The following is a 72,089-nucleotide window of genomic DNA, read 5'->3' on the forward strand; positions in this document are numbered from 1 at the left end:
GATGCGCAAGATCCTTCTTCTTTCACAGCAAGGTAGGCCAGGGGTTGATGTAAACACCAAGAGCTACGAGGGCTACACCCCACTACACATCGCTGCTATTCACAGGCCCGAATCAGTCCTGAGTGTTCTGGTGCGTGGTTATGGTGCCAACTGCAACATACGTGACAACAGTGGCAAAAAGCCCTATCACTACCTACACAAGGACGCCTCACCCAAGGTGAGAGAGATGCTCGGAGACCCTCACGCTGGGAATTACAAGCCCTCAAGCCATGAGCAGCACTTTTCTGATCTGCCCAAAAGGTTCATCACTTTGAGTAAACTATTTCAGTCCAAGCACTGAAACACACTCAGATTCAGACCAAGATTCCACTCAGCCTTGCAGCAGCTTGACCAGCCTTGACCAAGATGAGGACAGCAAAGACTATACATTCATTTCGAGAACATTCCCCTACAATTAATGAACTTCCCCATTGAAATAGCATATTCTCAAACAGACATTTTCTCTAACTTGTCTTTCACTCTGATTTTGATTCTGTGATCAGAACCTTAAGATGTGAATTAACTAATTTGCACATGTGTATGTGTATTCAAGAGCATGAGTGTGTGTATATAGTGTAAGGAATAGACATTTAAGAGGATTTTTCCATCCCATTACTCCAAATTTCTACAGTAGAAATGACTGCAAATCACATCATGGGTAGAAGAGTACGTGAACTTCCAGAATCTACTGAAGTGATCTAATAACAATTTGATTTGTGTATTTTATAAAGCTTCAAGTAGTGATAAATATTGAACCAAGTAGACATTTAAGAGTATTTCACCATCCTACTACCTTTTAAGAAGTGCACAATTTTCTTTCATGCGCTGTGGATCTGCAAGAATTATGCTGAAAATAAGATCTAACCCAGTTAGCAATTTTCCTATACCCATGATGTTGGCCACATAAAGAACTGAGCTCTGACCCACAAGAAAAAGTGAATGATGCCCAAATCTGGCCAATAATCTGAACAAATCTGTATCATAACACAGTCAAACTTCCAAAAGGAGTGAGCCAAGTGCAAATGAACCTTTCTGTGCCTCACACAGCAATGTAGTCTACGTGACACACAGGTATATGCCCTATTTTGCATTTGTACAAGAATTTGAAAAGAAATACACCGACATTGTAAAAAGCACACCGACAATGTTAAAAGAGGAGAATTAAGACTGGGTCAACATCACCAGAATATGTTTAAAAACCTTTTTGTTGCAGTTAAACTGATCCAGAATATTTCAAAACCTGTGAAGGAGTAAATCTCAGTCAGTATCTCTAAATAAACATCTGCCAGTCGTCATTAAAGTAGATTAGATTAGATTTTTCTACATAGATGAATAAATACAATAGCACAGTGACTTGAAGGGTAGTACTTGGTAACTGTCCATCTTGAATTTGGATTGTATTTATTCATTTGTGACTTGTCTCGGGACTTGAGTGTAAAGTCTTGAGATGTACTTGTTACATTCACATTGTAACAGTGGCGGCATTATCTCTAAGCAGACATGACAAAACATGCATACCATCAAGGCCAAGACTGAAGAGCATGGAAAGATTTTGTCAATTTCATAAACTACATCAAATGCTTTGCTGGTGTCAAATATTGTAATGACATTAAATGTGGTGACTTGACAATGCCTTGAAGGGTAGTACTTGGTAACTGTCCATCTTGACTTTGGATTGTACGTATTCACTTGTGACTTGTCTCGGGACTTGAATGTCAAGTCCTGAGATGTACTTGTTACATATACATTTACATTTACGGCATTTCCCAGATGCTCTTATCCAGAGCGACTTACAAAAGGGCTTTGTCATGTACTCATAGAATGGTGGAGCGGAGTCGAGATACCAGGGAGGCCACACTATCAGCAGGCTATTGTTTCACTTTAATTTAATAAGCTATTTCAAGTACATCTGAAATATTCATATGCTAGAGGAGAACTCCCGAACAGCCACACAGAGGGAATATAAACGTCTGTGTACTTACACAATCACTGCACTCTCCCACTCATGGTTCTTTTTGAAGATGAGGCAGGCACCGCAAGATGAGGGAAAACACCTTCACTCTGGCGGTACTTTTCCCCGACTGGGTGTTCCTTCCCAGCTCAGCCTTGCCAAGGAGCGTCCTCAGTGAAGTGTTGATTTTCCCTCCTCGGCGGTGGAGCTGCTCATCCTGCCGACAATGCCAAATTGTGCTGGAAAAATGAGAGCACATCAAACACAGACAGCCTTATGCATTGAGTAGTAAAAGGTTTATTGAGTTCTGTCCCCTGTATAACAGAGAAAAAGAACTGACTCGCAGTACAAGTCCCCCTCCCCTTATACACAGAGAAGAAAAGAAAGAAAAGAGAAAAAACAGCTCCTACAAGGTATCTGAACTTTATGTTTTGGTGAGCCTGAGCGCAGGTGCCGTCTTCTATCTCTACGGTTAGAACAGTCTTCTTCTATCTCTATGGGTAGAACAGCATGTGAGCCGCTGATGTCCTTGGCTCTCTCGCCTATCTATGGACTGTTATGCTGTGACTATAGAAACACAAAGCAAAGTAAAGCGAGGCAAAGTAAATTTCCACAAAAGTGTGACAGTGTAACCACTATCTGTTGTCTGTTGTCTTCCTTTATGGTGCCTGTATACACCTATATACAGTCCATTTTGTGAGACAGTTTTATGTGACAAAATACTGCCCCATCATCATCCTCATCATCATCATCGCCTCAGTGAGTGAGAGTGTGTGTGTGTGTGTGTGTTGGTGAGAGAGTGTGTTGCCACCTCAATGCAATAGCTGCTTCGTGGGTTGAGCACCGTGGGGATGTCTGTCCGCATGTTGGTCATAGGGTCACTTCTACTCTTCTACCCACCTACAAATGCAGTAAAGAGAGATTCTTCTGAATGTGTTACTTTGGAGTAGAAGTTACATTAATTACAGTCACCTTACATCTGGGAACTACCAATCCTCTGGTAAATTCTGCAGTCTCGACAAGAGCAGACAAAAAGGAGATATTTACTTCTTAGAGGACACTGGTGCGGCTCACAGTCACTGGCATGGTGCATGGATGGAGACAGTGGCCGACTAGACAGATAACCTGAAACAGAGGACATGGAAACAAAACAACTGACCTGGGGTTGTAACCGTATGTATGTGAATCTGATTGAGGTCCGTGTTATTGTGTGTTATATACTAGGTGTAAGTGTGTGCGTATTGTCCATACAACATAGATCTGCTCTCCATAGGTGATCACTCCCACTCCAGTACATCTGCTCCTCATGGGAGCGATGAGACTCCTGCGTCACGGTATCGGGTATAGTTAATTCTGATATCTAGAAGTACAAAATACATAAGGTCTCTTTTAAACAATGTGTAATAAACAATATGTATTAGAGTTTGATAAACAACAGCAGTGTAATACACAATACCCTGCAATAAGTATCAATTTTGTCAGTAAATATGGGAGCAGGGTCAGTTGTCATTTAAATATTCCACAAATAGATTGGTCTTCAGTCTGTGTTTGAAGACTGCAAGGGACTCTGCTGTCTGGACAGCAAGTGGGAATTCATTCTTCCATGAGACCTGAAGCACGATGTTGCATGTTTACTCACTCTTCATTTTCCTCTTTTACAAGCATCGGTGTGATGGCTTATGATTCGTTCTTCTTTTCAAATACTTGGAAAAATGGCAAATAATTCAGAGCATTTTGCTTACCTCAGTGTGCTAAACATTTGATTGATCTACACTACAAGCTATGTCATATGCACCATTCTTATCCAATTTGGCTTTGACTTAATTTGCAATATATTTTTTTATTGTATTGTAATTTATCTATTGAGCTGCAGTGTCTTGTCAACATTCAGCTTAGGTCAATGCCAAAGATAATGCCAAAGATAATGCCAGAGATGCACTCATCCCACTGATTTTGATGTGTTGTGGATCAGTGTGTATTCTGGATCAGTGTGCCTGTGACAAAATTGTTTTTAAATAGCTAGTTTTCGTTTTTTTAATGAACAAAGTGTTCATGCCAACCTGATGAGCCAACTTCAGCTGTCCTGTGTTTCCATGTAGGTGACTTTGCAAGTCTCGACTGTGTTGGCAGAAACACTGTTGGCATGTATGTTTTGTCACGACTTCTAAGACATCACGTCGCCACTGTGTAACAATTTCTCTCATAGGTGCTTTATCAAATGATCGATTTACAACTTGGTCAACTCTTGATTCATCTATGTAGAAAAAAGTAGCGTAAGGTTATCTTTCCTGAAAAGGTAGCCAAGGCAGCAGTTTGTCAGCAAAGGGCTTAGTGTTGGGAGTCTCCCCACCTGGAGGATTGATCATTTGATTGATCCACTCTACGAGTTAAGCCATATGTACCTTTTCTATCAAATTTGGCTTTGACTCAATTTGCCGGACGTTTTCTTATTGTATTGTAATTTATTGTACTGAGCTGCAGAGTCTTGACAACATTCAGCTTAGGTCAATGCCTGAGATAATGCATTGCACTTTCCTCCATGGTTTTGATCTATTTTCTGGCTCAGTGTGCCTCTGACAAAATGCTGTCCAACTGAGCACCTAGTGTACAGAGTCTCCCCATCAGGGAATCAAACCCCAGTCTTACGCATGACAGGCAGAGATATTATCCACTACAATAACAAGGACATGTGGGTGTGTGTTCCCCACCCAGGACCATATACAGGTGTAGAGATCAGTTTAGCAAACGCTCGATCCAGAATTTATTTTTCATAACAGGTCAGGCAGTATATGCTCCAGTTGTGAAAGATGGTCAGGAGGTGATGCTGCTGCCGCTGTTGCTTCTGTTGACTAAACAATGTTAATAACAACTTTAGGAATTGATTGGGAAAAAAATTGATTATTTTCAGTAAGCAGTTAGAATTCTTTATCAGATCAGTCACATGATGGGGGAGGCACTCTTAATTCCTCCTCCCAGTCGAAGAGAGTCAACCCCTGATCCCCATCATCCAAGCCATCTTGGAAAAAAAATTGATTAAATTATTCTGGTATAAATGTGATTAATAATCATGCTTTTAAAATTATACTTACACGGTGATGGTGGCCTACAGGTTAGTGGTTGAACAGCTTGAATAGGCCTAGAGTTATTTAGACGTATGTAATAAGCCACATTGACCTGTACATAAGTTTCTATAGATGTTGCCGGTTGTATGAGGTCCCCTGAAAAGATTGTGAGCTCAGCCAGGGGGCTCGATGAATAGTGGATGACGATAGAGGGATTCACCCCTTCTGCCTCTGTGTGACAAATGAATGCACTGATGGTATCCTTTACACTAAAACGCATTGATGTTACTTCATTTAATGTTTAATTTAAGTAAATAGAATCACCTACTTCTAAGTTAAAGTTTTTCTATATAGCTAGCCATGAGAATAAGAATAGCCGTCTATCAAAAGAGTTTCAGTCGATCAAAATGTTTCACAGACTCTAAAACACATTGGGCAAATTACATAATGATCAGTAGTCATCAGAATAAAGACAATATAATTTCCTAGATAGTTCACGAAAAGAATAGTTACAATAGCTTGTACATAATACGTATTGATTGTTTGATAAAATACAATTCATTTACACAACCGGTAGAGATATCCAATCGGCTAATTCATAAAATACCTTCATGAAAGAACATTGCTATTTTCCCCCTAGTTTAGCTAATATGTGGCGGTGATAAAAGACGACTGACCAATGTACTCATTTTCTAATCCGATTAATAATTTTCAGATCCTGACAGTACAGGTCTTGTAGGTTTTATCTAGACCTGAATTTAGGCCCCAACGAGTTAAATCAAACAACGAACGATAAAGTATTTCAACCATTAGCTAAATAAATAGCTAAATACACGTTAGCCTTTTTAGTAACTTATACTAATATAAGTTATAACATGAATGGATAAAAAGAACGTACCTGTTGATAACTGCTGAGCCATGTCCATGTTCGTTCAGAGGTCTTGGCAAAAGTTTTCAGATGTATCGCTTACAATTACGACTGTGACCTAAAGGAGTGAAGTACCGTAAAACATGACTTTAAGAAAGAAATGTAGGTGGGGAAAAGAGATGGTTTTCGAATAAAAGCTGTAAATTACAATTCACCCCTCCACAACACCACTCTCAGATGTGGAATGCACTGTAAAGTGTTAAGGGCCCAACATGTGATAACGGACAAGAACCTTGTGTGATAAAACTTATAGAATAAGTACTCTGGCTTAGAGATCAGAGAAAAAATAAATAAAAGGAAACTTTATGTTTTGTGAAAAGTTTACTTATTGCCCTGTTTTAGTACATATGGCAGATAAGATGTGAGGAGGTGTGAGAGAGAGAGTGTGTGTGTCAATGACCCCTGACTGCAGAGTGTCTGTCAGAGAGGATACTGAACAAACCGCGAAAGTGGAGAAAAACTGAGACTGAAAACTTTAATTTTCTTTAATCATGACAATATTTCTCAATTAGAGAAACCTCTTATACACAGGTCTGGTTGGTTGGGCAGAAAGAAAAAGGTGGCAAAATTTGAAATTTTGGGGCATATATCATTTTTTGTCAGAATTGGTTTTCATGTAAATTAGGGGGAGGGACTCGGGAGGAGGTGTGACTTTTTAGAGAATCAGCCAATGGGAGGGGAGTGGGATGGGTGAGTGAGTGGGTGAGTAAGAGAGAGAGGCAGACAGCGACACAACTGAGACCCATACACATGTTTGAGTATCAGTACATGACCGGCAGTGGAGCAGAGCGGACATTAAATACTATGTGGTACATATTCGTTTAAGACTGATAACTTTTATTTACTTTAATCACTTGATCTTTAATCACTACTTCTCAAATTTAAAAAAAAGTCAATAAAACTATTTTGAGGATCCCTCATTGTGTTTTATTTTATTTTCATATAATGTCACATCATATCATATATCATAATAATAATTATATATATTTATATATACATATAATTATATATATATATATATATATATATATATATATATATATATATATATATATATAAATATATAATTATATAACCATTAGTATATACTATCTCTCTCTCTTATACACAGTCATGTACATACGCGCGCACACACACACACACACACACACACACACATACACATACATACATATCCGTACACAGATACACACACACACACACACACATTGTTTTTGTATCGGAGTAGTTGCTGAAGTCAAACTTCACACACATATATGCACTCCTTTTGCACTCTTGCACATCATTCCTACTTACTGCTAGAGTACTGTACTAAATCAGCACTGTACTCTGAACTGTTCTGGCTGCTACCAGTGACTGCTATGTTCAGTATCGCGTGTCACTGACTCCTATGCACAACCCACTTCACATATTCCCAATACTACGTACTGGTAAAAATAAATGCACTGTCTGTTCTTTGTATATTGGTCCTGTCCTGTAATTATTTATTGTATGACATTATTGTACTGGATTGCATTGTTTGCACTCATGTAGAGTGCTGTCTGTTGCACTTGTTTTATGTTGCACCATGGTCCGAGAGGAACATCGTTTCATTTTTGCAGTGTACTTGTATAAAGCTGAAATGACAAAAAAAGCCTTTTGAAGTTTGAACTTGAACTAATAGGTGGGAACATTTTTATCACACTAATTTCACCTGAGCACTTAGTCTGCATATTTCTAAATAAAAAGAAACAGTTCTTACAAACAATATAAAGCACACAACTAATTTTTCATATATAAACTGGCTTCTCCTACCACTAATTCAGAAGTACTTTACTTGCACAGGTGATGAAGGACCTCAAAAACTGTTCATTACTTAAAGACAAAACATTAGAGAATATTCAAGGAAACAATGTTTAAATATGTCTCAATTTTTTAAACATCTATGTGCAAATCAGGAGTGAAAGACAAGTTAGAGAAAATGTCTGACAATATGCTATTTCACTAGTTAGTACTGAAATACACTTTTATGGATTGGGCCCCATTCTTACATACTGCCATTGGACACATATATGCGCAATAGGTTTGCTAGCTCATTTTGGATCCCACTACGTGCTAGGTTAAGTGATTGTCCTTTACTGACATGCTTACCACGGTCAATATACAGGTTTTGGGACTCACTAGCGCTCTTGTGCTTTCTTGCCTCTCACCCCACCCTAGACCCTAGTTCCACATACAGATTGAACACCCTGAAAGCAGTTTGAGTACAGAGAAAGCTAAAACACCAAATCAAGCATGTTGGATGGTGTCATATATACTTGGAGTGGGATGGTCCGTTCATTGGTCCACTACAGCTGTGCTGTCCATGTCTGTCTGTCTGTCTAATGGATCCCACTCTGAGTATATATGAATGGGCACCAAATGGACACTGGTCAGAAAAGGTCAGGGAAGGCCGGATTGGCCCCAAAGTGCATCCATTCGCAAAGTGGCACCCCCAAGGACAAAAATGGAAGTGCCTGACACCTAGAAGTTAAGGAACAGAAAGTAACTTTCCCTAACTTGTAGGGTCACATGATTTCACTGGCGGGGTAAGGGAGGCTTCAGAGACAACATATTAAAGTGCCAGATCCCTAGCGCTTATGAAACAGGGAGTAGTTTTCCATAAGCTGTGGCAACTCGAGCTTCTGATATATTGTTCGCCATCCAGATGAGCCACCGGTTGACACGACAAAGTCTGGGCCCCTCCCTAATACACTGTTTGTAAACATTCCACTCCAAGTATATTTCCATTCATATCTCATATACTTGTTTTGGACACCCTTTAGAAAGGTCAGATTGACATAAAAATTCATTATGTTTGCCAGGGCCAACCCATGAGACAGTGTGTGAAAGGAGGACACCCTAGTGTGTTGTTTTCTATTACAACAACCCAGAAGATTTCTCTCTGCATTGTGTGCAGATTTGAAAGGACACAGACACACAGGAGCAGGAAGAAAACATTTTTCAAGAATAAATTTGTTGATTTTTTTTCTTGGCTGGGGAAGGGTGTAGCAACACGGCTGTCTGATATGTTATTTGGGGCACCCAGCTGTGTCAGCATTTGATGCGGTAAAGTCTGTGCCCCATCCTAAACACTGTTTGTAAACACCCCACTTCAAGTATATTTCCATTCATATGTCATATACTTGTTTTGGATACCAGTTGATTTTTGTTGTTTGTGATCACCTAGGGGGCCACTGCCCCAATATGTCATCCAAGAGACCTCCTACATCCCACCCATGAAATTTCATGACCCTACATGGTCCTGATCCTGAAAATGTTGACTTTTTCCAATCTTCTTCAAACTCACAGTTTGATTAGGAGAGACCCAGATGTATACAGGGGCCCTCCTTTTGCCTTGATATCTTGTTCCAAAACTGAGATCTGACACTCCCACTTCAAGTATATTTTAACGTTGTCAAATATATTGCAAGTGGGATGGAAAATATACCAATGCAAGTATGTCATCCCAATGCAAGTATGTCATTTAGTCTGGTCAAATATACTGAAAATGGGATGAAAATCCCAATTCAAATATATGTCATTTAGTGTGTCAAATATACAGCAAATGGGATGAAAATCCCACTTCAAGTATGTTTCAGTGGTGTGTCAAAATACCAATTCAAATATGTCATTTAGTGTATCAAATATATTACAAATGGGATGAAAATCCCAATTCAGGTATATGTCATTGATTGTGTCAAATATACTGCAAATGGGATGAAAACCCAAATTCAAATATGTCATCTAGTATGTCAAATATACTGCAAATGGCATGAATTGCCAATGCAAGTATTTCATTTAGTGTGTCAAATATATTGCAAATGGGATGAAAATCCCACTTCGAGTATATTTCAGTGGTGTGTCAAATATATTGCAAATGGAATGAAAATCTCACTTCAAGTATGTTTCAGTGGTGTATCAAACTTATTGCAAATGGTATGAAAATCCCAATTCAAATATATGTAATTTAGTTTGTCAAATATACTGCAAATATATCTCGGGCACTGACGTTTCCTTTTATTTTCCACACTATAAGAACTTCAGCAACCACATTTAATTTCACTGAGGGGTCAGCGAACAAGCCCACAGCAGGTATGTCTCACTCTGCCATGCACCTCCCAGTAAATGTTACAACTTCTTCCATAATAAAATATATAATTGAAAGAAAGCTGTGGTCATAAAAATGAACAGCACCCTCTAGCGATGAACCTCAATTATTTCAAGATAACTAAAGCATAGGTAGGTTAAAGCATTGTTAGCTTGCAGCTAGAACAAAAAATTCTTAGTGAGGTAGAACAACAAAAGCCTGAGACCTTTAGTGACACTGTTTGAAGCACATGGCCACAACACTGACATCACTCCATGTGACATCACACCATGACACACACTGGCTTTCATCAATATATTGATTTCTATTGGCCATTGCAGTGCCATTGTCTTTGAGTGAAAGCAATTCTCACGGAAGTGTGAAGGGGAGGGGAACTTTTATATTACTTCACAAGCGTTTTCAGTGGCAAACGTCGTGATTGGCAGCTGTTTCAACAAATAGTGGACACTTAGACTACTGTGAACCAGCTTCCGCATTGTAAGCAGACAAAGTGTTGCGCATGCGTTTGACACTGTTTGGCAAAACGCATGCAGCCGTAAGAATGATTTGATCGCCAAGTTTATGTGGAGTTGTCTGGGTGCTTCTAGCATGGACTAGCTACAATGTTTGCATCGCAAATCACTGGGTGTTTCCATTCACTGCTGGAAAAAATCGTAATCCTTCTACAAAATGTAAGTATAAATGAGAAAGATTATTATTTCTTTACAGTATTACAGCATTTACAGTATTACAGTATTTATCCCATAATAACAATGATGCTATGAAGCTATAATTGTTGTGGAACTTACTAAAGTAACTTACTGTGATGTTTTAGCCAAAATAAACATGCAAACTCAGTGTATAGTGACTGATGACTTTGTGTGCATTTGGAGAGGTTTTTGGACACTGTGGAGATGTCTAGGACACCTAGTGGAAAATAGTGGAAAAGTGTTTAATTTATTTATTTACCCAAGTGAATCAGGAAATGTAGAGCATGACTGAAAATTAATCTCCAGCATCAAAAGATACATTATACACCCCAAGAATCAAAGGCGTTTTTTTTTGTTTTTTTTGTTTTTTTACATTTTTGTTTTGTATTAGACGAGCTCAAATGCAACCTAAATGATGGAAAAATAAGCTTGTATAATTTCAGATAACTAATGTTAAAGTGAACAAGTGCAAATCGTTCACAAATGAGCTTAGACCTGGATGTGCATAGACAGATTATTAATTAATTACAAAAAGTTGTATTTGTCTTTATTTTACTGTTTTATTTTTGTTTAAAGCTATTTTGATGACTGAATCATTTTTGAAGGAACTTTGCCTTTGTGATGGTTTTTGCTGAGTATATACACTTTTTTGCCAGGTGATCAAAATTAACTATAAAATATTTATATATAAATTTCAGTGGAATGGAAGAATATCATTATTTAAGATTAATAATTAATGGTGGAATGTTTTAGAAAATATTAAGAATTAGAAATCCTCTAGGTGACACACAAGTCACACTTCGCCCATTTACTGTGCATATAGCCAGTGGTTATTTTTAACATCCAGTGAAAAGGATGTACACTAGAATACAAATCTTAATGGTGAGGTCAAATCCCAGCTCAGCATTGTGTTGATCGTGTGGGGCGTGTGGGGCGTGTGGAGCGCGTGGGGCGTGTGGGGTGGGGTGGGGTGGGGTGGGGCCTGTCATAAATGCATTTGACCTGTTTCAGTCTAATAGCTCTGAAGGGCACAGATCTGCATAATCCATCTCAGTTGGGGAGTCTGAAAATTACATGGTTCATGAACTTTTTTTTTAATATCATAAAGTTTTATCCCTCTAACTACTTTTTTTCTGTTTTTCTGTTTTCTATTGTACACTCAGTATTAGCAGGTTTTATAATTTTAATATCCAGTGCTTTATCCTTATGTTTTTACTGTTTTATAACTTGACTGTGTACTTTTTTTTGTTCTATGATTATAATTAATATTATTACTATCATCTTCATCATCATCATCAGGTTTAGTTTAATGACTTTATTGAAGCTTCATGTTATAATCCATGCCACATGATCATAATAATGATCTGAGCATAGTCATCCTCTTCTTCATCACACTGTCTCAGTGTCTCTTGCTCTGTGTCTGTTGAGAATAAACTGATGTAAGTATCATGCATGGAACCAGAGGAAAGTCCAACCTCTCGTGTGCCACACCGGTTTCTATGGCTGCTGCTCCCAGATGGGACCCCTGTCCATTTTAACCTAAGTCCTGGCAGCAGCATTGGGGTGGTCTCCCCTCTCTGACCCCTTGTTGCAAGTTTGCTGCAGCGCAGACATGGTTTGACATCATGACGCTCAAGATTTTTGCAATGCTCAACTGTCAGAAAAACATCCTCGCATTGCTAAAAAGAAGTGATCATCTTGGAGGCATATCATTCCGATGGATCGGACAATTTGGAACTGATTCCTGATTCCCATCACTTCATGGTTGAAGAAGCTGATTGTGTGTTGGGGAAAACAGATGTTCTTCATAAGTGGCTGTGAATGGACTTGCTTTCACTGTTAACATGTGTTCTTTGTAACATCAAGCCTTCTCAGATTCATTATTGATTTTATTAGTTTTGGGTTCACGGTCTATTAAAAAAGTGGTACTTTTTGTATATTGTTCCAATCCAATGCGCCCTCATCTTCTTTTCACAGAGAGCCACAATCGCTGCAGAAATCCTTTTCCCTTACGTTTTGATTTACGTTTTCCTTTGGTTTGCTGCTTCTGCTCTTTCTGGAAGCCTTTCAGCCTCAACATCTCCATCATTCTGCACAGTCTACGCTCCCTCTCCCGGCGCTTTCGTCTTTTCTTCCGTTCCTTTTCCTGTTTAATATGGTGCTTAATTTTCCTTTGCAGCTGTTTTTCCTTTGCTTTTCTCTCTTTCTCTCTTGCATTTTCCTCAGATTTCTTAGTCCTTATCAGGACATTCCATAGATTTTTCCACCACTTCCTTTTATAGGTTCCTTCACATGTCTGCTGAACTTTTTCATCCTCTTCTTCCTCCATAATCACTGTCACTCCTTCATCCTCCTCCATAATTACTGTCAGCCCTGTTCTGCAATAAGGGACGTGTGTACTAGACACAAACTTTTTGTGCTGCCTCCGGGCAACAGCAATGGGGCGCTTGGGGGTTTCCGTGGTTGCAGGTCGCAGGGGGCAATTAAGAGCAGCCCTGCCTGGCTTTTGGAGGATGGATGGGGGAGTCCTGGGGGGATGCAGCGTTGTAACCACTCTAGGGAAGTTGAACCTGATTCTTTCCCACTGTGGAAAAAGTGCATAATATTTAGCATTCTTATTACACACATGCGCAAAAACACTAACACACAGAAAAGCAATCTGACATGACCAACACCACATTGCTCGTCGAGTTGTGAAGTTGTGCTGTAGGCATAAGACATCTCCTTATTTCTGTCTAAAATCACACTCTGTCTATAGTATGACATTGACTGTATGTGACTGCAGTGGAACTGAAGGTTTCATTTTGGTGTTCCTACTTTCTCCAGTTGAGGTTTCAGGGACTTCAGTTCATCTTTGAGCTCCACATTCTCCAAGTTCTTTTTAATTGTTCCTTTTCTTGTCTGATGGACTCCTTCATACTCTTCTTCCATCAGAATTATTGCCTCCAATTCATCCACTCTCATCTTAACGTGGGAAATCCAGTCTCTCTGAAGGAATGAAAACAACAAGACACTGCCTTATGAGTGGACATATCTTAGCCACAGCAAACAATGAGCCCCTCCTATTATAATAACACTTTCTAACATGTATTCAGACATTGATTCAAATTACTTCATTCTGTTTACCATGGCATTAAGCATGGGACGGTTTGAGAATGCCAACTCCAGACAGAAAACAGAAAACATATAGTAGAGATTATGCATAAAATGACTACTCTATGAAAATAGCTTATGACACATTTACTCACAACTGCAAAATCAGCTGCTGCATCACTCTCCTCATTCAGTGTGCGGGCTCTGCCTGTCTTGGCAGTCGTATACTTCACCTCTGGCAGCAGCGATCTATCATGCAAGCTTTCCTTACTAGATGCAAACTTTGAATGCCGACTCCGGGCAACGTCAGAGCTGCGATTGGAGGTTTCTGTGCCCACAGGTAGCAGGATGCAGTTAGGCTCATTAAGCGCAGCCTTGCCAGGCTTTTGGAGGATGGATGAGGGAGTCCTGGTGCGCTGTAGTTGTGGAAACACTGTGGCGAAACTGGACTTGACTCTTTCCCACTATGAAAAAAGTGCATAATATTTAGCATTCTTTTTACATACATGCATAAACACACATACACCAAGATGTACAGAACAGCAATTTTACAGCATCAACAACACATTGTTCTTCGAAATGTATAGGAGCTACAGTTACTCAGGAACTGCACAATAGTTTCCACTAGGTGTAAAAAAAAACTCTCCTTTTCAGACCGACAAAAAGTCGTCAGACAATATACATCGACTGTGCGACTTTTTTCTTAAAATGTCACAACAATGTTTGACAACTTACGAAAATAAATTATTAGCTTCAATAAAGCTTCATTATTAAAGGCTAAATAACATTATCTCCATTGCCATTAGGCTAAAAAGCTATCCTGGGGAAAATACTGCAATAAGCTTAAAAAATATTATGCTTAATGCACAAACGTTCATTTATACTTACGATTTTAACAGCAGTTACGAATTTTTCTAGCAGTGAAAGGATACCACCAATGATTTGCAATGCAAACATAGTAGTCCATGCCAGAAGACACTGAACCATCACTATCAGCATGCAACTCATAACTGTATCAAAACTCCACATAAACTTCAGTTCAAATAAAACCTGTGGAACAAGGGAAACCACAAAGGTCATTTTGAGATAATGGGGCAAAGCATTGGAAATCCCTGTGTTGTGCACTGTTCATTTGCTGCTCATTATTATTCCCAGCCTCTGTTCGTAGTCCAAGTCTCATGTTTTCTATTGCCAGTATTAGTTAAGTGTTCTTGTCATTGCTTGTGTTATTGTTTTAGCCTCCTTCCACTTTGTCCTCATCTGTGTTGTTTACTTTTATTCAGCATGTTCTCTCAGCCTCTTTGTATCATGTATTCTATGGCATTGGGCTGGTGTAGTGATTATGATTCTGCATCAGCCCTTAATAAATCTTGCGCTTCTCCACGTGTGCGTTCACCTTCCAACCGTTCATCGTTACACAGATAAAAAGGAATTTAAGGCTTTATTGAACAAAGTAAAGACTGGATTAAACAATACAAACCACTACAGGTGAAAAGGCAGGAACCATAATATCAGGCATAGGTTGAAAGAAGAAAACGAGCCATAAAGTGTAAACAAGGTTCAGACACGCTCGCTGTGCAGAAAGAGACTTCGCAACTGGAACACAGACCAGGAGGTTTTATACACGCGCGTTAATGAAGGTACCAAGTAGCAGGTGTAGTTAGATCTGCAGGCACTGGCATGTCCATCCGGAGTGGAGGGGGTGACATGGTGCATGACAGACTTAAGAAATGTGGCCGTAAAACCTTCCGTGAACCTTTCAGTCCGACTTGATTTCTTTTCAAACGCTCGTGCACAAGGACGTGACTTTGAGAGCCGGCTGAATTGAATGGATGCCCGGTCCTCATGCTCGTCCCCAGGGCTGGTGCACCAACTGGGATTAACTGCCAAACTGGCGGAAACTGAGACCATTTTTCATAGAGAGGTTTAAGCCTGTTGCACCAAGACCAGTAGCGATGCATGCGCTCGTTTAAAACTTGGAACGTATGCCCATTGCTAAGCAACCTGCACTATTACTAATTGCATCTCTCATATAAACAAATGATATTGTTCATATAAACCATGCTGAGCTCTAAACAAAGCTGCTTAACAACAGTTATGTGACTAATGTGCTCCCGAGTCTCTGAATCAGGCCTCACGCTGCTTTATTCTAGCTGAACATGTAAAGCTGATATGATGTCGCCATCACGCACACCTGCTGTTGGAGAGTTTAACTCTGTTCCCACAGAAAAGGGAGCTGTGAAACCTCACCTTACACCTGCTCCCACATAGGCCAACATTTATGCCGCTCTTAGGAGAAACTCAGGTTGTGATCGGTGTTAAAATCTCACATCAGCAGTGTGCGAATCGGAAAGTTCGCGTACGATCACAAGAGTCGCGTGTTTTGTCTTTAGCACGTGGACGTGTCGGTTTTTGGCTTATAATCTCGAGCTCACCGGGTGTACGGCTTATCCATAATTAAGTCAACAACAACACAGCCTACTAGAAACGACTTCAAATAAACTTGACTCTTTGGCGTTTATTTATGCATGTGGTACATCTACCTGGATCGCTAATGACAGTCTGGCTAATTTCCGCTAGCTGGAGAGAGAGTTAGAATTAGACAATGACCAAGTTTATCCAGCCGTGGCCTTTTCCTTCTTCTACAATCTGATTTTTAGCGCTTGGACTCTTTCACAAAATGTCTTTTAGTCCGAGGCCAAGACATTTCCAAGCAGTCTGTCTTCATTTATGCGTACTCACCTTTGGGAAAGTTCCTGCCTCAGATCAGACACGCTCCAAACTGCATGAACGCTTCACAACTTCTTTAATGACCATCATGCAAAATGACCCCTATTTATAGATTTATATTCATAGATTTATATTTAGTTTTAATACACACATAGTGACATCATAGGGCTAGACTGTGATGTCATAATACCACGTGACAGTGAAGGCACTTATATGTAGAACTGAACAAAATACTCAGAGGGACAGTTAGTTAATTTCACATACATGTTTTATGAAAAATATTTCACAAATTTTAGAATTCAAATGAATTTCAGGGCTTTATAGTTATTATAGTGAATTAGCCTCACCAGGCCTGCCATGCTAAGCTAATAGTCTGTGTTTGAGTGGTAAGCACTGAACATCAGGACACTGAGTTGGGCTTCATTCTCTCTCACTGAGACTTCATGTATAGGCAGCGCTCTACTGCCCCGTTCTCTTCCTTTTCCCCCAAATTCTTTATAAGGGTTCTTTTACTTGTCTGGTGGACTCCTTCATCCTCTTATTCTTCCATAATTACTGCCTGCAATCTATATATAATAGGCTGTAATAAGCAATAACAGATTTTTCTCCAACTTCTTCATAATGGATCTTTCACTTGTCGACACCCTGTGACACACACTGGCTTTCATCACTCTTACTGTATGATGATATAAAGACTGTACATATGGTCAATGTCACACTTTAGGCATGGGCACACATACAAAGACAGACACATGGCCACACGCACACACACGCGCACAGACACACACACACACACACACACACACACACACACACACACACAGACAGCCACACAAACGCACAAGCCCTTTACTTTAATATCCTGTATGCAGGCATGTTACCTTCTATTCCACCAAGCACAGAAGTAACATCGTATTCACAACATGACAAATATAAGTGCTTTGGAAATTCAGCATAATATTTATCCCTTACTTTCTTTATTTGAAAGGTAGACTGGAAGATATGCAGATGTACAAGTAGCTGGGGGGATTACTGTCACACTGGTACAAACATCAAAGTTTGTTTTGGGTTGCCAGATCATCCAAAAGTCTTATCTATTCAAGTTCCTATTATAAAGTTTGTGTTCCCAAAATGATTCCTCATACCTGCCCTTGTGCAGACCTTGGTAGCCCTGCTTGTCAGTGGGTTCAGTAAGACTTTTATAAATGGTTCCTTGCTACTAGAAGCAATCTCAGCCAGACTAACAGGCATGGAATTCATGCAGTGTTACAGTTTGCTTCCATGACAGCAGGAATAATGCTCCTATTTACGACAAGCAAGTTGCCAAGAATGCCTTAAGATCTTTTTCCAATTTTGACCACATTTGTCCAAGTTTGGAGTTGGAATGGATGGAGCTTGAGGGCTGTTTCCAGCTGTGTCAGACTCCACTGCTCTTACTCGTCATCCATCATCCAATAGACTCCCACATCTAATCCTGCTTTTTCTCTTTCGGGTATCTTTCTGAGTCTCTTAAGTTCGCTCTCTCATTCACTCAACAAAATATCACCCATCAACTCTCGGTTTCTGTTGCCATTCTTCTTCATCTTTCATTCTCCCTCTCTGTCCCTCTCCCTTCATTTGTCTCCCCATTTTCTCTCTTCCCTTTCTTTCTCTCTCTCTCTCTCTCTCTCTCTCTCTCTCTCTCTCTCTCTCTCTCTCTCCCTCTCCCTCTCTCTGTGTCTCTCTTGCTCAGGGTGTTCTGGGATTGAGAGGTTGTTCTGGACACTTCAGGACTTTTTATGAGAACACAAACACACACACATTCAGTTCAATTTAATTGTGCCAAAGCTTTAGTGAAGAAATTACTGCTAACAATAATAGTAAGTACAACAATAATATAACTACAACAACTCCTATTACCAATAAACAATAATAATAATTATAATAATATAGGGGGTAAATATAGGCAATGGTGTGGTAATTTGGCTGAAATCCAATTTGTCTTTTACTCAGGATATTGTGTTTAGTAAGGAATTTCAGAAATCTAGAATTTAAAATGCTACACTACACATTATCTTCCCTAGATTACTATTCACACAGATGCCTCTGTAATTCTTAGTGTCGAATTTATCTCCGGATTTAAAGATTGGTGCTCTTAATCCTTGGTTTCAGATTTCAGGGAAAAAACCTCCATTCAGGTTAAACAGTTTTAGAATAGCCAAATGAAATTTAGAGCTTGAAAAATTGATCATTTTATTTAGTACACTGTCAGGCCCACATGCCTTCTTTGATTTTAGTTTGTTAATTTTCTCCTGAAGTTTCTGCTCAGTAATTGAGAAGTCTAATGGTTTTTGATTAGCCAATTGTAGCACCTCCAGTTTTTGCTTTATAGGATTTTGTTGAAGATTTGCATTTGATTCTACTGTCTGGAAGAGAGTTTGGAAATGGTTTGTCCAAATGTCCCCATTTTGTATTTCCAGTTCTTCCTGATCTCTTTTTTAAGTTTATTCCACTTGTCCAAAATTGACCAATTATCTTTTTTTAGGTTTGGTTTTTGATGCACCCTTTTGTTTTAATGTTGGTTTTGCTGGTGTCTTTTCTAAGAACACATTTAGATGTTTTACTGCCAGATTGAGTCTTGTATACTTTGAACACATGTGGTGTCCAGAAAGGCATCTAAAAGTATTTGAATTTAGGCAGTACTGATTTCTTTCTGGAATTGTTCTGTGCTGTTTTGGGCCCATCTGTATGGTCACCTAGTCTTGTACAGCTTACTGGGCTGTGCGAGTGCAGTGTTAGTCTCTGTCCTATTCATGAACACAGCAATCTGGCTGTGATCAGACAGAGGGGTTTGTGGTTTAGCAATGAATGCACTGAGAGAGAAATGATCTAAATTTGTTATTACATAATCTACCGTACTATTCCCAAGAGGTGAGCACAAAATGTATCTTCTTAAGGAGTCCCCCCATGTCCTACCATTGACGACATACAGACCCAGACTTTGACAGAGCTGCAGAAGTTCTTTTCCATTTTTGTTGATTACATTATCATGGTTGTTTCTGTGGGGTTAAAAATAATTGTTATTAATACAAGATAATTTGTTTGTATTCTATTATATAAATTATTTTTTGTACAAATCCATTGCAATATTTGTTTGATGTCACACATCTCAATAGAATTGGGTGGTGTTTTGGTGGCTTCAGCACTGTGGGGCGTGGTCCTGGTACAGATTTGATGATCTGGGGGTGTGGTCAGGCTGATGTTGGGCATGGTTCTGGTACAGAGGCGCTGATGTGGGGTGTGGTCTGGCTGCTGTGAGGCATGGTCCTGGTAAAGAGATGATGATCTGGAGGTGTATTCAGGCTGCTGTGGGGGTTGGTCCTTGTACAATTTGATTTGTTTATTTTATAGAGCTTCCAATATTGCATATATGAACCTGGAGTTTGGTACCCCATTACTCCAAATTCCTACAGTAAAAATGACTATAAATCATGCCATGGGTACAAGAGGACGTCTACTTCAAGAATTTCATACAGGGATCGGATAGCAGTTTGATTTGTGTATTCAAGTAGTGATATATAGTGAACCGAATAGACATTTAAGAGGATTTTGCCATCCCATGACTCCAAAGTCCTACACTAAAAACATTTCAACATCATATTTTGAATATGTTGAAAAGTGTTCCCCAAGAATGAGAGTGAGAAGGATGAGAAATAGCATGGAAATATTTTACACTCAAGTACACAGAATACACTGTAAATTGGTACAATCAATACGCTTTGGCTCTGTAGATGCTTTCGTGTTTAATAATCTGGGTGAGCAAAATTGAAAAAGAAAGCGACATTTGACAGCAAAATAATGTACTTTTCTCAATTTAATTTTTAGCTATTTTCACATGCCAGTATATAATAATAACATATAAACACCCCTTTCCAGATCACTAGAGCAGGCTGGTCTATCATTTTCTATATCTCTGATTTACAACATCATCTTCATTATCTATATACCTAAAACACATGATCTATAATTCTATATGTCCTAATGAGCCAAACTTACAGACCTTGAAATGTTCTAAACCTCCTGGGTGGCTTACATTGCTTTTACAAGTCTCTCATACAAAGGGACCTGAGTTTGTGTCCATCACTAAGTGAACCTAATGGTACACCAAACTTTGAATCCTACATTTAGGTATGTATCAACAATCTAAATTTGTCTCTATGCAAAACTGGAGGTTTCGGTGAAGAACCCTAACCCTAACCCTGTTTGCCATACCAGCTAGCTAGACCATCATAAAAATGTCTTGGAAAAGTCCTCAAAAATGATCGCTAGTGAGAAGCCTGTCTTTGTTAAGTACATGACAAATAAACTGACTGAGCAGAGTACTTTATGCTGGCTAACATATAATAAAAACCCTACTGCAGACCATTTAAGTTGTTATATAATATATATTGTTATATAATATGTTATATAATATTATATATATATATATATATATAAGTTGTTGAATGAACTATATCACTGTCTGTTGTGAACTAGTGACAGGTCCTGTGTCGGGTCCTGGTTAAAGGAGTGTTACCAACTGCTTTCAAACCACACTCGAAAAAAGTGGAACAGCAAAGAAAAAATTATATAGAAAACTAAAATCAGCAGTGTTATGCCACTAGTGTTATGGAAAACAATGATAATACTTTAGTGTTATGGAAAACTGAGTGAAGTGAACGATGGATATGACCTGTACAGATCAGTCATGACCAAGCGGAGGCACTCTGTGGCACCTGCTTCACCAGCCCAGAAAAACATCAACAAAGACACCAAACTGCTCCAGGACATCAAGCTGGCAGAGTGGAGAAACTTCATGTCTGGTTTCACAGCACTTCACTGGGATGCTAAACAAGGAAACAGCGAAATGATGCGCAAGATCCTTTTTCTTTCACAGCAAGGTAGGCCAGGGGTTGATGTAAACACCAAGAGCTACGAGGGCTACACCCCACTACACATCGCTGCTATTCACAGGCCCGAATCAGTCCTGAGTGTTCTGGTGCGTGATTATGGTGCCAACTGCAACATACGTGACAACAGTGGCAAAAAGCCCTATCACTACCTACACAAGGACACCTCACCCAAGGTGAGAGAGATGCTCGGAGACCCTCACGCTGGGAATTACAAGCCCTCAAGCCATGAGCATCACTTTTCTGATCTGCCCAAAAGGTTCAGCACTTTGAGTAAACTATTTCAGTCCAAGCACTGAAACACACTCAGATGCAGACCAAGATTCCACTCAGCCTTGCAGCAGATAATTTGTTTGTATTCTATTAAATAAGTTTTTTATAGAAATCCATTGCAATATTTGTTTGATGTCACACATCTCAATAGAATTTGGTGGTGTTTTGGTGGCTTCAGCACTGTGGGGCGTGGTCCTGGTACAGATTTGATGATCTGGGGGTGTGGCCAGGCTGATGTTGGGCATGGTTCTGGTACAGAGGCGCTGATGTGGGGTGTGGTCTGGCTGCTGTGGGGCATGGTCCTGGTAAAGAGGTGATGATCTGAAGGTATAGTCAGGCTGCTGTGGGGGTTGGTCCTTGTACAATTTGATTTGTTTATTTTATAGAGCTTCCAATATTGAATATATGAACCTGGAGTTTGGTACCCCATTACTCCGAATTCCTACAGTAAAAATGACTATAAATCATGCCATGGGTACAAGAGGACGTGTACTTCAAGAATCTCATACAGGGATCTGATAGCGGTTTGATTTGTGTATTCAAGTAGTGATATACAGTGAACCGAATAGACATTTAAGAGGATTTTGCTATCCCATGACTCCAAAGTCCTACACTAAAAACATTTCAACATCATATGTTGAATATGTTGAAAAGTGTTCTCCAAGAATGAGAGTGAGAAGGATGAGAAATAGCATGGAAATATTTTGCACTCAAGTACACAGAATCCACAGTAAATTGGTACAATCAAATATGCTTTGGCTCTGTAGATGGCTTGTGTCAGGCTGTATGTAGTACATACAATACATGTTCTATATATATCCAGCAGTAATGATACTTGCTCTGGCAGATTTGAAGATGGCCCATGAACCCACTGAAAGGACTGCGGCAGCATGTCTGAGTGAAGTGAACGATGGATATGACCTGTACAGATCAGCCATGACCAAGTGGTGGCACTGTGTGGCACCTGCTTCACCAGCCCTGAAAAGGGTCATCAAAGACACCAAACCAGGTTTGGATGCAAAGCAATCAGCCATCTTCCCTCTAGGGCCAAGAGAACACGAGTGGCTTGTGAAGTGTGCAGCAGGACAGCAGGATCAAATCTGGCAGCTTCTGCTCCAGCACATCAAGCTGGCAGAGAGGAGAAACTTCATGTCTGGTTTCACAGCACTTCACTGTGCTGCTAAACAAGGAAACAGTGAAATGATGCACAAGATCCTTCTTCTTTCACGGCAAAGTGGGCCAGGGGTTGACGTAAACACCAAGAGCTACGATGGCTACACCCCACTACACATTGCTGCTATTCACAGGCCCGAATCAGTCCTGAGTGTTCTGGTGCGTGGTTATGGTGCCAACTGCAACATACGTGACAACTGTGGCAAAAAGGCCTATCAATACCTACACAAGGACGCCTCACCCAAGGTGTGAGAGATGCTCGGAGACCCTCACGCTGGGGATTACAAGACATGAGCAGCACTTTTCTGATCCGCCCAAAAGGTTCAGCACTTTGAGTAAACTATTTCAGTCCAAGCACTGAAACACACTCAGATGCAGACCAAGATTCCACTCAGCCTTGCAGCAGCTTGACCAGCCTTGACCAAGATGAGGACAGCATAGACTATACATTCATTTCCAGAATGTTCCCCTACAATTAATGAACTTCCCCATTGAAATAGCATATTCTCAAACAGACATTTTCTCTAACTTGTCTTTCACTCTGATTTTGATTCTGTGACAAGAACCTTAAGATGTGAATTAACTAATTTGCACATGTGTATGTGTATTCAAGAGCATGAGTGTGTGTATATAGAGTAAGGAATAGACATTTAAGAGGATTTTTCCATCCCATTACTCCAAATTTCTACAGTAGAAATGACTGCAAATCACATCATGGGTAGAAGAGTACGTGAACTTCCAGAATCTACTGAAGTGATCTGATAACAATTTGATTTGTGTATTTTATAAAGCTTCAAGTAGTGATAAATATTGAACCAAGTAGACATTTAAGAGTATTTTACCATCCTACTACCTTTTCAGAAGTGCACAATTTTCTTTCATGCACAGTGGATCTGCAAGAATTATGCTGAAAATAAGATCTAACCCAGTTTGCAATTTTCCTATACTCATGATGTTGGTCACATAAAGAACTGAGCTCTGACCCACAAGAAAAAGTGAATGATGCCCAAATCTGGCCAATAATCTGAACAAATCTGTATCATAACACAGTCAAACTTCCAAAAGGAGTGAGCCAAGTGCAAATGAACCTTTCTGTGCCTCACACAGCAATGTAGTCTAGGTGACACACAGGTATATGCCGTATTTTGCATTTGTACAAGAATTTGAAAAGAAATACACCGACATTGTAAAAAGCACACTGACAATGTTAAAAGAGGAGAATGAAGACTGGGTCAACATCACCAGAATATGTTTAAAAACCTTTTTGTTGCAGTTAAACTGATCCAGAATATTTCAAAACCTGTGAAGGAGTAAATCTCAGTCAGTATCTTTAAATAAACATCTGCCAGTCGTCATTAATGTAGATTAGATTAGATTTTTCTACATAGATGAATAAATACAATAGCACAATGACTTGAAGGGTAGTACTTGGTAACTGTCCATCTTGAATTTGGATTGTATTTATTCATTTGTGACTTGTCTCGGGACTTGAGTGTAAAGTCTTGAGATGTACTTGTTACATTCACATTGTAACAGTGGCGACATTATCTCTAAGCAGACATGACAAAACATGCATACCATCAAGGCCAAGACTGAAGAGCATGGAAAGATTTTGTCAATTTCATAAACTACATCAAATGCTTTGCTGGTGTCAAATATTGTAACGACATTAAATATGGTGACTTGACAATTACGTGAAGGGTAGTGCTTGATAACTGTCCATCTTGACTTTGGATTGTACATTTTCTCTCTTGACTTGTCTCGGGACTATAGTGTCAATTCTTGAGATGTATTTGTTACATTTACATTTACATTTACGGCATTTAGCAGACACTCTTATCCAGTGCAACTTACAAAAGTGCTTTGTCATTTACTCATAGAATACACCCTAGCCATTACAGTAGGTTAGAGTTCAATATACCAATGATCTAGAATACTGTAGAAATAGAGGGATCACTGCTGTTGCCAAGAAGTACAAAATGCATAAGGTCTATCTTAAACAATGATAAGTACAATAAACAATAAGTACTAAAGTTTGTTAGACAACATCAGAATAATAAATAATACCCTAAAATAAGTGCTAATTTACTTAGTCAATATAGGAGCAGGGTCATTTGTCATTTAAATATTCCATGAATAGATGGGTCTTTAGTCTGTGGTTGAAGACTTCAAGGAACTCTGCTGTCAGGACAGCAAGTGGAAGTTCATTTCACCATCTGTGAGCCAGGACAGAAAAGAGTCTCAATGCTCGTCTTCCATGAGACTTGGAGCATGGAATTTCAAGCCGAGCCATACTTGAGGTTTGAAGCACTTGAGGTACGAATCAGGCTTTGACAAATTGACTCCCTGTATCAAAGGGCTGGCCCATTTTTGGCTTTGTAGGTGAGCATCAAGATTTTAAATCTGATGTGTGCAGCTACTGGAAGCAAACGAAGGGAGCGCAGCAGCAGGGTAATGTGTGAACTTTGGAAGAATGAAGACGAGTCATGCTGCTGCTACTACTGCTGTTACTTGCAAGTACATCATCTTGTTAGTGACTTTTGGTGGGTGGGCACTGGAGTAAACAGTGTAATAAATAAAGTGTTATAGTTAAAGAGAAAAGATGGTGCTGTCCCTGGAATGCTGGTACAAGAAAAGCATAGGCAAACACCACTGCAATTTGCATGTGAGAAATAGTCTTCCAGAATTTTCACTGAGCTAAGATGAATGTCCAATAGTTGAAGAGTTTTTACATGCCCTTGACATCACGGAGGTAAGAAGGATGTGCTTTCTCCACTACATGAAACAAGACACTGCTATGTGGCAGGTAGATCATTCAGGAAAGGGTCTGGGAGTGCAAGCTCTCCACACTGGTGGCATGATGTCTCTCCAGAAATCACTTCAAATAAGCAACTAAATTCTCTATTCTGCAAGAGAGCACATTGGAGCTTGACACTAACACATTAATCCCTGGGTCATCACAACTTATCGACAAAGCAGCTATTTCTGCTTCAATTCCTAGGACTCCTACAGTTTCACTGGCACAAAGTTGCAAACGGAATGGCAAGCATGTGCAAAAGGAGAACTACATGACACTGTGAATTTATTCTTCCAGCAAAGCCATCAGGAGAGAAACATCTGATTCCATCACGCTGCAAGCAGGAGTCGAACCTGCGCGGGGAACCCCCATTGGATTTCAAGTCCAACGCCTTAACCTCTCGGCCATCGCAGGTGTTATATGCTTTGGGCACTTTGGGGTTAAGTCTTAGGACTTCTTCAAGCTCAATTATGAGTGCCCATATATCATTGACTCAGGACTGCAAATGGCCTGAGATGCAAATTCAAAGACAGTAATCTCCCGAATGGTCTACTCATTATTTTAGCAAACTAATGTCAATTCCAGGTGAACAGGTGCCCAAAAGCTTATCAGAGTATTAGACTGATCCGCTACTTAAAACACTACCGTGGCCTCCAAGGTTTCCCACGTGAAGACGTGGGATGGCTCAAGGTGGCTAAGCATTTTTGCATGAACACTCTTTTTGTTTTTAAAAAATCACACCTAGCTGATGAAGGTGTCATGTAAAGCATTCACTGGAATGTACATGTGAGCAGAAATCTAAGTCAACAAAGTTGAAAATTGCACATTGGAAATAGAGTAGTGCAGGATATCGCTTGACCTAAGTTCAATGTTGACTAGACATTGCAGCTCAGTACATTAATTTGCAATAGAATAATCAGACATATTGCAAACAGAGTCAAAGCCAAATTTGATAAAAGTGCTGCATATGACATAACTCATAGTTTAGACCATTCTCGTGTTTATCACACAGGGATAGCCAAAATGCTTTGAATATTTTGCATTTTTACAAGAATTCAAAAAGAAATACAAATCATAAGCCAGCACACCGGCATTGTTAAAAGAGGAAAATGAAGACTGGGTCAACATCACCAGAATTTGTTTAAAAAACTTTCTGTTGTAGGCACATTGATCCAAAATACTTCAAAACCTGTGGGATGCGTACATCTCAGTCAGTTTCTTTTAACACACATGCATCTGTCCTTGTTAGTATAGTAAATAGTATCTCTGCCTCTCAGGCAGAAATTCTTGGGTTGATTCCCCGACAGGGAGTCTTCCTATTCTTAGTGCACTGCAGACAAACTGGTGACTTGGCACCATTTTTAGGAATGATAACATCGAATCCTACACCCACAGTTGCTCTTGATTTTTCTACATAGATGAATCAAGACACTAGCACATTGTGGATCAATAATTTGGTAAAGCACCTGGGAGAGAATTTGGTGCCCAGTGGCGACATTATCTCTAAGCAGACATGACAAAACATGCATACCATCAAGGCCAAGACTGAAGAGCATGAAAAGATTTTGTCAATTTCATAAACTACATCAAATGCTTTGCTGGTGTCAAATATTGTAACGACATTAAACATGGTGACTTGACAATTACGTGAAGGGTAGTGCTTGGTAACTGTCCATCTTGACTTTGGATTATACATTTTCACTCTTGACTTGTCTCGGGACTACAGTTTCAAGTCTTGAGATGTATTTGTGACATTTACAATTTACATTTAAGGCATTTAGCAGACACTTTTATCCAGTGTGACTTACAAAAGGGTTTTATCATTTACTCATAGAATACACCCTAGCCATTACAGTAGGTTAGAGTCCAATATCCCAATGATCTAGAATACTGTAGAAATAAAAGGATCACTGCTGTTACCTAGAAGTACAAAATGCATAAGGACTAAAGTTTGTTAGACAACATCAGTGTAATAAATAATACCCTACAATAAGTGTTAATTTAGTTATTCAATATAGGAGCAGGGTCATTTGTCGGATTCCATGAATAGATGGGTCTTTAGTCTGTGTTTGAAGACTGCAAGGAACTCTGCTGTCAGGACAGCAAGTGGAAGTTCATTTCACCATCTGTGAGTCTAAATGCTTGTCTTCCATGGGACTTAGAGCATGGAATTTCAAGCCGAGCCATTCTTGAGGTTCAAGGCCCTTGAGGTATGAATCGGGCTTTGACCACTGACTCAATATATCAAGGGCCTGGCCCATTTTTGGCTTTGTAGGGGAGCAACAAGATTTTAAATCTGATGTGTGCAGCTACTGGAAGCAAACGAAGGGAGCGCAGCAGCAGGGTAACACGTGTGAACTTTGGAAGATTGAAGACGAGTCATGCTGCTGCTACTACTGCTGTTACTTGCAAGTACATCATCTTGTTGGTGACTTGTGGTGGGTGGGCACTGGAGTGAACAGTGTAATAGCTAAAGTGTTATAGTTATAGTTAAAGAGAAAAGATGGTGCTGTCCCTGGAATGCTGGTACACGACATGGAAGAAAAGTTTTTACATGCCCTTGACATCACGCAGGTAAGAAGGATGTGCTTTCTCCACTACATGAAACAAGACACTGCTATGTGGCAGGTAGATCGTTCAGGAAAGGGTCTGGGAGTGCAAGCTTTCCCCACTGGAGAATTGGTGCTGTATACCAAGTTCAATTGTTATCTTGGAGAACAGGTGTAACATAAAGTTCATGCCTTGGTCAGATTGTATAACTTTGGGCAATCCAAAGGTAGTGCAGAATTTAATAACAGCTCTTCGATTTTAGGGATCGAAGGGGAATAGCCTTAGGGTACGTGGTGGCAGCACACATTATAGTCAATAGGTAGCAATGACAAGAACGGGTCTTTGGCAAAGGGCCCACACAATCAACCAACACCTTTTCAAAGGGATCACCAACTGCTGGAATGGGGCACAGAGGAACAGACGGAATGACCTGATTTGGTTTTCACTGCATGTAAGGCATGAACGGCAGTGTCCAACATCACTTCTAATCGATGGCCAAACGAAATGTTGTAGAATTTGTTGTTTTGTCTTTTTTCTGATACCTAGGTGTCCAGACAGGGGATGGTCATGTGCTAGTGATAATATGTGTATTTGGTATGATGCTGGAACAACTACCTGGGCTACAGAGTTCCACTCCTCATCAGAGTCAGATTGACTCCATATCCTGAGTACAACACCACCTCAAATGAAATACATGCGCCAATAACCTATCGGTTTGTTTTGTCACAATTCTTATTTTCTAGTACACATCCATAGGTCAAATATATTTATCAGTTACTAAAATTTAATCTGTGTATTGGAATACTTTTAAAATATACATCAGTAAGGTAATGTACATGAACCCATGTTTTCTGATTGTTTTTGGATAACAGAAAAATGGCTTGTCACGTCTATCTGTTACAGAAACAAATTTTTTAGACAATTCTAATAGCCATTATTGTGGAAAAACCTCGTCAGCCAGGATGATTTTGCATGTAGCTGTTTAATACAATCATATAGTGTAGTTGTTTGTTTGATTATAAAGGATGATCTCATAATAATCTTATCTACATATTCTTATACATTTACATAGTAGCATTCACTCATATACTCAAATTCCATATGCTACATAGAAAAAGTCCACCTCATCCATTTTAGTTTTTACCTGATCAATAATCCAAAAAAACATATAAATAACAGCACCCTCTAGCGATGAACCTCAATTATTTTAAGATAAATATAAAGTATAGCTAGGATAAGTCAGCGCTATCTTGCAGCTAGAACAAAATATTCTCAGATTAGTTTATGCGTCATGGAACGTGGCTGAATTAAAAATGAAACACAATTAAGTCAAATTAAATTGACCCACCTGCAACAAGTTCAGCAACCACATTTAATTTCACTGAATGGTCAGCTAGCCAGCCTATACAAAACAGGTTATTGTTAGAAATTCTGCATGTGTGATTCACTTAGCTTTACATCTCAGATTGCTTATAATGATATACTAATGTATCCACATTAGAAATAATTGGTGAAATCCACCACAAAAGATGAGACTCAACATAATAAATAATGAGACAAACCTTGGGATATGACGTGGATATGAACCTACCCAAAGCAGCTATGTCTCGCTCTGCTCTATATAAGGGGCTGGAGACTTTCTGACCAGCAGGTTGCGCTGAACCCATTTTGCAGGCATTTCACAACTTTATCATTTTCAACACTGTGACATTGTTTTAGGTAATCTGTGTTCTACATATTCAAAAGAAGCACACTAGGAAGTAAGAATAGCTTCTTCTTTGGTGAAAATCTCCTTGTTAAAGAACCTTTTTTTTTCTAGTGCATTGTTGTATGTTTAAATTTGGTTAACATTTGTTCAGGGTTGCATGATTTGTAATTTTTTTTACTGTTTGGAATGCCCAAGGTTTATAATATTACAAGTGGGACTATTCTCTACAAACCTATGCGATATCAGATCAAAGTTATTGGAATGTGTGATTTTGTGCTGTTTGTTATCTATGTCAATGTTTACAGTAGCGATTTTCTTTGTTCAATCCTTTTTTAGGTGGTATAACTGGAAGCATCTAACGACTGCGGTGACCCAAAGAGCTATTTAAAGGGCTGGTGCGCAGGCTCCATCAGTGATTTTTAATCATTGCTGCACATACATTGTCGGTTTTCTAAAAAGTTAATTTTGCCATGTCATTGCCAATGTGTTTTTCACAGGCTAAGAACGTCAGTGAGCTCTCTCTGACCAAGGTCTAGTTTATAGCCAGCGAGTTTGGTGGAGTTATGTTAAAGGGTTGGCATGCAGGCTTCCTGAGTGGTTTTTAAAAAGTGTGTTTTGCTGAATCATTGGCAACACATGGAATGCTCCATCTGGTCACAGCCAATATTATAGCCAGCAAGATTGTTGTTGCGATCTGAAAGTATTAGTGTGCAAGATTTAGGATTTTTTTTTTCACAGGCTATTTAAAATATGCTGTCAATGCAGTGGCTATGCTGTATCGTTCACATTAGATTAGACTTGCAACTAGACTTTGTAGGGTGGAAGAACTACGGGACCAGAACTGGGTTGTGCTTCCGTACCCATTACCGACACATTTTTTAGTACCATTTGTGTGAAGTAGTAAAGTCAGCTGTGGTGGAACAACAAATATACTGTGGTCAAATATACTGGTGGTCAAATATACTGAAAATGGGATGAAAATCCCAATTCAAATATATGTCATTTGGTGTGTCAAATATACATCAATGGGGATGAAAATCCCACTTCAAGTATGTTTCAGTGGTGTATCAAATATATTGCAATTGGGATGGAAATCCCACTTCAAGTATGTTTCAGTGGTGTGTCAAAATACCAATTCAAATATGTCATTTAGTGTATCAAATATACTGCAAATGGGATGAAAATCCCAATTCAGGTATATGTCATTGAGTGTGTCAAATATACTGCAAATGGCATGAAAATCCCAATGCAAGTATGTCATTTAGTGTGTCAAATATATTGCAAATGGGATGAAAATCCCACTTCAAGTATGTTTCAGTGGTGTGTCAAATATATTGCAAATGGAATGAAAATCTCACTTCAAGTATGTTTCAGTGGTGTGTCAAATATGAAAATCCCAATTCAAATTTATGTAATTTAGTTTGTCAAATATACTGCAAATATATCTCGGGCACTGACGTTTCCTTTTATTTTCCACACTATATGAACTTCAGCAACCACATTTAATTTCACTGAGGGGTCAGCAAACAAGCCCACAGCAAGTATGTCTCGCTCTGCCATGCACCTCCCAGTAAATGTTACAACTTCTTCCATAATAAAATATAATTAAAAGAAAGCTGTGGTCATAAAAATGAACAGCACCCTCTAGCGATGAACCTCAATTATTTCAAGATAACTAAAGCATAGGTAGGTTAAAGCACCGTTAGCTTGCAGCTAGAACAAAAAATTCTTAGTGAGGTAGAACAACAAAAGCCTGAGACCTTTAGTGACACTGTTTGAAGCACATGGCCACAACACTGACATCACTCCATGTGACATCACACCATGACACACACTGGCTTTCATCAATATATTGATTTCTATTGGCCATTGCAGTGCCATTGTCTTTGAGTGAAAGCAATTCTCACGGAGGTGTGAAGGGGAGGGGAACTTTAATATTACTTCACAAGCGTTTTCAGTGGCAAACATCATGATTGGCAGCTGTTTCAACAAATAGTGAACACTTAGACTACTGTCAACCAGCTTCCGCATTGTAAGCAGACAAAGTGTTGCGCATGCGTTTGACGCTGTTTGGCAAAACGCATTCAGCCGTAAGAATGATTTGATCGCCAAGTTTATGTGGACTTGTCTGGGTGCTTCTAGCATGGACTAGCTACAATGTTTGCATCGCAAATCACTGGGTGTTTCCATTCACTGCTGGAAAAAATCGTAATCCTTCTACAAAATGTAAGTATAAATGAGAAAGATTATTATTTCTTTACAGTATTACAGCATTTACAGTATTACAGTATTTTCCCATAATAACAATGATGCTATGAAGCTATAATTGTTGTGGAACTTACTAAAGTAACTTACTGTGATGTTTTAGCCAAAATAAACATGCAAACTCAGTGTATAGTGACTGATGACTTTGTGTGCATTTGGAGAGGTTTTTGGACACTGTGGAGATGTCTAGGACACCTAGTGGAAAATAGTGGAAAAGTGTTGAATTTATTTATTTACCCAAGTGAATCAGGAAATGTAGAGCATGACTGAAAATTAATCTCCAGCATCAAAAGACACATTATACACCCCAAGAATCAAAGGCGTTTTTTTGTTGTTTTGTTTTTTTACATTTTTGTTTTGTATTAGAAGAGCTCAAATGCAACCTAAATGATGGAAAAATAAGCTTGTATAATTTCAGATAACTAATGTTAAAGTGAACAAGTGCAAATCGTTCACAAATGAGCTTAGACCTGGATGTGCATAGACAGATTATTAATTAATTACAAAAAGTTGTATTTGTCTTTATTTTACTGTTTTATTTTTGTTTAAAGCTATTTTGATGACTGAATCATTTTTGAAGGAACTTTGCCTTTGTGATGGTTTTTGCTGAGTATATACACTTTTTTGCCAGGTGATCAAAATTAACTATAAAATATTTATATATAAATTTCAGTGGAATGGAAGAATATCATTATTTAAGATTAATAATTAATGGTGGAATGTTTTAGAAAATATTAAGAATTAGAAATCCTCTAGGTGACACACAAGTCACACTTTGCCCATTTACTGTGCATATAGCCAGTGGTTATTTTTAACATCCAGTGAAGAGGATGAACACTAGAATACAAATCTTAATGGTGAGGTCAAATCCCAGCTCAGCATTGTGTTGATCATGTGGGGCGTGTGGAGCGCGTGGGGCGTGTGGGGTGAGGTGGGGTGGGGCCTGTCATAAATGCTTTTGACCTGTTTCAGTCTAATAGCCCTGAAGGGCAAAGATCTGCATAATCCATCTCAGTTGGGGAGTCTGAAAATTACATGGTTCATAAACTTTTTTTTTAATATCATAAAGTTTGATCCCTCTACTTTTTTTCAGTTTTTCTGTTTTCTATTGTACACTCAGTATTAGCAGGTTTTATAATTTTAATATCCAGTGCTTTATCCTTATGTTTTTACTGTTTTATAACTTGACTGTGTACTTTTTTGTTCTATGATTATAATTAATATTATTACTATCATCATCATCATCATCATCATCATCATCATCAGGTTTAGATTAATGACTTTATTGAGGCTTCATGTTATAATCCATGCCACATGATCATAATAATGATCTGAGCATAGTCTTCCTCCTCTTCATCACACTGTCTCAGTGTCTCTTGCTCTGTGTGTGTTGAGAATAAACTGATGTAAGTATCATGCATGAAACCAGAGGAAAGTCCAACCTCTCGTGTGCCACACGGGTTTCTATGGCTGCTGCTCCCAGATGGGACCCCTGTCCATTTTAACCTCAATCCTGGCAGCAGCATTGGGGTGGCCTCCCCTCTCTCACCCCTTGTTGCAAGTTTGCTGCAGCGCAGACATGGTTTGACATCATGACGCTCAAGATTTTTGCAATGCTCAACTGTCAGAAAAACGTCCTCACATTGCTAAAAAGAAGTGATCATCTTGGAGGCATATCATTCCGATGGATCGGACAATTTGGAACTGATTCCTGATTCCCATCACTTCATGGTTGAAGAAGCTGATTGTGTGTTGGGGAAAACAGATGTTCTTCATAAGTGGCTGTGAATGGACTTGCTTTCACTGTTAACATGTGTTCTTTGTAACATCAAGCCTTCTCAGATTCATTATTGATTTTATTAGTTTTGGGTTTATGGTCTATTACAAAAGTGGTACTTTTTGTATATTGTTCCAATCCAATGCGCCCTCATCTTCTTTTCACAGAGAGCCACAATCGCTGCAGAAATCCTTTTCCCTTACGTTTTGATTTACGTTTTCCTTTGGTTTGCTGCTTCTGCTCTTTCTGGAAGCCTTTCAGCCTCAACATCTCCATCATTCTGCACAGTCTACGCTCCCTCTCCCGGCGCTTTCGTCTTTTCTTCCGTTCCTTTTCCTGTTTAATATGGTGCTTAATTTTCCTTTGCAGCTGTTTTTCCTTTGCTTTTCTCTCTTTCTCTCTTGCATTTTCCTCAGATTTCTTAGTCCTTATCAGGACATTCCATAGATTTTTCCACCACTTCCTTTCATAGGTTCCTTCACATGTCTGCTGAACTTTTTCATCCTCTTCTTCCTCCATAATCACTGTCACTCCTTCATCCTCCTCCATAATTACTGTCAGCCCTGTTCTGCAATACGGGACGTGTGTACTAGACACAAACTTTTTGTGCTGCCTCCGGGCAACAGCAATGGGGCGCTTGGGGGTTTCCATGGCTGCAGGTCGCAGGGGGCAATTAAGAGCAGCCCTGCCTGGCTTTTGGAGGATGGATGGTGGGATGCAGCGTTGTAACCACTCTAGGGAAGTTGAACCTGATTCTTTCCCACTGCGGAAAAAGTGCATAATATTTAGCATTCTTATTACACACATGCGCAAAAACACTAACACACAGAAAAGCAATCTGACACGACCAACACCACATTGCTCGTCGAGTTGTGAAGTTGTGCTGTAGGCATAAGACATCTCCTTATTTCTGTCTAAAATCACCCTCTGTCTATAGTATGACATTGACTGTATGTGACTGCAGTGGAACTGAAGGTTTCATTTTGGTGTTCCTACTTTCTCCAGTTGAGCTTTCAGGGACTTCAGTTCATCTTTGAGCTCCACATTCTCCAAGTTCTTTTTAATTGTTCCTTTTCTTGTCTGATGGATTCCTTCATACTCTTCTTCCATCAGAATTATTGCCTCCAATTCATCCACTCTCATCTTAACGTGGGAAATCCAGTCTCTCTGAAGGAATGAAAACAACAAGACACTGCCTTATGAGTGGACATATCTTAGCCACAGCAAACAATGAGCCCCTCCTATTATAATAACACTTTCTAACATGTATTCAGACATTGAATCAAATTACTTCATTCTGTTTACCATGGCATTAAGCATGGGACGGTTTGAGAATGCCAACTCCAGACAGAAAAACAGAAAACATATAGTAGAGATTATGCATAAAATGACTACTGTATGAAAATAGCTTATGACACATTTACTCACAACTGCAAAATCAGCTGCTGCATCACTCTCCTCATTCAGTGTGCGGGCTCTGCCTGTCTTGGCAGTCGTATACTTCACCTCTGGCAGCAGCGATCTATCATGCAAGCTTTCCTTACTAGATGCAAACTTTGTATGCCGACTCCGGGCAACGTCAGAGCTGCGATTGGAGGTTGCTGTGCCCACAGGTAGCAGGAGGCAGTTAGGCTCATTAAGCGCAGCCTTGCCAGGCTTTTGGAGGATGGATGAGGGAGTCCCGGTGCGCTGTAGTTGTGGAAACACTGTGGCGAAACTGGACTTGACTCTCTCCCACTATGAAAAAAGTGCATAATATTTAGCATTCTTTTTACATACATGCATAATCACACATACACCAAGATGCACAGAACAGCAATTTTACAGCATGAACAACACATTGTTCTTCGAAATGTATAGGAACTACAATTACTCAGGAACTGCACAATAGTTTCCACTAGGTGTCATAAAAACCTCTCCTTTTCAGACCGACAAAAAGTCGTCACACAATATACATCGAGTGTGCGACTTTTTTCTTAAAATGTCACAACAATGTTTGACAACTTACTAAAAGAAATTATTAGCTTCAATAAAGCTTCATTATTAAAGGCTAAATAACATTATCTCCATTGCCATTAGGCTAAAAAGCTATCCTGGGGAAAATACTGCAATAAGCTTAAAAAATATTATGCTTAAAGCACAAACGTTCATTTATACTTACGATTTTAACAGCACTTACGAATTTTTCTAGCAGTGAAAGGATACCACCAATGATTTGCAATGCAAACATAGTAGTCCATGCCAGAAGACACTGAACCATCACTATCAGCATGCAACTCATAACTGCATCAAAACTCCACATAAACTTCAGTTCAAATAAAACCTGTGGAACAAGGGAAACCACAAAGGTCATTTTCAGATAATGGGGCACAGCATTGGAAATCCCTGTGTTGTGCACTGTTCATTTGCTGCTCATTATTATTCCCAGCCTCTGTTCGTAGTCCAAGCCTCATGTTTTCTATTGCCAGTATTAGTTAAGTGTTCTTGTCATTGCTTGTGTTATTGTTTTAGCCTCCTTCCACTTTGTCTTCATCTGTGTTGTTTACTTTTGTTCAGCATGTACTCTCAGCCTCTTTGTATCATGTATTCTATGGCATTGGGCTGGTGTAGTGATTATGATTCTGCATCAGCCCTTAATAAATCTTGCGCTTCTCCACGTGTGCGTTCACCTTCCAACCGTTCATCGTTACACAGATAAAAAGGAATTTAAGGCTTTAGTGAACAAAGTAAAGACTGGATTAAACAATACAAACCACTACAGGTGAAAAGGCGGGAACCATAATATCAGGCATAGGTTGAAAGAAGAAAACAAGCCATAAAGTGTAAACAAGGTTCAGACACGCTCGCTGTGCAGAAAGAGACTTCGCAACTGGAACACAGACCAGGAGGTTTTATACACGAGCGTTAATGAAGGTACCAAGTAGCAGGTGTAGTTAGATCTGCACTGGCATGTCCATCCGGAGTGGAGGGGGTGACATGGTGCATGACAGACTTAAGAAATGTGGCCGTAAAACCTTCCGTGAACCTTTCAGTCCGACTTGATTTCTTTTCAGTAAACGCTCGTGCACAAGGACGTGACTTTGAGAGCCAGCTGAATTGAATGGATGCCCGGTCCTCATGCTCGTCCCCAGGGCTGGTGCACCAACTGGGATTAACTGCCAAACTGGCAGAAACTGAGACCATTTTTCATAGAGAGGTTTAAGCCTGTTGCACCAAGACCAGTAGCGATGCATGCGTTCGTTTAAAACTTGGAACGTATGACCATTGCTAAGCAACCTGCACTATTACTAATTGCATACAAATGATATTGTTCATATAAACCATGCTGAGCTCTAAACAAAGCTGCTTAACAACAGTTACGTGACTAATGTGCTCCTGAGTCTCTGAATCAGGCCTCACGCTGCTTTATTCTAGCTGAACATGTAAAGCTGATATGATGTCGCCATCACGCGCACTTGCTGTTGGAGAGTTTAACTCTGCTCCCACAGAAAAGGGAGCTGTGAAACCTCACCTTACACCTGCTCCCACATAGGCCAACATTTATGCCGCTCTTAGGAGAAACTCAGGTTGTGATCGGTGCTAAAATCTCACATCAGCAGTGTGCGAATCGGAAAGTTCGCGTACGATCACAAGAGTCGCGTGGTTTGTTTTTAGCACGTGGACGTGTCGGTTTTTGGCTTGTAATCTCGAGCTCACCGGGTGAACGGCTTATCCATAATTAAGTCAACAACAACACAGCCTACTAGAAACGACTTCAAATAAGCTTGACTCTTTGGCGTTTATTTATGCATGTGGTACATCTACCTGGATCGCTAATGACAGTCTGGCTAATTTCCGCTAGCTGGAGAGAGAGTTAGAATTAGACAATGACCAAGTTTATCCAGGCGTGGTCTTTTCCCTCTTCTACAATCTGATTTTTAGCGCTTGGACTCTTTCACAAAATGTCTTTTAGTCCGAGGCCAAGACATTTCCAAGCAGTCTGTCTTCATTTATGTGTACTCACCTTTGGGAAAGTTCCTGCCTCAGATCAGATACGCTCCAAACTGCATGAACGCTTCACAACTTCTTTAATGACCATCTTGCAAAATGACCCCTATTTATAGATTCATATTCATAGATTTTTATTTAGTTTTATTACACACATAGTGACGTCATAGGGCTAGACTGTGATGTCATAATACCACGTGACAGTGAAGGCACTTATATGTAGAACTGAACGAAATACTCAGAGGCACAGTTAGTTAATTTCACATACATGTTTTATGAAAAATATTTCACAAATTTTAGAATACAAATGAATTTCAGGGCTTTATAGTTATTATAGTGAATTAGCCTCACCAGGCCTGCCATGCTAAGCTAATAGCCTGTGATTGAGTCATAAGCACTGAACATCAGGACACTGAGTTGGGCTTCATTCTTTCTCACTGAGACTTCATGTATAGGCAGCGCTGTACTGCCCTGTTCTCTTCCTTTTCCCCCAACTTCTTTATAAGGGTTCTTTTACTTGTCTGTTGGACTCCTTCATCCTCTTATTCTTCCATAATTACTGCCTGCAATCTATATATAATAGGCTGTAATAAGCAATAACTGTATCTATATATAATAGGCTGTAATAAGCAATCTCTCTCTCTCTCTCTCTCTCTCTCTCTCTCTCTCTCTCTCTCCCTCTCCCTCTCCCTCTCCCTCTCTCTGTGTCTCTCTTGCTCAGGGTGTTCTGGGATTGAGAGGTTGTTCTGGACACTTGAGGACTTTTTATGAGAACACACACACCCACACACACACACATTCAGTTCAATTCAATTGTGCCAAAGCTTTAGTGAAGAAATTACTGCTAACAATGATAGTAAGTACAACAATAATATAACTACAACAACTCCTATTACCAATAAACAATCATCCTCTTATTCTTCCATAATTACTGCCTGCAATCTATATATAATAGGCTGTAATAAGCAATAACAGATTTTTCTCCAACTTCTTCATAATGGATCTTTCACTTGCCGACACCTTGTGACACACACTGGCTTTCATCACTATTACTGTATGATATAAACACTATACATATGGTCAATGTCACAGTTTAGGCATGGGCACACACACACAGACAGACACACACTCACTCACTCACACACACGCACAAGCCCTTTACTTTAATATCCTGTATGCAGGCATGTTACCTTCTATTCCACCAAGCACAGAAGTAACATCGTATTCACAACATGACAAATATAAGTGCTTTGGAAATTCAGCATAATATTTATCCCTCACTTTCTTTCTTTGAAAGGTTGACTGGAAGATATGCAGATGTACAAGTAGCTGGGGGGATTACTGTCACACTGGTACAAACATCAAAGTTTGTTTTGGGTTGCCAGACCTTCCAAATTTCTTATCTATTCTAGTACCTATTATAAAGTGTGTATTCCCAAAATGATCCCTCATACCTACTCTTGTGCAGACCTTGGTAGCACTGCTTGTCAGTAGGTTCAGTAAGACTGTTATAAATGGTTCCTTGCTACTAGAAGCAATCTCAGCCAGACTAACAGGCATGGAATTCATGCAGTGTTGCAGTTTGCTTCCATGACAGCAGGATTACTGCTCTTATTTCAGACAGGCAAGTTGCCAAGCATGCCTTGAGGTCTTTTTCCAACTTTGCCCATATTTGTCCGAGGTTGGAGTTGGAGTGGAGGGAGCTTGAGGGCTGTTTCCAGCTGTGTCAGACTCCACTGCTCTTCCTCATCATCCATCATCAAATAGACTTCCACATCTACTACTGCTTTTTCTTTTTCAGGTATTTTTCTGAGTCTCTTTTGTTCACTCTCTCATTCACCCAACAAAAAACCAGGCATCAACTCTTGGTTTCTGTTTACATTCTTCTTCATCTTTCATTCTCACTCTCTCTCCCTCTCTCTCCAATTGTCTCCCTGTTTTCTCTATTCCCTTTCTCTCTCTCTCTCTCTCTCTCTCTCTCTCTCTCTCTCTCTCTTTCTCTCTCCTGGTCTCTTTTTTTAAGTTTATTCCACTTGTCCAAAATTGACCAATTATCTTTTTTTAGGTTTGGTTTTTGATGCACCCTTTTGTTTTAATGTTGGTTTTGCTGGTGTCTTTTCTAAGAACACATTTAATTGTTTTACTGCCAGATTGAGTCTTGTATACTTTGAACACACGTGGTGTCCAGAAAGGCATCTAAATGTATTTGAATTTAGGCAGTACTGATTTCTTTATGGAATTGTTCTGTGCTGTTTTGGGCCCATCTGTATGGTCTCCTAGTGTTGTACAGCTTACTGGGCTGTGCGAGTGCAGTGTTAGTCTCTGTCCTATTCATGAACACAGCAATCTGGCTGTGATCAGACAGAGGGGTTTGTGGTTTAGCAATGAATGCACTGAGAGAGAAATGGTCTAAATTTGTTATTAAATAATCTACAGTACTATTCCCAAGAGGTGAGCACAAAATGTATCTTCTTAAGGAGTCCCCCCGTGTCCTACCAGTCGTGCTGCTGCTACTACTGCTGTTACTTGCACATACATCATCTTTTTAGTGACTTTTGGGTGGGCACTGGAGTAAACAGTGTAATAGCTAAAGTGTTATAGTTATAATTATAAAGGAAAAAGACGGAGCTGTCACTGGAATGCTGGCGCAAGACATGCAAGAGAAGCATAGGCAAACACCACTGCAATTTGCATGTGAGAAATAGTCTTCCAGAACTTTCTCTGAACTAAGATGAATGTCCAATAGTTGAAGAGTTTTTACATGCCCTTTACATCACGCAGGTAAAAAGGATTTGCTTTCTCCACTACATGAAACAAGACACTGCTATGTGGCAGATAGATCGTTCAGTAAAGGATCTGGGAGTGCAAGCTCTCCCCACAGGTGGCATGATGTCTCTGCAGAAATGTCAAGTCTTGAGATGTACTTGTTCCATATCCATTTACATTTACGGCATTTCCGAGACACTCTTATCCAGTGTGCAGTTGATAAACTAGGTTTTGATCAAAGAGAGCCCACTGAGTTTCTTAGCCTGTGAAAAACACATTGGCAATGACATGGCAAAATGAACTTTTAAGAAAACCAACAATGTATGTGCAACAATGATTTGACCTAGCCATACCAAACTCAAGAGCTTTAATCTAGGCATATTGGACAGATGGATGGCACTGAGTTTGAAAGCCCTATCTTTAAAGTTGGTCATAGGGCGACCCTGTCCACTTCTCTGTATAGATAGACCTCATGTTAAGGTAAGCATTACCATAGTAAATTCCTTAAAACGTAACAAGCCAATTCTGGACCTGGAGAGTTTAGTTCCAAACGGAATGTAAAGCAAGTGCTAGATGAAATGCAATTTTTCAAGAATCTTAGAGCCAGCTGTATACTATGTGGAAGACTGGATCACCAGGACAGGAAGTGGGCACTCTTGCTCTTTCTTAATTTGGACATCCCTTAGCAAAAACTTTTGAAAAGAATGAGCATGCTCTCACCTCCAGCACTTTGAAGTCAAAGTGGGCTTGTCTGGGAATTGAACCCAGGATCTCGCACACCCAAAGCAAGAATCATACCCCTAGACCAACAAGCCATCATTTAGCTCAGTATAGTCCTTTTTTGACTGGGCAGTGTTAGGAAACAGAATTGAGGTGGTCTTTCAGTTGTTTTACTCTTTCATGAAGCGACACTAACATATGGTGCAAGACACCTGTGGATCCAAAGTAAGTATAAAGAGCTCGTTCCCGATTTGAACCCGGAATCTGTCACACCCTAAGCAAGAATCATACGCCTAGACCAACGAGCCCATTGCATTTGTTTACCGTTGGATTTTTGTCTCATGTCCACATTTGGACACCTTCTGCTCAATTGGCATTCTTGACTTGTTACAATTTTCATTTTATTAATTTAGAGTTCTTTTGATGACTGATGACTTTGCAACATTGCAAGGTACATACTTGACAGGTATTATTCCTTGTCATTGATCTACCACTAGAAACAATTCAAAACATGTTTGCAAGACAATTAATTTGATTTGTGAGAATGGGTCAGTGTATAAAATGATGCAACAACATGCCGGCATGTCATTGAAGGCTGAGGGAATGCAAGCCATCTGCTCTTTGTGACCTTCCACATGCTTAGCTCCCTTAGGCATTCTTGAGAGACCTTAACATCAAAGGTAAGGTCATTTCAGCCCTTTGCTATGTTTTTGGCTTTACTGTTGTTCCACCACAGCTGACTTTCCTACTTCACACAAATGGAACTAAACAATGTGTCGGTAATGGGTACGGAAGCACAACCCAGTTCTGGTCCCGTAGTTCTTCCACCCTACAAAGTCTAGTTGCAAGTCTAGTCTAATGTGAACGATACAGCATAGCCACTGCATTGACAGCATATTTTAAATAGCCTGTGAAAAAAAAAATCCTAAATCTTGCACACTAATACTTTCAGGTAGCAACAACAAACTTGCTGGCTATAATCTTGGCCGTGACCAGATGGAGCATTCAGAGATTTGTGTTGCCAATGATTCAGCAAAACACACTTTTTAAAAACCACTCAGGAAGCCTGCATGCCAACCCTTTAACATAACTCAGATTACCTAAAACAATGTCACAGTGTTAAAAATTATAAAGTTGTGAAATGCCTGCAAAATGGGTTCAGAGGGTGCTGTTATTTATTTATTTTTTTTGGATTATTGATCTGGTAAAAACTAAAATGGATGAGGTGGACTTTTTCTATGTATCATATGGAATTTGAGTATATGCGTAAATGCTACTATGTAAATGTTTAAGAATATGTAGATAAGATTATTATGAGATCATCATTTATAATCAAACACACAACTACCCTATACGATTGTATTAAACAGCTACATGCAAAACCATCCTGGCTGATGAGGTTTTTCCACAATAATGGCTATTGGAATTGTCTAAAAATTTTGTTTCTGTAACAAATAGACTGAGTCAAGGATGCAGGTGACAAGCCATTTTTCTGTTATCCAAAAACAATCAGAAAACATTGGTTCATGTACATTGCCTTACTGATGTATATTTTAAAAGTATTCCAATACACAGAATAAAATTTTAGTAACTGATAAATATATTTGACCTATGGATGTGTACTGGAAAATAAGAATCGTGACAAAATAAACAGGTTATCGGAGCATGTATTTCATTTGATGTGGTGTTGTATTCAGGACATGGAGTCGATCTGACTCTGATGAGGAGTGGAACTCTGTAGCCCAGGTAGTTGTTCCAGCATCATACCAAATACACATATTATCACTAGCACATGACCATCCCCTGTCTGGACACCTAGGTATCAGAAAAAAGACAAAACAACAAATTCTACAACATTTCTTTTGGCCATCGATTAGAAGTGATGTTGGACACTGCCATTCATGCCTTACATGGCCTGAAAACCAAATCAGGTCATTCCGTCTGTTCCTCTGTGCCCCATTTCAGCAGTTGGTGAGCCCTTTGAAAAGGTGTTGGTTGATTGTGTGGGCCCTTTGCCAAAGACCCGTTCTGGTCATTGCTACCTATTGACTATAATGTGTGCTGCCACCACGTACCCTGAGGCTATTCCCCTTCGATCCCTAAAATCCAAAACAGTAAGCAGAGCTGTTATTAAATTCTGCACTACCTTTGGATTGACCAAAGTTATACAATCTGACCAAGGCATGAACTTTATGTCACACCTATTCTCCCAGGTGACACTTGAACTTGGTATACAGCACCAATTCTCCAGTGCTTACCATCCGGAATCCCAATGTGCTCTCGAGCACATTCACCAAACATTAAAGAATATGTTGAGAACATGCTGTTTTGAGATGGATACATACTGCCATGAGGGAGTTCTTCTGTTGTTGTTTGCTTTCTGCAACTCTATTCACAAGTCTCTAGGGTACAGTCCGAATATGTTATTTGGACATGCCGTACGTGGCCTTCTTCAAGTGATGTGTGAGAAGTGGCTCAAACCCTCTGTCTGCTCCTGCTGGGTTTGTTTGTGATTATGTTGCTAGGCTTCATGAACGACTGTTAACCATTTCAGATATTGTGAAAAAGAACCTGTGTTCCACACAAAATGTCATGAAAGTCCACTATGACATTGGCGCATCTCCCATCCTAAGGACTGCAGAGAAATTAAGCCTCAAACATGACCGGCGTATCATTTTCCCACCACTACTTTAAAAAAAATGGTAGCGGCAAAAATGTAATTCCAAATCAGATGCCACTCTACAAGCTAACTACTTAGATTCAGATCTTTAGAACAAGCCCATGCTCGAGTCTCTCCCCCCAGGGACCCTGGAGATATTAAAGGATAAAACTGTTTTGTGCCAGGAGACGAGCCCTCCCTTTGTGCACAAAGGGGCTCCATAGCGTGTGTCTCACATACACACACACACACACACACACACACACACACACACACACTCAGCAATATAAGGGTAAAGGGCAATTGGACTTTAAATGCTTATTTCTCAGACATGCTTTTGAACAACAGCTTCTCTTTAACCAACATCCACAGATTTATTAATGGACGAATCCTGGATAAATTATAAAACCCTACTAACCCTAACTTCTGAGCCCTAGTCCAGGATGAACATGGTTTATACCACATTTGGATGGTGACCCCATAAAAATAGTAGTAAATTGAACATTGGAGACCTAAGTGCATTTTAGAAAGTTTTATTGGTTAAATTTGAATTTTAAATATGTATTATATTTTCCACCTATGTAATTTACATAATCTGTTGTTTTAGACTATGAACAGCAATATCTCAGGAATAGGAGTACCCGCTTCAACCCTTGGCTCCAAAATGTATCCTTGATGGACATATTAGGACACACGCCTGGGAGTGATCAACCCAAGGCGGGCCACCTTCCATGTCTTGTACCAGCATTCCAGGGACAGCACTGCTGCGCTCCCTTCGTTTGCTTCCAGTAGCTGCACACATCAGATTTAAAGTCTTGATGCTCACCTACAAAGCCAAAAATGGGCCAGCCCCTTGATACATTGGGTCAATGGTCAAAGCCTGATTCGTACCTCAAGTGCTTCAAACCTCAAGTATGGCTCGGCTTGAAATTCCATGCTCCAAGTCTCATGGAAGACAAGCATTGAGACTCACAGATGGTGAAATGAACTTCTACTTGCTGTCCTGACAGCAGAGTTCCTTGCAATCTTCAAACGCAGACTAAAGACCCATATATTCATGGAATATGACAAATGACCCTATAGGTTGTGATGACCCATAGAATAATGTGTTGGTGTCAAGCTCCAATGCGGTCTCTTGCAGCACAGAGAAATTAGTTGCTTATTTGAAGTGATTTCTGCTGAGACATCATGCCACCAGTGGGGAGAGCTTGCACTCCCAGACCCTTTCCTGAATGATCTACCTGCCCCATAGCAGTGTCTTGTTTCATGTAGAGGAGAAAGCACATCCTTCTTACCTGCATGATGTCAAGGGCATGTAAAAACTTTTCAACTATTGGACATTCATCTTAGCTCAGTGAAAATTCTGGAAGACTATTTCTCACATGCAAATTGCAGTGGTGTTTGCCTATGCTTCTCTTCCATGTCTTGTACCAGCATTCCAGGGACAGCACCATCTTTTCTCTTTAATTATAACTATAACACTTTAGCTATTACATGGTTCACTCCAGTGCCCACCCACCACAAGTCACTAACAAGATGATGTACTTGCAAGTAACAGCAGTAGTTGCAGCAGCATGACTCATCTTCAATCTTCCAAAGTTCACACGTATTACCCCGCTGCTTCGCTCCCTTCATTTGCTTCCAGTAGCTGCACACATCAGATTTAAAATCTTGATGCTCCCCTACAAAGCCAAAAATGGGCCAGCCCCTTGATACATTGAGTCAATGGTCAAAGCCCGATTCGTACCTCGAGTGCTTCGAACCTCAAGTATGGCTCGGCTTGAAATTCCATGCTCCAAGTCTTATGGAAGACAAGCATTGAGACTATTTTCTGTCCTGGCACACAAATGGTGAAATGAACTTCCACTTGCTGTCCAGACAGCAGAGTTCCTTGCAGTCTTCAAACACAGACTAAAGACCCATCTATTCATGGAATATTGAAATGACAAATGACCCTGCTCCTATATTGACTAACTAAATTAGCACTTATTGTAGAGTATTATTTATTACACTGATGTTGTCTAACAAACTTTAGTCCTTATTCATTTTGTATTTCTAGGTAAGATTAGTGATCCTTTTATTTCTACAGTATTCTAGATCATTGGTATATTGGAGACAAGTCAGGAGTGAATATGTACAATCCAAAGTCAAGATGGACAGTTACCAAGCACTACCCTTAAAGTCATTGTCAAGTCACCATATTTAATGTCATTACAATATTTGACACCAGCAAAGCATTTGATGTAGTTTATGAAATTGACAAAATCTTTCCATGCTCTTCAGTCTTGGCCTGGATGGTATGCATGTTTTGTCATGTCTGCTTATAGATAATGTCGCCACTGGGCACCAAATTCTCTCCCAGTTGCTTTATCAAACTATTGATCCGCAATGTGCTAGTGTCTTGATTCATCTATGTAGAAAAATCAAGAGCAACTGTGGGTGTAGGATTTGATGTTATCATTCCTAAAAAGGGTGCCAAGTCACCAGCTTTGATTCATCTGTCGGGAAATCAAGCCAAGGATTTCTGCCTGAGAGGCAGAGATACTATCTGCTATACTAATAAGGACAGATGCATGTGTGTTAGAAGAAACTGACTGAGATGTACTCATCCCACAGGTTTTGAAGTATTTTGGATCAATGTGCCTACAACAGAAAGGTTTTTAAACACATTCTGATGATGTTGACCCAGTCTTCATTGTCCTCTTTCAAGAATGTCAGTGTGCTGGCTTGTGATTTGTATTTCTTTTTGAATTCTTGTAAAAATCCAAAATATTCAAAGCATTTTGGCTATCCCTGTGTGATAAACACGAGAATGGTCTGAACTTTGAGTTATGTCATATGTAGCATTTTTAGCGAATTTGGCTTTGACTCTGTTTGCAATATGTCTGATTATTCTATTGCAAATTAATGTACTGAGCTACACTGTCTAGTCAACACTGAACTTAGGTCAGCGATGTCCTGCACTACTCTATTTCCAATGTGCAAGTTTCAACTTTGTTGACTTACATTTCTGCTGACATGTACTAACAGCATTCCAGTGAATGGTTTACATTTTTAAAAACAAAAGGAGTGTTCATGCAAAAATGCTTAGCCACCTTGAGCTATCCCACGTCTTCACGTGGGAAACCTTGGAGGCCATGTTAGTGTTTTAAGTAGTGCATCAGTCTAATACTTTGACAAGCTTTTGGGCACCTGTTCACCTGGAATTGACATTAGTTTGCTAAAATAGTGAGTAGACCATTCGGGAGATTACTATTTTTGAATTTGCATATCAGGCCATTTGTAGTCCTGAATCAATGACATATGGGGACTCATAATTGAGCTTGAAGAAGTCCTAGGACTTAACCCCAGAGTGCCCAAAGTATGTGACAGTTTTGATGGCTGAGATGATAAGGCGTTGGACTTGAAATCCAATGGGGGTTCCCCGCGCAGGTTTAACTCCTGCTTGCAGCGTGAGGGAGTAAGATGTTTTCTTTTGATGGCTTTGCTGGAAGAATAAATTCACAGTGTCCTCTAGTTCTCCTTTTGCATATGCTTTCCATGCCATTTGCAACTTTGTGCCAGTGAAACTGTAGGAGTCCTAGGAATTGAAGCAGAAATAGCTGCTTTGTCGATAAGCTGTGATGACCCAGGGATTAATGTGTTGGTGTAAAGCTCCAATGCGGTCTCTTGCAGCACAGAGAAATTAGTTGCTTATTTGAATTGATTTCTGCTGAGACGTCATGCCACCAGTGGGGAGAGTTTGCACTCCCAGACCCTTTCCTGAATGGTCTACCTGCCACATAGCAGTGTCTTGTTTCATGTAGTGGAGAAAGCACATCCTTCTTACCTGCGTGATGTCAAGGGCATGTAAAAACTTTTCAACTATTGGACATTCATCTTAGCTCAGTGAAAATTCTGGAAGACTATTTCTCACATGCAAATTGCAGTGGTGTTTGCCTATGCTTCTCTTGCATGTCTTGTACCAGCATTCCAGGGACAGCTCCGTCTTTTCTCTTTAACTAAAACTATAACACTTTAGCTATTACACTGTTCACTCCAGTGCCCACCCACCACAAGTCACTAACAAGATGCTGTGCTTGCAAGTAACAGCAGTAGTAGCAGCAGCACGACTGGTGTTCAATCTTCCAAAGTTCACACGTGTTACCCCGCTGCTGCGCTGCCTTAGTTTGCTTCCAGTAGCTGCACACATCAGATTTAAAATCTTGATGCTCCCCTACAAAGCCAAAAATGGTCCAGCCCCTTGATACATTGAGTCAATGCTCAAAGCCCGATTCGTACCTCGAGTGCTTCGAACCTCAAGTATGGCTCGGCTTGAAATTCCATGCTCCAAGTCTCATGGAAGACAAGCAATGAGACTATTTTCTGTCCTCGCACACAAATGGTGAAATGAACTTCCACTTGCTGTCCTGACAGCAGAGTTCCTTGCAGTCTTCAAACGCAGTCTAAAGACCCATCTATTCATGAAATATTGAAATGACAAATGACCCTGCTCCTATATTGACTAAGTAAATTAGCACTTATTGTAGGGTATTATTTATTATACTGATGTTGTCTAACAATCTTTAGTACTTATTGTTTATTGCACTTATCATTGTTTAAGATAGACCTTATGCATTTTGTACTGCTAGACAACAGCAGTGATCCTTTTATTTCTACAGTATTCTAAATCATTGGTATATTGGACTCTAATCTACTGTAATGGCTAGGGTGTATTCTATGAGTAAATGACAAAGCCGTTTTGTAAGTCGCACTGGATAAGAGTGTCTGCTAAATGCCTTAAATCTAAATGTAAATATAACAAATGCATCTCAAGACTTGACACTGAAGTCCTGAGACAAGTCCCGAGTGAATATGTACAATCCAAAGTCAAGATGGACCATTACCAAGCACTACCCTTCAAGGTATTGTCAAGTCACCACATTTAATGTCATTACAATATTTGACACCAGCAAAACATTTGATGTAGTTTATGAAACTGACAAAATCTTTCCATGCTTTTCATTCTTGGCCTTGATGGTATGCATGTTTTGTCATGTTTGCTAAGAGATAACTTCGCCACTGGGCCACCAAATTCTCTCCTAGGTGCTTAATCAAAAGATCGATCTACAATGTGGTAGTGTCTTTATTCATCTATTTAGAAAAATCGAATCTAATCTACCCTAATGATGACTGGCAGATGTTTATTTAAAGATACTGATTGAGATTTACTCATCCACAGGTTTTGAAATATTCTGGATCAGTTTGCCTGCAACAAAAACATTTTTATACAAATTCTGGTGATGTTGACCCAGTCTTCATTCTTCTCTTTTAACATTGTCGGTGTGCTTTTTACAATGTCGGTGTATTTCTTTTCAAATTCTTGTACAAATGCAAAATATGGCATATACCTGTGTGTCATGTAGACTACATTACTGTGTGAGGAACAGAAAGGTTCATTTGCACTTGGCTCAATCCTGTTGGAAGTATGACTGTGATATGGTACAAATTTATTCAGATTATGAGCCAGATTTGGGCGTCATTCACTTTTTCATGTGGGTCCGAGCTCAGTTCTTAATTGTGGCCAACATCATGGCAATAGGAAAATTGCTAACTGGGTTAGATCTTATTTTCAGGATAATGCTTGCAGATCCAGCATGCGTGAAAGAAAATTGTGCACTTTTGAAAAGGTAGTAGGATGGTAAAATAAATGTCTACTTGGTTCAATATTTATCACTACTTGAAGCTCTATAAAATACACAAATCAAATTGTTATCAGATCACTTCAGTAAATGCTCGAAGTTCAAGTACTCTTCTACCCATGAAGTGATTTGCAGTCATTTCTACAGTAGGAATTTGGAGTAATGGGATGGAAAAATCCTCTTAAATGTCCATTCCTTACACTATATATATACACTCATACTCTTGAATACACATACACATGTGCAAATTAATTAATTCACAGCTTAAGGTTCTGATCACAGAATCAAAATCAGAGTGAAAGACAAGTGAGAGAAAATGTCGGTTTCAGAATATGCTATTTCACTGGGGAAGTTCATTAATTGTAGGGGAACGTTCTGGAAATGAATGTATAATCTATCCTCTCCTCATCTTGGTCAAGGCTGGTCAAGCTGCTGCAAGGCTGAGTGGAATCTTGGTCTGCATCTGAGTGTGTTTCAGTGCTTGGACTGAAATAGTTTACTCAAAGTGCTGAACCTTTTGGGCGGATCAGAAAAGTGCTGCTCATGTCTTGTAATCCCCAGCGTGAGGGTCTCCGAGCATCTCTCACACCTTGGGTGAGGCGTCCTTGTGTAGGTATTGATAGGCCTTTTTGCCACAGTTGTCACGTATGTTGCAGTTGGCACCATAACCACGCACCAGAACACTCAGGACTGATTCGGGCCTGTGAATAGCAGCAATGTGTAGTGGGGTGTAGCCATCGTAGCTCTTGGTGTTTACGTCAACCCCTGGCCCACCTTGCCGTGAAAGAAGAAGGATCTTGTGCATCATTTCACTGTTTCCTTGTTTAGCAGCACAGTGAAGTGCTGTGAAACCAGACATGAAGTTTCTCCTCTCTGCCAGCTTGATGTGCTGGAGCAGAAGCTGCCAGATTTGATCCTGCTGTCCTGCTGCACACTTCACAAGCCACTCGTGTTCTCTTGGCCCTAGAGGGAAGATGGCTGATTGCTTTGCATCCAAACCTGGTTTGGTGTCTTTGATGACCCTTTTCAGGGCTGGTGAAGCAGGTGCCACACAGTGCCACCGCTTGGTCATGGCTGATCTGTACAGGTCATATCCATCGTTCACTTCACTCAGTTTTCCATAACACTAAAGTATCATCATTGTTTTCCATAACACTAGTGGCATAACACTGCTGATTTTAGTTTTCTATATAATTTTTTCTTTGCTGTTCCACATTTTTCGAGTGTGGTTTGAAAGCAGTTGGTAACACTCCTTTAACCAGGACCCGACACAGGACCTGTCACTAGTTCACAACAGACAGTGATATAGTTCATTCAACAACTTATATATATATATATATAATATTATATAACATATTATATAACAATATATATTATATAACAACTTAAATGGTCTGCAGTAGGGTTTTTATTATATGTTAGCCAGCATAAAGTACTCTGCTCAGTCAGTTTATTTGTCATGTACTTAACAAAGACAGGCTTCCCACTAGCGATCATTTTTGAGGACTTTTCCAAGACATTTTTATGATGGTCTAGCTAGCTGGTATGGCAAACAGGGTTAGGGTTAGGGTTCTTCACCGAAACCTACAATTTTGCATAGAGACAAATTTAGATTGTTGATACATACCTAATGTAGGATTCAAAGTTTGGTGTACCATTAGGTTCACTTAGTGATGGAAACAAACTCAGGTCCCTATGTATGAGAGACTTGTAAAAACAATGTAAGCCAATGTAACCCAGAGAAAATGGAGAAAAGGACCCAAGTGCACAACAGTTCACAGAGATTTGAGGTTTGATAAATTACTTACAGGAGGTTTAGAACATTTCAAGGTCTGTAGGTTTGGCTCATTAGGACATATAGAATTATAGATCATGTGTTTTAGGTATATAGATAATGAAGATGATGTTGTAAATCAGAGATATAGAAAATGATAGACCAGCCTGCTCTAGTGATCTGGAAAGGGGTGTTTATATGTTATTATTATATACTGGCATGTGAAAATAGCTAAAAGTTAAATTGAGAAAAGTACATTATTCTGCTGTCAAATGTCCCTTTCTTTTTCAATTTTGCTCACCCAGATTATTAAACACGAAAGCATCTACAGAGCCAAAGCGTATTGATTGTACCAATTTACAGTGTATTCTGTGTACTTGAGTGCAAAATATTTCAATGCTATTTCTCATCCTTCTCACTCTCATTCTTGGAGAACACTTTTCAACATATTCAAAATATGATGTTGAAATGTTTTTAGTGTGGGACTTTGGAGTCATGGGATGGCAAAATCCTCTTAAATGTCTATTCGGTTCACTATATATCACTACTTGAATACACAAATCAAACTGCTATCCGATCCCTGTATGAAATTCTTGAAGTAGACGTCCTCTTGTACCCATGGCATGATTTATAGTCATTTTTACTGTAGGAATTTGGAGTAATGGGGTACCAAAGTCCGGGTTCATATATGCAATATTGGAAGCTCTATAAAATAAACAAATCAAATTGTACAAGGACCACCCCCCACAGCAGCCTGAATACACCTCCAGATCATCATCTCTTTACCAGGACCATGCCTCACAGCAGCCAGACCACACCCCACATCAGCGCCTCTGTACCAGAACCATGCCCAACATCAGCCTGACCACACCCCCAGATCATCAAATCTGTACCAGGACCACGCCCCACAGTGCTGAAGCCACCAAAACACCACCAAATTCTATTGAGATGTGTGACATCAAACAAATATTGCAATGGATTTGTACAAAAAATAATTTATATAATAGAATACAAACAAATTATCTTGTATTAATAACAATTATTTTTAACCCCACAGAAACAACCATGATAATGTAATCAACAAAAATGGAAAAGAACTTCTGCAGCTCTGTCAAAGTCTGGGTCTGTATGTCGTCAATGGTAGGACACGGGGGGACTCCTTAAGAAGATACATGTTGTGCTCACCTCTTGGGAATAGTACAGTAGATTATGTAATAACAAATTTAGACCATTTCTCTCTCAGTGCATTCATTGCTAAACCACAAACCCCTCTGTCTGATCACAGCCAGATTGCTGTGTTCAAGAATAGGACAGAGACTAACACTGCACTCGCACAGCCCAGTAAGCTGTACAACACTAGGTGACCATACAGATGGGCCCAAAACAGCACAGAACAATTCCAGAAAGAAATCAGTACTGCCTAAATTCAAATACTTTTAGATGCCTTTCTGGACACCACATGTGTTCAAAGTATACAAGACTCAATCTGGCAGTAAAACATCTAAATGTGTTCTTAGAAAAGACACCAGCAAAACCAACATTAAAACAAAAGGGTGCATCAAAAACCAAACCTAAAAAAAGATAATTGGTCTTGGCAATTGGTCAATTTTGGACAAGTGGAATAAACTTAAAAAAGAGATCAGGAAGAACTGGAAATACAAAATGGGGACATTTGGACAAACCATTTCCAAACTCTCTTCCAGACAGTAGAATCAAATGCAAATCTTCAACAAAATCCTATAAAGCAAAAACTGGAGGTGCTACAATTGGCTGATCAAAACCCATTAGACTTCTCAATTACTGAGCAGAAACTTCAGGAGAAAATTAACAAACTAAAATCAAAGAAGGCATGTGGGCCTGACAGTGTACTCAATAAATTGATAAACTTTTCAAGCTCTAAATTTCATTTGGCTATTCTAAAACTGTTTAACCTGAATGGAGGTTTTTTCCCTGAAATCTGAAACCAAGGATTAATAGCACCAATCTTTAAATCCGGAGATAAATTCGACACTAAGAATTACAGAGGCATCTGTGTGAACAGTAACCTAGGGAAGATAATGTGTAGTGTAGCATTTTAAATTCTAGATTTCTGAAATTCCTTACTAAACACAATATCCTGAGTAAAAGACAAATTGGACTTTAGCCAAATTACCACACCATTGCCTATATTTACCCCCTATATTATTATAATTATTATTATTGTTTATTGGTAATAGGAGTTGTTGTAGTTATATTATTGTTGTACTTACTATCATTGCTAGCAGTAATTTCTTCACTAAAGCTTTGGCACAATTGAATTGAACTGAATGTATGTGTGTGTGTGTGTGTTCTCATAAAAAGTCCTCAAGTGTCCAGAACAACCTCTCAATCCCAGAACACCCTGAGCAAGAGAGACACAGAGAGAGGGAGAGGTTGAGGGAGAGGGAGAGAGAGAGAGAGAGAGAGAGAGAGAGAGAGAGAGAGAGAGAGAGAGAGAGAGAGAGAAAGAAAGGGAAGAGAGAAAATGGGGAGACAAATGAAGGGAGAGGGACAGAGAGGGAGAATGAAAGATGAAGAAGAATGGAAACAGAAACCGAGAGTTGATGGGTGATATTTTGTTGAGTGAATGAGAGAGTGAACTTAAGAGACTCAGAAAGATACCCGAAAGAGAAAAAGCAGGATTAGATGTGGGAGTCTATTGGATGATGGATGACGAGTAAGTGCAGTGGAGTCTGACACAGCTGGAAACAGCCCTCAAGCTCCATCCATTCCAACTCCAAACTTGGACAAATGTGGTCAAAATTGGAAAAAGATCTTAAGGCATTCTTGGCAACTTGCTTGTCGTAAATAGGAGCATTATTCCTGCTGTCATGGAAGCAAACTGCAACACTGCATGAATTCCATGCCTGTTAGTCTGGCTGAGATTGCTTCTAGTAGCAAGGAACCATTTATAAAAGTCTTACTGAACCCACTGACAAGCAGGGCTACCAAGGTCTGCACAAGGGCAGGTATGAGGAATCATTTTGGGAACACAAACTTTATAATAGGAACTAGAATAGATAAGACTTTTGGAAGATCTGGCAACCCAAAACAAACTTTGATGTTTGTACCAGTGTGACAGTAATCCCCCCAGCTACTTGTACATCTGCATATCCTCCAGTCAACCTTTCAAAGAAAGAAAGTGAGGGATAAATATTATGCTGAATTTCCAAAACACTTATATTTGTCATGTTGTGAATACGATGTTACTTCTGTGCTTGGTGGAATAGAAGGTAACATGCCTGCATACAGGATATTAAAGTAAAGGGCTTGTGCGTGTGTGTGGCTGTCTGTGTGTGTGTGTGTGTGTGTGTGTGTGTGTGTGTGTGTGTGCGCGTGTGTGTGTGCGCGTGTGTGTGCGCGTGTGTGTGCGTGTGGCCATGTGTCTGTCTGTGTGTGTGTGCCCATGCCTAAAGTGTGACATTGACCATATGTACAGTGTTTATATCATCATACAGTAACAGTGATAAAAGCCAGTGTGTGTCACAGGGTGTCGACAAGTGAAAGATCCATTATGAAGAAGTTGGAGAAAAATCTGTTATTGCTTATTACAGCCTATTATATATAGATTGCAGGCAGTAATTATGGAAGAATAAGAGGATGAAGGAGTCCAACAGACAAGTAAAAGAACCCTTATAAAGAAGTTGGGGGAAAAGGAAGAGAACAGGGCAGTACAGCGCTGCCTATACATGAAGTCTCAGTGAGAAAGAATGAAGCCCAACTCAATGTCCTGATGTTCAGTGCTTATGACTCAATCACAGGCTATTAGCTTAGCATGGCAGGCCTGGTGAGGCTAATTCACTATAATAACTATAAAGCCCTGAAATTCATTTGTATTCTAAAATTTGTGAAATATTTTTCATAAAACATGTATGTGAAATTAACTAACTGTGCCTCTGAGTATTTCGTTCAGTTCTACATATAAGTGCCTTCACTGTCACGTGGTATTATGACATTACAGTCTAGCCCTATGAAGTCACTATGTGTGTAATAAAACTAAATAAAAATCTATGAATATAAATCTATAAATAGGGGTCATTTTGCAAGATGGTCATTAAAGAAGTTGTGAAGCGTTCATGCAGTTTGGAGCGTGTCTGATCTGAGGCAGGAACTTTCCCAAAGGTGAGTACACATAAATGAAGACAGACTGCTTGGAAATGTCTTGGCCTCGGACTAAAAGACATTTTGTGAAAGAGTCCAAGCGCTAAAAATCAGATTGTAGAAGAGGGAAAAGACCACGCCTGGATAAACTTGGTCATTGTCTAATTCTAACTCTCTCTCCAGCTAGCGGAAATTAGCCAGACTGTCATTAGCGATCCAGGTAGATGTACCACATGCATAAATAAACGCCAAAGAGTCAAGCTTATTTGAAGTCGTTTCTAGTAGGCTGTGTTGTTGTTGACTTAATTATGGATAAGCCGTTCACCCGGTGAGCTCGAGATTACAAGCCAAAAACCGACACGTCCACGTGCTAAAAACAAACCACGCGACTCTTGTGATCGTACGCGAACTTTCCGATTCGCACACTGCTGATGTGAGATTTTAGCACCGATCACAACCTGAGTTTCTCCTAAGAGCGGCATAAATGTTGGCCTATGTGGGAGCAGGTGTAAGGTGAGGTTTCACAGCTCCCTTTTCTGTGGGAGCAGAGTTAAACTCTCCAACAGCAAGTGCGCGTGATGGCGACATCATATCAGCTTTACATGTTCAGCTAGAATAAAGCAGCGTGAGGCCTGATTCAGAGACTCAGGAGCACATTAGTCACGTAACTGTTGTTAAGCAGCTTTGTTTAGAGCTCAGCATGGTTTATATGAACAATATCATTTGTATGCAATTAGTAATAGTGCAGGTTGCTTAGCAATGGTCATACGTTCCAAGTTTTAAACGAACGCATGCATCGCTACTGGTCTTGGTGCAACAGGCTTAAACCTCTCTATGAAAAATGGTCTCAGTTTCTGCCAGTTTGGCAGTTAATCCCAGTTGGTGCACCAGCCCTGGGGACGAGCATGAGGACCGGGCATCCATTCAATTCAGCTGGCTCTCAAAGTCACGTCCTTGTGCACGAGCGTTTACTGAAAAGAAATCAAGTCGGACTGAAAGGTTCACGGAAGGTTTTACGGCCACATTTCTTAAGTCTGTCATGCACCATGTCACCCCCTCCACTCCGGATGGACATGCCAGTGCAGATCTAACTACACCTGCTACTTGGTACCTTCATTAACGCTCGTGTATAAAACCTCCTGGTCTGTGTTCCAGTTGCGAAGTCTCTTTCTGCACAGCGAGCGTGTCTGAACCTTGTTTACACTTTATGGCTTGTTTTCTTCTTTCAACCTATGCCTGATATTATGGTTCCCGCCTTTGCACCTGTAGTGGTTTGTATTGTTTAATCCAGTCTTTACTTTGTTCAATAAAGCCTTAAATTCTTTTTTATCTGTGTAACGATGAACGGTTGGAAGGTGAACGCACACGTGGAGAAGCGCAAGATTTATTAAGGGCTGATGCAGAATCATAATCACTACACCAGCCCAATGCCATAGAATACATGATACAAAGAGGCTGAGAGTACATGCTGAACAAAAGTAAACAACACAGATGAAGACAAAGTGGAAGGAGGCTAAAACAATAACACAAGCAATGACAAGAACACTTAACTAATACTGGCAATAGAAAACATGAGGCTTGGACTACGAACAGAGGCTGGGAATAATAATGAGCAGCAAATGAACAGTGCACAACACAGGGATTTCCAATGCTGTGCCCCATTATCTGAAAATGACCTTTGTGGTTTCCCTTGTTCCACAGGTTTTATTTGAACTGAAGTTTATGTGGAGTTTTGATGCAGTTATGAGTTGCATGCTGATAGTGATGGTTCAGTGTCTTCTGGCATGGACTACTATGTTTGCATTGCAAATCATTGGTGGTATCCTTTCACTGCTAGAAAAATTCGTAAGTGCTGTTAAAATCGTAAGTATAAATGAACGTTTGTGCTTTAAGCATAATATTTTTTAAGCTTATTGCAGTATTTTCCCCAGGATAGCTTTTTAGCCTAATGGCAATGGAGATAATGTTATTTAGCCTTTAATAATGAAGCTTTATTGAAGCTAATAATTTCTTTTAGTAAGTTGTCGGTCTGAAAAGGAGAGGTTTTTATGACACCTAGTGGAAACTATTCTGCAGTCCTGAGTAATTGTAGCTCCTATACATTTCGAAGAACAATGTGTTGTTGATGCTGTAAAATTGCTGTTCTGTGCATCTTGGTGTATGTGTGTTTATGCATGTATGTAAAAAGAATGCTAAATATTATGCACTTTTTTCATAGTGGGAAAGAGTCAAGTCCAGTTTCGCCACAGTGTTTCCACAACTACAGCGCACCGGGACTCCCTCATCCATCCTCCAAAAGCCTGGCAAGGCTGCGCTTAATGAGCCTAACTGCCTCCTGCTACCTGTGGGCACAGAAACCTCCAATCGCAGCTCTGACATTGCCCGGAGTCGGCATACAAAGTTTGCATCTAGTAAGGAAAGCTTGCATGATAGATCGCTGCTGCCAGAGGTGAAGTATACGACTGTCAAGACAGGCAGAGCCCGCACACTGAATGAGGAGAGTGATGCAGCAGCTGATTTTGCAGTTGTGAGTAAATGTGTCATAAGCTATTTTCATACAGTAGTCATTTTATGCAGAATCTCTACTATATGTTTTCTGTTTTTCTGTCTGGAGTTGGCATTCTCAAACCGTCCCATGCTTAATGCCATGGTAAACAGAATGAAGTAATTTGAATCAATGTCTGAATACATGTTAGAAAGTGTTATTATAATAGGAGGGGCTCATTGTTTGCTGTGGCTAAGATATGTCCACTCATAAGGCAGTGTCTTGTTGTTTTCATTCCTTCAGAGAGACTGGATTTCCCACGTTAAGATGAGAGTGGATGAATTGGAGGCAATAATTCTGATGGAAGAAGAGTATGAAGGAATCCATCAGACAAGAAAAGGAACAATTAAAAAGAACTTGGAGAATGTGGAGCTCAAAGATGAACTGAAGTCCCTGAAAGCTCAACTGGAGAAAGTAGGAACACCAAAATGAAACCTTCAGTTCCACTGCAGTCACATACAGTCAATGTCATACTATAGACAGAGGGTGATTTTAGACAGAAATAAGGAGATGTCTTATGCCTACAGCACAACTTCACAACTCGACGAGCAATGTGGTGTTGGTCGTGTCAGATTGCTTTTCTGTGTGTTAGTGTTTTTGCGCATGTGTGTAATAAGAATGCTAAATATTATGCACTTTTTCCGCAGTGGGAAAGAATCAGGTTCAACTTCCCTAGAGTGGTTACAACGCTGCATCCCACCAGGACTCCCCCATCCATCCTCCAAAAGCCAGGCAGGGCTGCTCTTAATTGCCCCCTGCGACCTGCAGCCACGGAAACCCCCAAGCGCCCCATTGCTGTTGCCCGGAGGCAGCACAAAAAGTTTGTGTCTAGTACACACGTCCCGTATTGCAGAACAGGGCTGACAGTAATTATGGAGGAGGATGAAGGAGTGACAGTGATTATGGAGGAAGAAGAGGATGAAAAAGTTCAGCAGACATGTGAAGGAACCTATGAAAGGAAGTGGTGGAAAAATCTATGGAATGTCCTGGTAAGGACTAAGAAATCTGAGGAAAATGCAAGAGAGAAAGAGAGAAAAGCAAAGGAAAAACAGCTGCAAAGGAAAATTAAGCACCATATTAAACAGGAAAAGGAACGGAAGAAAAGACGAAAGCGCCGGGAGAGGGAGCGTAGACTGTGCAGAATGATGGAGATGTTGAGGCTGAAAGGCTTCCAGAAAGAGCAGAAGCAGCAAACCAAAGGAAAACGTAAATCAAAACGTAAGGGAAAAGGATTTCTGCAGCGATTGTGGCTCTCTGTGAAAAGAAGATGAGGGTGCATTGGATTGGAACAATATACAAAAAGTACCACTTTTGTAATAGACCATAAACCCAAAACTAATAAAATCAATAATGAATCTGAGAAGGCTTGATGTTACAAAGAACACATGTTAACAGTGAAAGCAAGTCCATTCACAGCCACTTATGAAGAACATCTGTTTTCCCCAACACACAATCAGCTTCTTCAACCATGAAGTGATGGGAATCAGGAATCAGTTCCAAATTGTCCGATCCATCGGAATGATATGCCTCCAAGATGATCACTTCTTTTTAGCAATGCGAGGACGTTTTTCTGACAGTTGAGCATTGCAAAAATCTTGAGCGTCATGATGTCAAACCATGTCTGCGCTGCAGCAAACTTGCAACAAGGGGTGAGAGAGGGGAGGCCACCCCAATGCTGCTGCCAGGATTGAGGTTAAAATGGACAGGGGTCCCATCTGGGAGCAGCAGCCATAGAAACCCGTGTGGCACACGAGAGGTTGGACTTTCCTCTGGTTTCATGCATGATACTTACATCAGTTTATTCTCAACACACACAGAGCAAGAGACACTGAGACAGTGTGATGAAGAGGAGGAAGACTATGCTCAGATCATTATTATGATCATGTGGCATGGATTATAACATGAAGCCTCAATAAAGTCATTAATCTAAACCTGATGATAATGATGATGATGATGATGATGATGATGATAGTAATAATATTAATTATAATCATAGAACAAAAAAGTACACAGTCAAGTTATAAAACAGTAAAAACATAAGGATAAAGCACTGGATATTAAAATTATAAAACCTGCTAATACTGAGTGTACAATAGAAAACAGAAAAACTGAAAAAAAGTAGAGGGATCAAACTTTATGATATTAAAAAAAAAGTTTATGAACCATGTAATTTTCAGACTCCCCAACTGAGATGGATTATGCAGATCTTTGCCCTTCAGGGCTATTAGACTGAAACAGGTCAAAAGCATTTATGACAGGCCCCACCCCACCTCACCCCACACGCCCCACACGCCCCACATGATCAACACAATGCTGAGCTGGGATTTGACCTCACCATTAAGATTTGTATTCTAGTGTTCATCCTCTTCACTGGATGTTAAAAATAACCACTGGCTATATGCACAGTAAATGGGCAAAGTGTGACTTGTGTGTCACGTAGAGGATTTCTAATTCTTAATATTTTCTAAAACATTCCACCATTAATTATTAATCTTAAATAATGATATTCTTCCATTCCACTGAAATTTATATATAAATATTTTATAGTTAATTTTGATCACCTGGCAAAAAAGTGTATATACTCAGCAAAAACCATCACAAAGGCAAAGTTCCTTCAAAAATGATTCAGTCATCAAAATAGCTTTAAACAAAAATAAAACAGTAAAATAAAGACAAATACAACTTTTTGTAATTAATTAATAATCTGTCTATGCACATCCAGGTCTAAGCTCATTTGTGAACGATTTGCACTTGTTCACTTTAACATTAGTTATCTGAAATTATACAAGCTTATTTTTCCATCATTTAGGTTGCATTTGAGCTCTTCTAATACAAAACAAAAATGTAAAAAAACAAAACAACAAAAAAACGCCTTTGATTCTTGGGGTGTATAATGTGTCTTTTGATGCTGGAGATTAATTTTCAGTCATGCTCTACATTTCCTGATTCACTTGGGTAAATAAATAAATTCAACACTTTTCCACTATTTTCCACTAGGTGTCCTAGACATCTCCACAGTGTCCAAAAACCTCTCCAAATGCACACAAAGTCATCAGTCACTATACACTGAGTTTGCATGTTTATTTTGGCTAAAACATCACAGTAAGTTACTTTAGTAAGTTCCACAACAATTATAGCTTCATAGCATCATTGTTATTATGGGAAAATACTGTAATACTGTAAATGCTGTAATACTGTAAAGAAATAATAATCTTTCTCATTTATACTTACATTTTGTAGAAGGATTACGATTTTTTCCAGCAGTGAATGGAAACACCCAGTGATTTGCGATGCAAACATTGTAGCTAGTCCATGCTAGAAGCACCCAGACAAGTCCACATAAACTTGGCGATCAAATCATTCTTACGGCTGAATGCGTTTTGCCAAACAGCGTCAAACGCATGCGCAACACTTTGTCTGCTTACAATGCGGAAGCTGGTTGACAGTAGTCTAAGTGTTCACTATTTGTTGAAACAGCTGCCAATCACGATGTTTGCCACTGAAAACGCTTGTGAAGTAATATTAAAGTTCCCCTCCCCTTCACAACTCCGTGAGAATTGCTTTCACTCAAAGACAATGGCACTGCAATGGCCAATAGAAATCAATATATTGATGAAAGCCAGTGTGTGTCATGGTGTGATGTCACATGGAGTGATGTCAGTGTTGTGGCCATGTGCTTCAAACAGTGTCACTAAAGGTCTCAGGCTTTTGTTGTTCTACCTCACTAAGAATTTTTTGTTCTAGCTGCAAGCTAACGGTGCTTTAACCTACCTATGCTTTAGTTATCTTGAAATAATTGAGGTTCATCGCTAGAGGGTGCTGTTCATTTTTATGACCACAGCTTTCTTTCAATTATATATTTTATTATGGAAGAAGTTGTAACATTTACTGGGAGGTGCATGGCAGAGTGAGACATACCTGCTGTGGGCTTGTTCGCTGACCCCTCAGTGAAATTAAATGTGGTTGCTGAAGTTCTTATAGTGTGGAAAATAAAAGGAAACGTCAGTGCCCGAGATATATTTCCAGTATATTTGACAAACTAAATTACATATATTTGAATTGGGATTTTCATCCCATTTGCAATAAGTTTGATACACCACTGAAACATACTTGAAGTGAGATTTTCATTCCATTTGCAATATATTTGACACACCACTGAAATATACTCGAAGTGGGATTTTCATCCCATTTGCAATATATTTGACACACTAAATGAAATACTTGCATTGGCAATTCATGCCATTTGCAGTATATTTGACATACTAGATGACATATTTGAATTTGGGTTTTCATCCCATTTGCAGTATATTTGACACAATCAATGACATATACCTGAATTGGGATTTTCATCCCATTTGTAGTATATTTGATACACTAAATGACATATTTGAATTGGTATTTTGACACACCACTGAAACATACTTGAAGTGGGATTTTCATCCCATTTGCTGTATATTTGACACACTAAATGACATATATTTGAATTGGGATTTTCATCCCATTTTCAGTATATTTGACCAGACTAAATGACATACTTGCATTGGGATGACATACTTGCATTGGTATATTTTCCATCCCACTTGCAATATATTTGACAACGTTAAAATATACTTGAAGTGGGAGTGTCAGATCTCAGTTTTGGAACAAGATATCAAGGCAAAAGGAGGGCCCCTGTATACATCTGGGTCTCTCCTAATCAAACTGTGAGTTTGAAGAAGATTGGAAAAAGTCAACATTTTCAGGATCAGTACCATGTAGGGTCATGAAATTTCATGGGTGGGATGTAGGAGGTCTCTTGGATGACATATTGGGGCAGTGGCCCCCTAGGTGATCACAAACAACAAAAATCAACTGGTATCCAAAACAAGTATATGACATATGAATGGAAATATACTTGAAGTGGGGTGTTTACAAACAGTGTTTAGGATGGGGCACAGACTTTACTGCATCAAATGCTGACACAGCTGGGTGCCCCAAATAACATATCAGACAGCCGTGTTGCTACACCCTTCCCCAGCCAAGAAAAAAAATCAACAAATTTATTCTTGAAAAATGTTTTCTTCCTGCTCCTGTGTGTCTGTGTCCTTTCAAATCTGCACACAATGCAGAGAGAAATCTTCTGGGTTGTTGTAATAGAAAACAACACACTAGGGTGTCCTCCTTTCACACACTGTCTCATGGGTTGGCCCTGGCAAACATAATGAATTTTTATGTCAATCTGACCTTTCTAAAGGGTGTCCAAAACAAGTATATGAGATATGAATGGAAATATACTTGGAGTGGAATGTTTACAAACAGTGTATTAGGGAAGGGCCCAGACTTTGTCGTGTCAACCGGTGGCTCATCTGGATGGCGAACAATATATCAGAAGCTCGAGTTGCCACAGCTTATGGAAAACTACTCCCTGTTTCATAAGCGCTAGGGATCTGGCACTTTAATATGTTGTCTCTGAAGCCTCCCTTACCCCGCCAGTGAAATCATGTGACCCTACAAGTTAGGGAAAGTTACTTTCTGTTCCTTAACTTCTAGGTGTCAGGCACTTCCATTTTTGTCCTTGGGGGTGCCACTTTGCGAATGGATGCACTTTGGGGCCAATCCGGCCTTCCCTGACCTTTTCTGACCAGTGTCCATTTGGTGCCCATTCATATATACTCAGAGTGGGATCCATTAGACAGACAGACAGACATGGACAGCACAGCTGTAGTGGACCAATGAACGGACCATCCCACTCCAAGTATATATGACACCATCCAACATGCTTGATTTGGTGTTTTAGCTTTCTCTGTACTCAAACTGCTTTCAGGGTGTTCAATCTGTATGTGGAACTAGGGTCTAGGGTGGGGTGAGAGGCAAGAAAGCACAAGAGCGCTAGTGAGTCCCAAAACCTGTATATTGACCGTGGTAAGCATGTCAGTAAAGGACAATCACTTAACCTAGCACGTAGTGGGATCCAAAATGAGCTAGCAAACCTATTGCGCATATATGTGTCCAATGGCAGTATGTAAGAATGGGGCCCAATCCATAAAAGTGTATTTCAGTACTAACTAGTGAAATAGCATATTGTCAGACATTTTCTCTAACTTGTCTTTCACTCCTGATTTGCACATAGATGTTTAAAAAATTGAGACATATTTAAACATTGTTTCCTTGAATATTCTCTAATGTTTTGTCTTTAAGTAATGAACAGTTTTTGAGGTCCTTCATCAGCTGTGCAAGTAAAGTACTTCTGAATTAGTGGTAGGAGAAGCCAGTTTATATATGAAAAATTAGTTGTGTGCTTTATATTGTTTGTAAGAACTGTTTCTTTTTATTTAGAAATATGCAGACTAAGTGCTCAGGTGAAATTAGTGTGATAAAAATGTTCCCACCTATTAGTTCAAGTTCAAACTTCAAAAGGCTTTTTTTGTCATTTCAGCTTTATACAAGTACACTGCAAAAATGAAACGATGTTCCTCTCGGACCATGGTGCAACATAAAACAAGTGCAACAGACAGCACTCTACATGAGTGCAAACAATGCAATCCAGTACAATAATGTCATACAATAAATAATTACAGGACAGGACCAATATACAAAGAACAGACAGTGCATTTATTTTTACCAGTACGTAGTATTGGGAATATGTGAAGTGGGTTGTGCATAGGAGTCAGTGACACGCGATACTGAACATAGCAGTCACTGGTAGCAGCCAGAACAGTTCAGAGTACAGTGCTGATTTAGTACAGTACTCTAGCAGTAAGTAGGAATGATGTGCAAGAGTGCAAAAGGAGTGCATATATGTGTGTGAAGTTTGACTTCAGCAACTACTCCGATACAAAAACAATGTGTGTGTGTGTGTGTGTGTATCTGTGTACGGATATGTATGTATGTGTATGTGTGTGTGTGTGTGTGTGTGTGTGTGCGCGCGTATGTACATGACTGTGTATAAGAGAGAGAGATAGTATATACTAATGGTTATATAATTATATATTTATATATATATATATATATATATATATATATATATAATTATATGTATATATAAATATATATAATTATTATTATGATATATGATATGATGTGACATTATATGAAAATAAAATAAAACACAATGAGGGATCCTCAAAATAGTTTTATTGACTTTTTTTTAAATTTGAGAAGTAGTGATTAAAGATCAAGTGATTAAAGTAAATAAAAGTTATCAGTCTTAAACGAATATGTACCACATAGTATTTAATGTCCGCTCTGCTCCACTGCCGGTCATGTACTGATACTCAAACATGTGTATGGGTCTCAGTTGTGTCGCTGTCTGCCTCTCTCTCTTACTCACCCACTCACTCACCCATCCCACTCCCCTCCCATTGGCTGATTCTCTAAAAAGTCACACCTCCTCCCGAGTCCCTCCCCCTAATTTACATGAAAACCAATTCTGACAAAAATTGATATATGCCCCAAAATTTCAAATTTTGCCACCTTTTTCTTTCTGCCCAACCAACCAGACCTGTGTATAAGAGGTTTCTCTAATTGAGAAATATTGTCATGATTAAAGAAAATTAAAGTTTTCAGTCTCAGTTTTTCTCCACTTTCGCGGTTTGTTCAGTATCCTCTCTGACAGACACTCTGCAGTCAGGGGTCATTGACACACACACTCTCTCTCTCACACCTCCTCACATCTTATCTGCCATATGTACTAAAACAGGGCAATAAGTAAACTTTTCACAAAACATAAAGTTTCCTTTTATTTATTTTTTCTCTGATCTCTAAGCCAGAGTACTTATTCTATAAGTTTTATCACACAAGGTTCTTGTCCGTTATCACATGTTGGGACCTTAACACTTTACAGTGCATTCCACATCTGAGAGTGGTGTTGTGGAGGGGTGAATTGTAATTTACAGCTTTTATTCGAAAACCATCTCTTTTCCCCACCTACATTTCTTTCTTAAAGTCATGTTTTACGGTACTTCACTCCTTTAGGTCACAGTCGTAATTGTAAGCGATACATCTGAAAACTTTTGCCAAGACCTCTGAACGAACATGGACATGGCTCAGCAGTTATCAACAGGTACGTTCTTTTTATCCATTCATGTTATAACTTATATTAGTATAAGTTACTAAAAAGGCTAACGTGTATTTAGCTATTTATTTAGCTAATGGTTGAAATACTTTATCGTTCGTTGTTTGATTTAACTCGTTGGGGCCTAAATTCAGGTCTAGATAAAACCTACAAGACCTGTACTGTCAGGATCTGAAAATTATTAATCGGATTAGAAAATGAGTACATTGGTCAGTCGTCTTTTATCACCGCCACATATTAGCTAAACTAGGGGGAAAATAGCAATGTTCTTTCATGAAGGTATTTTATGAATTAGCCGATTGGATATCTCTACCGGTTGTGTAAATTAATTGTATTTTATCAAACAATCAATACGTATTATGTACAAGCTATTGTAACTATTCTTTTCGTGAACTATCTAGGAAATTATATTGTCTTTATTCTGATGACTACTGATCATTATGTAATTTGCCCAATGTGTTTTAGAGTCTGTGAAACATTTTGATCGACTGAAACTCTTTTGATAGACGGCTATTCTTATTCTCATGGCTAGCTATATAGAAAAACTTTAACTTAGAAGTAGGTGATTCTATTTACTTAAATTAAACATTAAATGAAGTAACATCAATGCGTTTTAGTGTAAAGGATACCATCAGTGCATTCATTTGTCACACAGAGGCAGAAGGGGTGAATCCCTCTATCGTCATCCACTATTCATCGAGCCCCCTGGCTGAGCTCACAATCTTTTCAGGGGACCTCATACAACCGGCAACATCTATAGAAACTTATGTACAGGTCAATGTGGCTTATTACATACGTCTAAATAACTCTAGGCCTATTCAAGCTGTTCAACCACTAACCTGTAGGCCACCATCACCGTGTAAGTATAATTTTAAAAGCATGATTATTAATCACATTTATACCAGAATAATTTAATCAATTTTTTTTCCAAGATGGCTTGGATGATGGGGATCAGGGGTTGACTCTCTTCGACTGGGAGGAGGAATTAAGAGTGCCTCCCCCATCATGTGACTGATCTGATAAAGAATTCTAACTGCTTACTGAAAATAATCAATTTTTTTCCCAATCAATTCCTAAAGTTGTTATTAACATTGTTTAGTCAACAGAAGCAACAGCGGCAGCAGCATCACCTCCTGACCATCTTTCACAACTGGAGCATATACTGCCTGACCTGTTATGAAAAATAAATTCTGGATCGAGCGTTTGCTAAACTGATCTCTACACCTGTATATGGTCCTGGGTGGGGAACACACACCCACATGTCCTTGTTATTGTAGTGGATAATATCTGTGCCTGTCATGCGTAAGACTGGGGTTTGATTCCCTGATGGGGAGACTCTGTACACTAGGTGCTCAGTTGGACAGCATTTTGTCAGAGGCACACTGAGCCAGAAAATAGATCAAAACCATGGAGGAAAGTGCAATGCATTATCTCAGGCATTGACCTAAGCTGAATGTTGTCAAGACTCTGCAGCTCAGTACAATAAATTACAATACAATAAGAAAACGTCCGGCAAATTGAGTCAAAGCCAAATTTGATAGAAAAGGTACATATGGCTTAACTCGTAGAGTGGATCAATCAAATGATCAATCCTCCAGGTGGGGAGACTCCCAACACTAAGCCCTTTGCTGACAAACTGCTGCCTTGGCTACCTTTTCAGGAAAGATAACCTTACGCTACTTTTTTCTACATAGATGAATCAAGAGTTGACCAAGTTGTAAATCGATCATTTGATAAAGCACCTATGAGAGAAATTGTTACACAGTGGCGACGTGATGTCTTAGAAGTCGTGACAAAACATACATGCCAACAGTGTTTCTGCCAACACAGTCGAGACTTGCAAAGTCACCTACATGGAAACACAGGACAGCTGAAGTTGGCTCATCAGGTTGGCATGAACACTTTGTTCATTAAAAAAACGAAAACTAGCTATTTAAAAACAATTTTGTCACAGGCACACTGATCCAGAATACACACTGATCCACAACACATCAAAATCAGTGGGATGAGTGCATCTCTGGCATTATCTTTGGCATTATCTTTGGCATTGACCTAAGCTGAATGTTGACAAGACACTGCAGCTCAATAGATAAATTACAATACTATAAAAAAATATATTGCAAATTAAGTCAAAGCCAAATTCGATAAGAATGGTGTATATGACATAGCTTGTAGTGTAGATCAATCAAATGTTTAGCACACTGAGGTAAGCAAAATGCTCTAAATTATTTTCCATTTTTCCAAGTATTTGAAAAGAAGAACGAATCATAAGCCATCACACCGATGCTTGTAAAAGAGGAAAATGAAGAGTGAGTAAACATGCAACATCGTGCTTCAGGTCTCATGGAAGAATGAATTCCCACTTGCTGTCCAGACAGCAGAGTCCCTTGCAGTCTTCAAACACAGACTGAAGACCAATCTATTTGTGGAATATTTAAATGACAACTGACCCTGCTCCCATATTTACTGACAAAATTGATACTTATTGCAGGGTATTGTGTATTACACTGCTGTTGTTTATCAAACTCTAATACATATTGTTTATTACACATTGTTTAAAAGAGACCTTATGTATTTTGTACTTCTAGATATCAGAATTAACTATACCCGATACCGTGACGCAGGAGTCTCATCGCTCCCATGAGGAGCAGATGTACTGGAGTGGGAGTGATCACCTATGGAGAGCAGATCTATGTTGTATGGACAATACGCACACACTTACACCTAGTATATAACACACAATAACACGGACCTCAATCAGATTCACATACATACGGTTACAACCCCAGGTCAGTTGTTTTGTTTGCATGTCCTCTGTTTCAGGTTATCTGTCTAGTCGGCCACTGTCTCCATCCATGCACCATGCCAGTGACTGTGAGCCGCACCAGTGTCCTCTAAGAAGTAAATATCTCCTTTTTGTCTGCTCTTGTCGAGACTGCAGAATTTACCAGAGGATTGGTAGTTCCCAGATGTAAGGTGACTGTAATTAATGTAACTTCTACTCCAAAGTAACACATTCAGAAGAATCTCTCTTTACTGCATTTGTAGGTGGGTAGAAGAGTAGAAGTGACCCTATGACCAACATGCGGACAGACATCCCCACGGTGCTCAACCCACGAAGCAGCTATTGCATTGAGGTGGCAACACACTCTCTCACCAACACACACACACACACACACTCTCACTCACTGAGGCGATGATGATGATGAGGATGATGATGGGGCAGTATTTTGTCACATAAAACTGTCTCACAAAATGGACTGTATATAGGTGTATACAGGCACCATAAAGGAAGACAACAGACAACAGATAGTGGTTACACTGTCACACTTTTGTGGAAATTTACTTTGCCTCGCTTTACTTTGCTTTGTGTTTCTATAGTCACAGCATAACAGTCCATAGATAGGCGAGAGAGCCAAGGACATCAGCGGCTCACATGCTGTTCTACCCATAGAGATAGAAGAAGACTGTTCTAACCGTAGAGATAGAAGACGGCACCTGCGCTCAGGCTCACCAAAACATAAAGTTCAGATACCTTGTAGGAGCTGTTTTTTCTCTTTTCTTTCTTTTCTTCTCTGTGTATAAGGGGAGGGGGACTTGTACTGCGAGTCAGTTCTTTTTCTCTGTTATACAGGGGACAGAACTCAATAAACCTTTTACTACTCAATGCATAAGGCTGTCTGTGTTTGATGTGCTCTCATTTTTCCAGCACAATTTGGCATTGTCGGCAGGATGAGCAGCTCCACCGCCGAGGAGGGAAAATCAACACTTCACTGAGGACGCTCCTTGGCAAGGCTGAGCTGGGAAGGAACACCCAGTCGGGGAAAAGTACCGCCAGAGTGAAGGTGTTTTCCCTCATCTTGCGGTGCCTGCCTCATCTTCAAAAAGAACCATGAGTGGGAGAGTGCAGTGATTGTGTAAGTACACAGACGTTTATATTCCCTCTGTGTGGCTGTTCGGGAGTTCTCCTCTGGCATATGAATATTTCAGATGTACTTGAAATAGCTTATTAAATTAAAGTGAAACAATAGCCTGCTGATAGTGTGGCCTCCCTAGTATCTCGACTCCGCTCCACCATTCTATGAGTACATGACAAAGCCCTTTTGTAAGTCGCTCTGGATAAGAGCATCTGGGAAATGCCGTAAATGTAAATGTATATGTAACAAGTACATCTCAGGACTTGACATTCAAGTCCCGAGACAAGTCACAAGTGAATACGTACAATCCAAAGTCAAGATGGACAGTTACCAAGTACTACCCTTCAAGGCATTGTCAAATCACCACATTTAATGTCATTACAATATTTGACACCAGCAAAGCATTTGATGTAGTTTATGAAATTGACTAAATCTTTCCATGCTCTTCAGTCTTGGCGTTAATGGTATGCATTTTTTTTCATGTCTACTTAGAGATAACGTCACCACTGGGCATCAAATTCTCTCCCAGGTGCTTTATCAAACTATTGATCCACAATGTGCTAGTGTCTTGATTCATCTATGTAGAAAAATTAAGAGCAACTGTGGGTGTAGGATTCAATGTTTTCATTCCTAAAAAGGGTGCCAAGTCACCAGCTGTTGGGAAATCAAGCCAAGGATTTCTGCCTGAGAGGCAGAGATACTATCTACTATACTAACAAGGACAGATGCATGTGTGTTAGAAGAAACTGACTGAGATGTACTCATCCCACAGGTTTTGAAGTATTTTGGATCAATGTGCCTACAACAGAAAGGTTTTTAAACACATTCTGATGATGTTGACCCAGTCTTCATTGTCCTCTTTCAAGAATGTCAGTGTGCTGGCTTGTGATTTGTATTTCTTTTTGAATTCTTGTAAAAATGCAAAATATTCAAAGCATTTTGGTGCTCTCTGTGTGATAAACACGAGAATGGTCTGAACTTTGAGTTATATCATATGTAGCATTTTTAGCGAATTTGGCTTTGACTCTGTTTGCAATATGTCTGATTATTCTATTGCAAATTAATGTACTGAGCTACACTGTCTAGTCAACACTGAACTTAGGTCAGCGATGTCCTGCACTACTCTATTTCCAATGTGCAAGTTTCAACTTTGTTGACTTACATTTTTGCTGACATGTACTAACAGCATTCCAGTGAATGGTTTACATTTTTAAAAACAAAAGGAGTGTTCATGCAAAAATGCTTAGCCACCTTGAGCCATCCCACGTCTTCACGTGGGAAACCTTGGAGGCCATGTTAGTGTTTTAAGTAGTGCATCAGTCTAATACTTTGACAAGCTTTTGGGCACCTGTTCACCTGGAATTGACATTAGTCTGCTAAAATAGTGAGTAGACCATTCGGGAGATTACTATCTTTGAATTTGCATCTCAGGCCATTTGTAGTCCTGAATCAATGACATATGGGGACTCATAATTGAGCTTGAAGAAGTCCTAAGACTTAACCCCAAAGTGCCCAAAGCATGTAGAAGCTGCGATGGCCGAGAGGTTAAGGCGTTGGACTTGAAATCCAATGGGGGTTCCCCGCGCAGGTTCGACTCCTCCTTGCAGCGTGATGGAATCAGATGTTTCTCTCCTGATGGCTTTGCTGGAAGAATAAATTCACAGTGTCATGTAGTTCTCCTTTTGCATATGCTTGCCATTCCGTTTGCAACTTTGTGCCAGTGAAACTGTAGGAGTCCTAGGAATTGAAGCAGAAATAGCTGCTTTGTCGATAAGT

General features: G+C 39.6%; 2 non-coding genes across 2 annotated transcripts; one reads left to right on the forward strand and one right to left on the reverse strand.

Moving 5' to 3' along the window:
• Positions 1 to 26,124: 26,124 nt before the first annotated feature.
• Positions 26,125 to 26,206, reverse strand: trnas-uga (transfer RNA serine (anticodon UGA)). Its single transcript has one exon. It is a non-coding gene; the product is annotated as a tRNA-Ser (tRNA).
• A 45,634-nt stretch (positions 26,207 to 71,840) lies between these two features.
• On the forward strand, positions 71,841 to 71,922 carry trnas-uga (transfer RNA serine (anticodon UGA)). The gene has a single exon. It is a non-coding gene; the product is annotated as a tRNA-Ser (tRNA).
• The last annotated feature ends 167 nt before the right edge of the window (positions 71,923 to 72,089 follow it).

The sequence above is a fragment of the Electrophorus electricus genome, chromosome 15, assembly GCF_041902795.1.
Source record: "Electrophorus electricus isolate QZ-2024a chromosome 15, ASM4190279v1, whole genome shotgun sequence".
Taxonomy (NCBI): Eukaryota; Metazoa; Chordata; class Actinopteri; order Gymnotiformes; family Gymnotidae; genus Electrophorus; species Electrophorus electricus.